The following is a 72,089-nucleotide window of genomic DNA, read 5'->3' on the forward strand; positions in this document are numbered from 1 at the left end:
CGCGCCGATCACAAAAGCTCTCCCGCGAGCTTGGTTTCCTTTCTGTGGGCAATCCCGACTGAAGTGTCCAGGCTTCCCGCATGCGTAGCAGCTGTCGCTCGATCCAGCTTCTCTGATGCGACAATTCATCGCCTTGTGTCCTGGTCTGCCACATTTGGCGCATTCGATTTTTGCGCATTCACCCTCGTGGTGATACTTGCATTTGCTGCACCATGGGCGAGGCCCGCTGTATCCTTTCCTTGATGGTTCCGCGGCTTGAATCGCGTAAACCCTTGTGCTTTCCTGCTTCTTGGGCGGTGGCTGCTTGAAGTCTGACCCTCGGTGGGAGTTCCATTTCCTCTTGGAGTCAGAGGTTCGCTGCTCGTTCAAGCGGGTGGTCAACATACCCGAACGAACCGTATCCCTTGTAAGGGTGATGGCTCGCGCAACCGCCTCGTCAAAGGTCGGAGGTGCGGCGGCGTTGAGCGGGACTCTAACGACAGGAGGTAACCCAAAGATGTACCTCTCGATTTTCTTTTCTTCTGTGTTTGCCATGTCTGGCACCAGCTGGCAAAGCTCGTTGAAACGATTGGTGTAGGCATCGATATCCGTTCCTACCATGGTGTGGTTCCAGAATTCTTGTTGCAAGCTCTGAATTTCTGCGCGAGAGCAGAACTTTCTCATCATCATTTCTTTCAATTCTTCCCAGGTCTTGTGAAGAGCAACTTCTCGCCCCAAAGTCTTTACTTGGAGCTTCCACCAAGACGAAGCTGCTTCTTGGAACATGCAGGTCGCGTAAAGGACCTTCTGGTTTTCACTACATCCGCTGATGGAGAGAACGGTCTCCATTTTGTCAATCCAATTGTAGAGCCCAATGGCTCCTTCGGTGCCTTTGAACGGCCAAGGCCTACAGGCCATGAATGTTTTATAGGAGCATCCTTTGTTCAAGGCTCCTGATTCGGGTTCTGGGGTCTCGTTCTCTTGGCGACCCTGACTAGATTCGGCCTTGCTGGCCTCATGCGTTGCAATCGCCTGTGCGATTATTTCTGCGAGCTCCTCGGGTGTCATGGTAATTCCCTTGGCTCTGGTTGGAGGCATTCTTTTCATAAAAAGAAAATATAACAAACTTAGCGCATGTACTCAGAGCACATAATGTTCTTATCTCTACACTGTGACCCGTGTTCCTAAGTGCGTGTGTGATTTTTCTTTTGAAAATATTCTTTTGAAAACATTCTTTGAAAAATATTTCATGCGATTCCCCAAAGGTTATAGTCTAGGTTAAAAACTTCTTTTCCTAGTTCGCTATAACCAGTGCTCTGATACCAATCTGTCACACCCGGCCCTGAGCGGCGGAAACAGCCGGGCGCGCACGAGTGGGGATTGATAATTAAGCACGGGCCATTGCAAAATATTCAAAGATTTTTATTGCGCATGAGGAGTTTAGTACAAACACATTACATTGTTCAAAGATTACAAAAAGAAACATCCAAGTATAAAACTGAAGATTTCCTCGCCATATCCCCTTGCGCGGCGGGTAACCGTGCGCATCGAGGGGATAAAACCAAAATCTTCCAAAAAGCTTGTTTTAGATGTTCAGCGTGTGGTGCTCTAAGTGTGACTCCATGCGTTACCTAGTTATCTCCTGAAAGACACGTAAAAACATTTGAATCAGTATAAACTGAGTGAGTTCACAAGTTTTAGTAACTTGATAAAATCATTCTGAAACATTTCTGGCAACATCATTAACATCTGCTTGGTAAAATCGTATTAACACATAATTCTGACAATATTCTGATAAAAATCGTTTCGCGGGTTACGCGTGAACAAATTCTGGATACGGTGCTCGTCTATGTAAGTGGTGCAGCCACTACGAGCTAAAATAACGTAAAACCGTCCCGCGAGTTACGCGCAGACGTTTCTGGAAAACTATGCTCGTCTATGCAAAGAGGCATTGCCCCTACGAGCTAAGGATACTGTCCCGCGGGTTACGCGCGAACAATTCTGAGAAACTGTGCTCGTCCATGCAAAGAGGCATTGCCCCTACGAGCTAAGGATACCGTCCCGCGGGTTACGCGCAGACGTTGTGCCGGAAAACAAGGCGCTCGTCCATGCAAAGAGGCGCGACCCCTACGAGCGGGCTCAACCCCATAGTACTGCCCCATGCCAGGCACTCGTCCATGCAAAGAGGTGCGACCCCTACGAGTGGGCGGATCAAACCAGCAGTCCCTACCCTTAGAGTTCCAATGGTAAAGTGATCACTTACTCGAGTTCTAGCGCACATACATCGAAAACCTTAGATAACCGTTTGCATTGCTCATCATGAAACATAACTTAAACACATAATCGCTTTCATAGCTTGTAAGTATACCATGATAAAACAATATTTAAGTACGTGTCCCTCGCCCCGAAAGCAGTTTAAAACAGTGAAAACAGTGAAAATAGGGGCTGTGAGACTCACCTGTGGTTCTTTGTTAAGAGATTAATCGAGATTCGGGTTTTCTTGGTGTTGGCCTCGGAATCGAAGGTCTAGAATACGATTAAATAACAAGTATATATATTAAGATCAAGAAATAGGAGAATATAAGGGTTGGATAGTAGGTCTCAAGGTTATATTCTTGGCTTACCTAGTAACAGGATCGGAGCTGGAAACAACGGATGCTTGGGAAAGGATTAGTGCAAGTTTGTAGTTCTTTGAAGTGTGTTTTGGGTGATAATTTAGGCTACAAATTTATAGGCAAACTCAAGGGAACACAATCCCTTGCTTTAGGGGATTGAAATCTTTTCATATCTAAATGTAATGATGATAAAGTATAGAAGTTATTATTATTTACTTAAGAGTGGAGTGGTGGATAAAAGATTTTGATTTGATTTGGACAGAACATGCAGATCTGGGGTTGGTGAGAATAGGGTGGCTGACGGTTGACTTTTCATGTTACAGTGTGCTTTTTCAGGTACTTCTGTCAGTGTACAGTAAAAAGTGGAAAATCTCTGAAACACGCTACTGTTTCCTTTCGGGCGGGAGTAATCTCCTTAACTGGAGAATAGACCAAGTGTTCTGCGCGTATAACTTGGTGCGCATAGCTTTCTGCGTATAGGACATGTCTTTGCTGCGGGTAGGTGCGTAACCTTCTCGCAGTTAGGGACTTTTGAGTTTCATTTGTAGATTCTCCAGGTGGTCTTGGTATTTCAACATAGTGATCAGTCATGTTGAAGTCAATTCCATCTTGGAGCTTCAGACAAACTAGCTCTCAACGTTCCCGCCATGCGGGTAGGTTAGTTCCCTTCCGCACGCGCATAAACGATGTAGGATGCACCCGCCTTAGCATCATGCGGGATGGTCAACCCATAGACAACATAACGTTGAAGTTACATGAAAACATAAAGCCAAATTATTCACGCATGGCGCATATAACATATGCTCACGCTGGTTCTTAACATGGTGCGCTCGCGCAGGTTGCACATAACAACTGCACGCGCTGACTAACATGGCGCGCTCGCGCAGGGCGCACATAACAAATGCACGCGCTTATCATTTACAATCACCTAATTATTAGGTTGATTACTTAGCTTATGGGATTGGGAAATTACCGGTTGTCACAAGCGTATGGGCCCATTAGTAGATGGTTGATACCGTTTGCTGTTCTGTTAGCGAATGGTCAGCGAATTGGGTATCCATTCGATTAGGAATTAGGTGAATGGTCCATGTTCTATAAATAGTCTGTAAATTATGATTTTTATAACAAATTGAGCTATTTTATGATAAGCACATCCATACTCTGTCTGATTCTCTCTAGAGAACACACAATGCATACACTAAATCCTAAACGATCAATTAAATATATCTAAGAACTAGATCCATGATAATATGAACTGATTGATCATCATCAGAAAATGATCACCGGTTTTTCACTAAGACGGTTCAAGAAGGACGTGAATACATGAAGTATTCCTTTTACAAGGATTAAGCAGGTTTCGAGAATGGAGCCTCTTATAAGGTGGGTATACTTGTAACATCCGTCTTCCTAGATAAATAATAATAAAAGATTTTATTGTCATTATGTGCTATTATTTATTTATTCAAATAATATAAGTTGAGTGATGGGGTTAGGAAATTAAAACATGGACTTAGGGGGGAGATGGGCTTTAGCATGGCATCGTGCTCCGCAAATTCACTTCATTGGTACCTTAGCTCCATTCATTGCGCTTAAGAATTTTAGCCATCATATGTTCAAGCGAGGCGTTTTTCTCTCTACTCCCGCCTTGGTCCGCATTACTTGGCTTAAACTGCTTGGGCCGAACAGGTTCTCATGACGTTGCTGCTGATACTAGGCTTGGTAAGTGTCACACACCAAACTATCAGAATATGTTGAGGTGTGACTAATTCCTACGTAGCTCACAAGACATTATTAGATGGTAATGACGATATATAATTATTATATTTCATAAAATGGAAGTACATACTTATTCAATACAAAAAACAATCCATAACAAAATAAATCCAAATAAACATGTCTTCATCGTTGATATCCTAAAGCCAATCTACTTGCTTCAACTATCAACCATCGAACATAGAGACCTGCAACATGCGTAAAAATAGATATATTTGTGATTAACACATTTTGAGTGAGCAAAACACAAGATTTGATATATATTAGCATTTAAAAGACAATTTTTATGTTGATGCGGTATTAACAACAATTAATTAAGCAAATAAGTCTTTTCGCCATGACACTAGTTTAGTTAATTTTACTCGGAAGATGTATGATCATACTAATGAAGACGAGGCCACAGAAAAACAAATAAAATACACCTTGACAATTAAGGTTGTAACAACTAATCGTGCAATACACATAAACACATAAAATAGAATTGTGGTTGCGGAAATCATTTATCATAAATCATGAGGTTGTGATACGTATGTTACCCCCAAAAAAAATAGAAAACAGGATGTGAATTACTCACCTTAAAAGTAGGCGAGAAAAGCTATTAAATAAAATAAATAACTTGATTTAAGAGGTGAGACAAAACCGAACTTGACAAAAACACTTCCTAACAACAAACAATACTAGAATGAATAAAAGAACTATTAAACGACATTTAAATATATATGACGAATTTTACCTGCTATTCGGGATTTAATTATAGAGTGCAAATATACGTTTTAACTTAAAAGTTCATGTTTTATTTCTAAAGAATAATATTTAGTTACTTTGATTTTTCAATTTTTTTAATATGTCCAGGTTGTCTAGAATAAGCAAACCTATATGATTAAACAAGCAAAAATGAATGAAGTGTGTTTTAAACGAGTGTTCGGTTCGAGTTTGTTCTGGATGTTAATATAAAGTTGAATTCGGAACAGACATGACCAATATAAGAATTAATTAGGATTTATAAAAAGTCAGAAAGTTTAACGAGTTCAGATCGCTTAATTATAAAATCCTCAATTATTTGAAAATGAATTTAATCAAAATTGAATGAGGGCTTTTGATCCAAAGATGATTCAGAACAACTTTGATGTACAAACTATGAACTTATCAAATCTAGTCTTTAGATTAGGTTTTAGAGTTAACCACCGTGTGCTGTGTGTGTGTGTTTACAGAATCAATTGGACAAAATTTCGTTTCAATAGGATCACAAGAATTACTGATAAATTACATTAGCTGTAAAATCAATAGGATTCGATAATCTTATCACGGAGAATATATTTAGATTCTCTTGGTTACCAAGGGTAGGATTCTTGATTATTTTGGGTAGGTTTAAACTTTTCCATACTCGCTCCTCCTCATGAGATAGAGTGAAGCTTGCTTTTGATCTTGATCCTGCTGAAACAAGTTTTGCTTTGAAGGTTCCGAGTGTTGAAGTAAGTTTTGAATCACATACTTCCCATTCCGCCATGTCTCAGGTAAGGATCCTGCTAAGTTTAATTAGTATGTACAAATGTATTTGAGTATAGGATTAACCTAAGATGATCCTTAGCAAGATCCGAGAAACCTAGTTTTGACTTCAATACTGAAGATATCGACAACATTCTCTCCTCTGGTGGAGTAGTCATTACAGAAGAAAAACCTGCCCCTCCCATCCGTAAACCGCCAACTCGAAGTTCTCTTGCCGTTCCTCCTAAGCCGACTTCGAGTAAGAAGAGGAAGACTCAGGATACTCCTGTTGATGCATCGTTTTTGTCGTCTCGGTCTTTGTTAACGTGTTTGGGAATAATTTAATGCATTAGGCGTATTTTTGGTAATTGATGTAGTGACTCATTCGTTAGGGAATGTTAATGAATGAGTCCGCGTGTTTTGTGTCACGTTCGTTAGGGGTGTTAACGAATGGTGATTATGAAATGTAAATGCTGTGCTATTATAAAGACTTTATTAACTATTATGCGAGCAGCTGTGGTTGTGTGTTTGCTATCGCATAGTTTCTTCAAATCTTTTCATTATATTAGCATGCATTCTTCAAAAAAGTCTTAACATTCCAAGATTTCGCTTAATATTTTCTGCTGTGCAGTATGAAGAAAGTTTGTTGGATCAAAGTTTAGATGTTGATTTGTATGAGTGAAAAGTAACTAGTTTATAGTTAGATTCGATTGTTGATGAATGATCTAAAAATGGATACTTTCAGTTTATATGTTTTTAAATAGGGTGGGTCCACGAGGGAGAAGGCGTTGGTGGATATTATCAAGGTGTTTAGTAGCAGCTGTTGTATCTACCTGGTCGTTTCTTCTTACAACAATGAACAATGGACGGGTGGTCTCTTCATCCTAAAAGTTGGCTAGAGTAAGAAAATTCCAATTTATGCCCATTTAGTTTGTGTTATCCGGTTCTTTCATTTGGTAAACACCAGCGTGTTACTTTTTAATAATATCAGGTTGGTTTCGTATTTTTCGACTCTTTTAGAAAAGGATGACAGATCGGTGGAATTGCAAACACCAAGACAAACAATTAGACGGATGGTTTTGGTTGTGTATGTACGTTAAGAAAATGTGTGTGTGCAACTGCTTACTCAAAGTCAACAGCTTATTGGAAGGGTTTGGTTTGCTGGTTATTTGGTGTTCAGGGGCAGATTTGGTATTTTGAGAATTATAATGGGATCAATGGAAAAGTCAACTTTTTTGGCCTAATGGTCAATTTAGAAGTCTGCTGCAGAATCTGTTTCAAAAACGTATCTTTGGGCCAAATCCGGATAGTCAAATGGAATGTTAAAAGTCAATGTCAGTTTTATCAAAGTCATTGCGAAAGTCATAATCAGAAGCCTGGATGCTGGCCAGTGATCAATAGTCAAGACTGTTTTATTAGCCAAAGTCAAGAGTTCAGATTCAGGTTAGTCATGTGCTTTGTTAGTAGGATAATATACTGATACGGTTCAGTCAACAATGTATAATCTTGATTAGCATTATTAGTTTTGTGGGAGAACACTTTAATAGGGTTAGCAAACATCCTTTAGGCTTATTCACTTGTTATGCAAGAGTGGGCCTCTAAAAGCTCAAGTCTGATTGTGGCCGAATACTTGGATCCTTGGTTGGGCTTTTTGACTTCAAGGTTTAGTATCATGGGAAAGCATCAAGTTTGGTTTAGCTATGTGTATAAGGATAGTCTATTTTACAGAAAATGTTTAGGGGCTAAACCTGATTTTCGATTTGTATACAGAGGGGGGCAATCCTGACCCAAAGCCATTCATATGGGTCAATTAGGGCTGATTTAAAAACTAACTATATGGGTTGGTTTGGGCATGGCAAGTCAATTAAATGGGTCAGAACGGGTCATGTAAAAATTTCAGAATCTTAATATGGGTCGAAACAGGTTGATGTTTTTAAATGAACGCGTTGTTGGGGTTACGACGGACGTTGTTTCACTACAACTAATGTGTTTTAAGAACAATATTACGCGATTTTGCATAGCCGAGAGGTAATTCAGATGGAGGTGATCAAGGAAAGTCAAGGTAGAGTTTACCATGTGGACCAAACAGTGTGATCACATTTCCTGATGCATCATGGTTAAAACCTTAGTGCCGGTGGGTGCTTTAGTTATTGCTTGGCATCCGATGGCATGAATAATGACGCGGAACCAAAGGTAATGTGTTTGGTTTTAGATCTATTTGTATATGGCCTATTGTAGATAATATTGATCGGGGCCCTTAAAAGCTCAATTTTTCGACTTGATGCCGGGCTTCTTAAGTATTTCACTTTGGTAGTTGATTGTAAATAATGTACATTTTTTTGTCATCGGTATATCAAACTTTCTGTTTATGTTCCCCTGTAGTGATCTTGGTGTTTTACCAGTAAAAGGTGACATTTTCTAATGAAATATGTGGCCTTTGAAACATGTTTTGTTTTTTAAGTTCGGTGTAATTTGGCGTAGCTGAAGAGACTTGATACGCACTGCAACTAGGGTCTTTACGTGACAGTCTTTTGAATATGAATTGTTAGTCTCGATGAAAGTGTGGTTTATCAAACTGGATATTTGTGAGAAAATATATAATTGTATATTATTATGTAATGTAATACATATTTATGAAAGAACTAGGTTTATAATAAAATTTATATTAAAAAGAAAGGTGTTAAACAATACTGTATATTTAGATTGAAAACCAAAAAAAGAAGTTAAAAGTTACAAGTTATCGGTTAAAGATGGTGAAATCGAATGTTAAAAGTAAAAGAAAGAAAGAAAAAAAACCAACACTTTAGTTGGTGGGATTTTGATGTCATTATAGCTTTTTACATGCGTGACAATTTGAACTTGGCGTTTTTTATGCTATTTTTGGTAATTGATACATGTTACAAGTTATGGACAGAAATGGTGAAATTGAATACAAGAAGTAAAAGAAAGAAACAAACTTGTCCTTTTGAACTTGGTATGTTATTCTTGGTACTTGTTAGATTTTACAAGTTATCGACGGAAGATGATGAAATTGAATGTTTGAAGTAAAAGAAGGAAAGAAAAAATAATAACAAATAAGTGTCAAGTATGGGTGTAGGTGACTTGAGTGTTGCTTGTACATGCTTATTGTCATTAAGACATTAACAAACCCTTTATCTTTTAGTGATTTGATGGGATTTCAATATCACATACGTGAGAAAAATGATGTTTGTTATGCTATTATTGATACTTGTTACATACTACAAGTTATTAGTGGTGAAATGAATGTAAGAAAGAATAACAAATAAATTAAACCAGCCAATTAGAAAGTGACAAGAAGTATAAATTCCATTTTAACAAACCGTCACATTAGTTTTCAAACTTCTCTTAATAATCCCAATTTATTCCACATCAACAAACATTCATAAACCTCCACATCATCACCTACCTCTACAATTAACTTATATTTAATTTTAGTTTCTTTTATATATATTAAGAATTTTTTTATGTTTAAAAGAAAATACTTTTATTATATGTTAATATTTTATATATATTAAATAACATAATATAATTTAAACAATTCATAGAAAAAGGGATTTTTGGAAAATTAACGTATTGAACAAAATATAAAATTAGATAGAAAGTTTTGTATAATATTAAGAATGAGTATAGTGAAAGTAAGTATATCCAATAGAATGTGCGTGTGTATATATATATATGAGATATAGATAAATAACTGTGTAATACAGTTATTAGGAATTATATCTATCTATAATCTATAATAATATATATAAACGAAAACATAAAAATCTTACGTATCGCGATGTGGTCGCTCCCCCTTTTTTTGGAGTCATCAGGTTTGCTTGATTTTTAAATGGAGGCTTCTCATGCATTTGACCCGAATTCATGGGTATGGGTCTTACCAAACCCAGATATTTCTTAAACGAGTTATAACATCTCATTAAATTAAAAATTATTCTCACCAAATTATTGATGTGAAAATCCTATATAACAGGATATGCTAAAAATTATTATATGATTTTTTAAATATTATTTATAATAAGAAACAATTTTATAGTAAAACAAATAAGCGGTCCTTGGGTCTTACCAAACCCAGATGACTTTTAAACTGGGTTATAACATCTTAGTTATTTGTGAAACCTTTTTATCATCAAACTCTAAGTATATTATAAATTTCATTACAATAAATAAAATTAAACGCAAAAAAATATATAAATATTCAAAACGAGTAATGTAAAACAGCCACCGTAATACGGGAGATAAAAGCTAGTATATATATTTATATGATTTTATAACACTCCCTCTCTCATATATATATATTACTGTTCATTATACACTATTAACAACATGCTTCAAGATGATGCTAATTAGGTACTTCAGGACCTATGAAATAAATTATGTTGCCTCGTTATAAACCTTACTAAGAAAACCCAATGGGACAAAACTTAGTGAAGGAGAAGAGTACAACGAGTATAATGCTCCCCCTCAATTTAACTAACGTCTTTCAATCTTCGAAGCCCGATCATTTTTTACAACTTCTCGAAACTGCTTCTAGGTAAAGATTTTGTGAATAAATCAACTAAATTGTCACTTGACTTGATCAGACGAACTTCAATTTCTCCTTTTTTCTTCATGTCATATGTTAAGAATAACTTTGGTGAGATGTGCTTTGTTCTGTCACCTTTGATGTAGCTTTCTCTGATTTGAGATATACAAGCAGTATTGTTTTCATAGATAACCTTCGGGTCTTTCTTGATTTGTTCTAATCCGTATGCTTCTTCTATGTGATTAATCATCGACCTTAACCACACGCATTCTTGACCGGCATCATATAGTGATATTAGTTCGGCATGATTTGAAGATGTTGTTGTAAGTGTTTGCTTAGTTGACTTCCATGGAATTGTAGTACCACCATAAGTAAATACATAACCTGTTTGAGATCTTGCTTTATGTGGATCTGATAGATAACCAGCATCAGCATACCCAACAAGCTGGGACTTGTCATTCTTTTGATAGAAAAAACCTAAGTCTTGTGTCCTGCGAAGATGTCGGAATATATGTTTTATTCCAGTCCAATGTCTATGTGTTGGATTTGAGTTGTATCTCGCTAGTGCATGTACCGCGAATGCTATATCAAGTCGCGTGTTATTTGCAAGATACACAAGGGCATCGATTGCGCTTAAGTCTGGTACTTCTGGACCAAGTACTTCTTCTCCCTCTTCCTGAGGGCGGTATGGATCTTTATGTGGATCCAGTGGTTGATGAACCATAGGAACGCTAAACGGATGTCTTTTAGTCATATTAAAACGAACTAACATCTTCTGGATGTAGTTTGACTGATGGACAAATGTACCACTACACAGATGCTCGAACTGCAGGCTGAGGCATAATTTTGTCAAACCAATATCTTTCATTTCAAATTATTTCTTTAATAATTCGGCAACTTTCTTTATATCTTCTGGAGATCCTATAATGTTGATCGTCAACATAAACTGCTATTATGGTAAACTTTGAGCATGATCTTTTTATAAAGACACATGGACTAATTACATCAGACTTGTATCCTTCTTTTTCGAGATATTCACTGAGTCGATTGTACCACATACAACCAGAAGACTATATTATATTCTTTGGAGTTTTATAGCACACATATCTCGAGGTGTTAGTTTTAATGCTTCAGGAAATTTTAATCCTTTACTCTGTTCTAGAGTCTAAATTATGGAGAGAAAAGAAAAGAAAAGAAAGTGAAGGGAATTAGGATTTAAAGGTGTTCCACAATTTTTTTAAAAAGAGAAAGGAAAAGGAAAGAAGTGAAAATTGATAGTAATCATTTTCCTTCCAAATTGAAAAGAATGCGAGAGAAAGGAAAGGAGAAAAGACTTTACCAAACTCAATTACCATTTTGCCCTCAACTTATATGTATCAGTTGTTTGTTCCCTTTTTTTACCATAACCAAACCTAACTGGCCCTTTCATCATCACAGTACTCAGATGTCGCGACGCCCCGAGCATGCCCACAGCCACACGTCACAACTGCTTTTCAACTCTTGTTTCAAGCTCTCTTTTATTAGGTATTCTTAATTTAATATCTAACACTTTTTTTTGATTTCACATCTTTAGGGTTGACTATGAGTTAATTAAGTATACATAAAGTTAATCGACAGTCAAAGCTTGTTCTTTGCTAATTGTTAACTAATTTTTTATGTTATGTGGTTTCTCTTTATTTCATTTATAATACCTGCACATTGTGTGGTATAGTGTGTGTATTCGAATTGCACTGGCAATTATAATTAATTGAAGTTTGGATAAACATGTGGTAAAGTGGTTGTATGTTAGTGGTTGTATGTTTACGGTGGTTGTATGTTAATGGTTGTATGGTTTTAAATTCATATGCATGTGAAGTAAATAATAAGCTATAAATAGTGACATAAAACAAATGCACAGAGTTGAAAACTTTAGTTGTAAAGTGAACCTATATATATATTATAGGCATTGTTGTTGAAGTTTAGAACACTTTTTATATGTGTAAATGTTGAGAAAAAAATCTGCCATCTTTTTAGCATGTTGGGATGTCTTTTATTTTAATTTTTTCTAAGTGGTATAATAGTAAAAATGTAGTTTTCTTTTCTTTTCCATCTATCTCAAAAACACATAAAGTGTTTAATTTTCTTTCCTTTTCATTAAACTCTGGAACACAAAATGCAATCACATGTTTTCCTTTCTTTTCTCTTATTAAATGAAACTCAGGAACACAACGTTAGGGATTTTCATATAGATGTCATTTTCAAGTGTCCCGTATAAGTATGTGGTGACAACATCCATAATTCTCATATGAAGTCATTCAGAGATTATGAGGCCGATAAGAAACCTAAGGGTTATCGCATCCACTACCGGGGAATACGTTTCCTCAAAATCAACTCCTGGGATTTGGGAAAAACCTTATGCTACTAATCGTGCCTTGTATCGTGCAATCTCATTTTTTTCATTTATTTTTATTGCGAACGCCCATTTATAACCTACTGGTTTGACGTCTATGGGTGTTCGGACTATAGGTCCGAAAACATGTCGCTTTTCGAGCGAATTTAGTTCAGCATTTATGGCTTATTGCCATTTTGGCCAATCATTTATGTGCATGCATTCTTCAAGAGTTTTAGGTACATAATCATTTTCATTGATTACATCTGTTGCTATAACATATGCAAATATATCATCAACACATGTTGTATTCTGTTCCACATTGTACTATCTTGTACATAATTAATAGAGATCTCATGTTCATTCGGTATCGGTGTTTCTTCTGGAATTTCAATTTCCTCTGGATTTATATTAGTCTCTTCTAAGACATTTTCCTCTTCAGGCGTTTCATTTAGGGCTTTTCAAAACTTTCACCAACTGCTTATTTTGCTCTTTTCGTTTTCGTGGGTTCTTATCTTTTTAACCTATTGTTCTCCCACGTTTTCTTTGTATAGTAATCTCTTCTGGGATTACTTCAATTCGAGCAGGTGCATTTGTCACTTTCTTTGTATAGAATCTGTGAATGCATCTGGTAATTCATTTGTTATTCGTTGCAAATGTATAATCTTTTGGACTTCATATTCACATTGACCACTTCGGGGGTCAAGATTTAATAATGACGGTGCATTCCATATTATTTATTGTATTAACAGTCTTTCTTTATTCTTATCGCCCCCTAAGACTGGGAACATTGTTTCATTAAAATGACAATCAGCATATTGTGTTGTAAACATGTCTCATGTCAGTGGTTCTAAATATTTAATTATAGATGGAGAGTTAAAACCAATGTAAATGCCCAGTCGTTTGGGGTCCCATTTAGTACGTTGCGGTGGCGGTGTTGGTACATATACCTTACAACCAAAAAATCTTAGGTGGGACAAACTTGGTTCTCTTCCGGAGACCAGCTGTAATGGAGAATATTCATGATCAGCAGTTGGTCTTAATCTTATCAATGCAGCAGCATGCAAAATAGCATGCCCCATGCAGGTAGTTTGCTTCTCATCAAGAGCAGACTAGAGATTAACTGTAATCGTTTAATTAAAGATTCAGCTAAACCGTTTTGTGTGTGAACATGAGGCACTGTATACTCAACATTTATCCGGATCTACAAACAATATTCTTTAAATGATTAAGATGTGAATTCTCCCGCATTATCCATCCGGATATTCTTAATTTGATTCTCCGGGAAATGAGCTCTCAATTGTATGATTTGAGCTAAAAGTCGAGCAAATGCTATATTTCTATTAGCTAAAAGACTCACATGTGACCACTTTGAAGATGCATCAATTAAGACCAAGAAATAGGGGAATGGTCCACTTGAAGGGTGAATAAGCCCGCAAATATCCCCTTGGATTCTTTCCAAAAATGAGGGGGTTTCTTGCATCAATTTAGTTTGTGAGGGTCGTGTAATAAGTTTACCAAGAGAGCATATGTCACATGATAAATCTTGTGGTAGCAAAACTTTTAAGTTTTTAAGAGGGTGCCCGTTTGCATTTTTGATTATTCGTCTCATCATTGTACTACCAGGGTGACCTAGTCGGTCATGCCATATATTAAATGTATCTTTATCTAATAACTTCCGGTTATTAACCATATATGATTATATAGGATTGATATTTGTACAATATAAACCAGAGGATAAGCTTGAAATTGTTCGACAATGGTTTCTTTACCATATTTGTTTGAGATAATTTGAAGATACTCAATATTATTTTCAGATATTGTTTTTAGATGATAACCATTTTTCCGAATATCTTTGAAACTTAGTAAATTTCTTCTGGATTTATTAGAGTATAATGCATTATTTATGATCTATTGGGTACCCGAAGACAATGTTATGTGGGCTCTACCGGAGCCTTCAACAAGTCTACACTACATGAATATTGACCTTCGGTCACACGACAAAAGTGTGGCCGTAGGCCTTTAGCTACACACATTTTGTTCATGTCATATGTGGCCAAAGGTCGCGACACCGTGGGTATGATATGGTCACACACAGTTTTTAGTGGCCTTATGTGGTAATAAGTGTGGCTAAAGGGTACATGCATTAGTTGCTGGCCATCAAGAAGCCTCTCCAATAAGTGTGGCTAAATGGTAACTATGAGTGACCATTGCACGTATAGAGCCACATGAATTAATGTTTCAGCCACATGAATTTTATAATAATGTGGCCAATAGGGTTGTGTTAAGCGTGCATTGTGACATATACCGTGTGGATATAGCAAAACAATGACCACTTAAATTTAATAATAGTGTGGCTAATTATATTATATAGACACTGAATATTACATTAAAAGTGGCTAAAAATGTTTACTTGCCACTCAAACACTCATTGTAGATTATAATGTGGCTATTGTCTTACCGTTTGTCACACATAATGCTTTTCGTAATTTAAAGTGTGGCTATTGTCAAAATTTTCGTCACACATAGTGAGGTATTGTGTGGCTAATCATATCATATAGACACTGGAGTTTATTGTCAATGTGGCTAAAAATGTGAGCTTTCCAGTCAAACACTCTTTTGTAGTTTGTGGTGTGGCCATTGTCTTACCGTTTGTCACACATAATGCTTTTGTAATATAAAGTGTGGCTATTATCATACTTTTGGTCACACATAGATAAATGTGGCTATTTCATAAGTTTAACAAACACAATAACATAAATTCAAAACAAGTTTACATTAACAAACCTTCACTAATAAGTTATGAATTCAAAATATTTGAAACTACTACTAATTACTACCGACCTCAAACTTTCTCATAAACTCATCAAATTGTTTTTGCCTCCTTTCTTCATTTTCCTTAAGTTCTTTTTCCATTTATTCCATTCGTTGCACTCGTTCTTCCAACTCGTGTCTTGACTTCCTTTCATCTTTTTCCATTTCGGCTCTAACTTTTTGAACCTAAAATTGTTAAAATATTAGCATCATAACTAGTAAAGGGTTAATGTGAGGCGAAACCTCAAAGCACGACGACTATCATGCACAATCACATTAGACATAATGTATACACAAACAAAAACTTGAATCAACGACTCGTTGGTGATAATAATCAATCTCAACTGTACTAAAAAGTCCTAACATGTATCCACACATCGTATCATGACAAATCAACCAAACATTCATCATACAACTTAACTTATGATCACTTAGTTCATGAGACAGATGATAGCGTGTACAAACTGATTTTATTCACTAAGTAAAGAATAAGTATAAATTCTACAAAATTTACCACAATAGAATATATGAATTTGGTTTCTCAAAAATTTTTTATTATATTTTTCTCATACATACAAAACTCACAATAATTCAACCATTACAGATATGTACCAACAGTTCAGCAGATTGTACAACAAACACTTGTTTAATGGTTCTATCAACTCATTAATCTAAATTGTGCAAGACCAATTGGGTTGTCTTCAAAACTCATAATACTAACTTTCAGAACTGGAAAAAACCCGTTTGGTTTTGTCATCAGGGAGTTATCGTGTCAGAAAAACAGGCCAAAATATAACTTCCCGAATCAGCTTTGACCAGTGTTTTTGTAAAATCATAAAAACTATTCAAAACGTGTCCAAAAATTACGAACTGTACCTTTATTGAAACTAGACTCATAGTGCTATATCGTAGAATCAAAAATCATTCGCTAATCATCGTTTAACATCAAGTTACATACCAATAAATAAACGAAAACGAATCTGTCAGCAAACTGTTGTCATCAAACAAGTGAAATACATACCTTTTTAGCAATGAAAGAAGATGTACTAAGCTTCAATTACAATAAATAACACTTAAAATTGAAAATCCCCAAACTTGGTTCTTAGGGTTCTTCGCACTCAACACGAATCCGGCAAAAATCGAGATATAATTGATGGAAACCGACACCACACGTGAATTCCTCTCGCAAAAATAATTAGATTAGAGCCTGGAATCAAAGGATTTGGTTAATAATTGAGTGAGTTAGAGAATTAATGATTGAGGATTATGGTGGGTGTAAAGAGATGAAGAAGAAAAATAATAAGAAGGAATGAAGAGAAAGAAAAAAAGGTAGGTTAAATATGTGGTCAAATTAAATTTAAGAATGGGAGGGTAATTCAAAATTTTTTGAAGAAAAGAGGGGGGTTGAATTTAATTTGAAATTTTGAGGGAAGTGAAATTAATATGAACTAAATATGAATTTAATTTATTTTTAGTAATTAAAATAAAGAGTTGTTAGTGTGTGTGTGTATATATATATAACAACTAATTAAACCTTAAATAATATAAAAAATTGTATTTTAAATATAAAAACATATAAAATAAATACATGTGATATATATAGTTGCTCTAAAAGAGTATAAGAGTGTAGTAATCAGTGTTAACGCCCAATAAACCATACTTTCATTAGTGGATCATACTAGTTATTGATTGGTGTTAGTGTCCTATTATAGCATCTATCATGTCACAGTTGCTCTAAAAGAGTTGTATAGGAGTGTCATTAGTCATGGTTAGGTGTTAAAACCTGAAACACACCATACTTTCGTCAATAGGCCTTATTTGGCCTTGATTTGTGTCAATGGCCCAACATGTTATACATTCATCAATGGGCCTTGATTGGTATTAGTGGTCATTATAGCATCTATCATGTTCCCGTTGCTACAAGAGGGTTGTATATGAGTGTAGTGAGCCATAGGCATGTGTCAACGCCCGATAACATGTCATACTTTTATTAATGGGCCATATTGGGCCTTGATTGTTGTTAATGGCCAATATCGTCTCTATCATGTCATAGTTACGTTAACAGGTTGTATAGAAGTGTATTGAGTCATAGTTGGTCGTCATACTTTGCATTAATGGGCCGTCTTGGGCCTTGATTGTTGTTAGTGACCCATTGTAGTCTCTATCATATCATAGTTGCTCTAAAATGGTTGAATGTGAGTTTAGTGAGTCATAGTTTGGTTACGCCCAATAATATGTCATATTTTCATCAATGGGCCTTATTGGACCTTGATTGTTGTTAATGGCCAGTATGGGTCTATCATGTCATAGTTACGTTAACAGGTTGTATAGGAGTGTAGTGAGTCATAGTTGGTCTCATCAAATGGCGTTGATTGGTATTAGTGGCCCATTATATCACCTATCATGTCATAGTCGCTACAAGGAGGTTGTATATGAGTGTAGTGAGCCATAGTCATGTGTCAACGCCCAATAACATGTTATACTTTTATTAATGGAACATATTGGGCCTTGATTGTTGTTAATGGCCCAATATATCTATATCATGTCATAGTTAATTTAACAGGTTGTATAGGAGTGTAGTGACTCATAGTTGGTGTTAACGCCCAGTAGCATGTCATACTTTGCATTAATGGGCTGTTTTGGGCCTTGATTGTTGTTAGTGACCCATTGTAGTCTCTATTATATCATAGTTGCTCTAAAAAGGGTTGATATGAGTTTAGTGAGTCATAGTTTCGTTAAAGCCCAATAATATGTCATACTTTCATCAATGGGCCTTATTGGACCTTAACTGGTGTTTGTGGCCCATTATAGCCTTTATCACATCATAGTTGCTCTAAGAAGGTTGTATAGGAATGTCATTAGTAATAGTTAGATGTTAATGGCCGATAACATGTGATACTTTCATCAATAGGTCTTATTGGGCCTTGTTGGTGTTAGTGGCCCATTATAGCCTTTTTCATGTCATAGTCGCTCTAATGGGCCATATTAGGGCTTGTAATCTCTTAGTGGCCTATTATGGCATGTGATATGTAACATTAGATATTTAAGGGTTATATCGTGTTATAGGGAGTCATATTAGACCATAATAGACAAAAACAAGTCATACATGTCCTAATGGGCCATATTGGGCCTTGAAATCTCTAATGGCCCATTATGCATATAATTTTAAATTGTGTCTTAAGAGGTACAACTCGCCTAACCCGTCAATATACATTAAACATAGGGGTGGCATATGGGTTGGGTTGGGTCGAAATGGGTTATGGGTCGGAACGGGTTAGGGTCGGAACGGGCCAGGGTCAAAAGGTTCGGGTCATAACGGGTCCGGGTCAAAATGGGTCAAGGTTGGAACGTGATGTGCTCAAAACAGTCAATTAAATATTAACTAAATTAAACAAGTAATAAAAACTAGACCTAAGACTCAACTAAACAAAACATCGGCAAGTGAACCGGTCAATTGTACTAAGCTAAGTAAGTCCGGAATATCGAACCCACAAGACTCTATAAATTACGTAAATTAGCTAATTAGACTCGACTACGACACGACTATTTATTATTAATGTTTTATGGGGGTTTTAAACTAATATTAAACTAATAAAATAAATAAGCAAGTAAACGAGAAATAAGCAACTAAACACAAGATTGAAACCAATAAGAGAAGGAATCTATCTAGGTAAGAATCACATGCATCAACAATCATCAAGCAATGGACAAATAACATGATTATGGAAACTGATTTCTAAACGTATTCATCTAACAAACCCTAAGTATCCTTGACTGAATCAAATGAAATCCCGAAGAACATTTATTAGATTATTAAGCAATCAGTATTATTGATTTCCGCAAAGTCATCAATTAGGGTTAATTAATAGTATCTTAGGTAAGCAATCTTACGAAACACTAAACCCTAGATAACTTGATAAGCTAAACATGACATCATGAACATGGATCAACACAATAAGCAAGAATATTGTCACTATCTATCCTAGCATGCAATTGACCAAGACACATGAATAACTCCTCACCTTACAGCTATTGGAATTTAGCAAAACATTCAAAATCCTAATCAACGATTAACAGGCTTCTATGATCTAATGGGCCCATTTAATCACAAATATCAAAACACCAAGTAATGATTAAACATAAACCCTAAATCTAAAGAACACAATCAAAAGATAAAAGATCTATGTGAAGCAATTAAAATAATCAACCAAGATAATAAATACTTATACGCATCATGAAAGCAAAATCAAGTCTTTACTATTAAATAACGAAATCCATAATCAAAACATATGTCCAAAGCAAGAATCAAATCAACACATGTTCATCAAACCTAGGTAGACATGAAGTCTAGCCTAGAATCATTGTTGAAAACAATCCTAAACAAGTATTAAAAACAAAGAGAAACATCATGAAAGATAATGAACAAGAACAAAGATAAAGAACGAGAGAACCCGTCTTAATCGATCCTTAAACACTTGTACGAAAGCTTGATGATCCTCCTTCTTCCTAGCTTCCAAAACACCTTCACTCTTAGCTTAAACCCTTGGAAAATCGGCTGATAAAAGTCTTATATTCGGCTAGGTTTAACAAGAGATGTTTATATAAACGAGAATGGGCTTGGACTTGCAAAACGAGCTGACTAGGGAGGCCTAGGCGCCGCGCGGCCGCATACTGCCTCTGGCTTCGCGTGCGGCGGCGCCCTCAAAAAGGGAATTTTTGTTTTTTACTTTTTATTTATTATTTAATCATGTTAGATCCCTTTCTTGAACTCCAAGTAACGTTTAGAACTTTCTAGACCTTCTTTTTCTTGACTTACAAATCACCATCTACATGAAAACAAATCGAAACGCTAAGTGGAACAATCATGTAATCATTAACGAGCAAAACGTACTTAAACTTCGCATGAAAAGATAGAAAGAATTAAGTAAAATATGCAAGACAACAAAAGAGTTAAAACACGATAAATATATAAAACTTGACTCAAAACCTAAATTAATAAAAGATAAACAAAACTCGAACTTAAACGAACTTAAAACATTAAGGAAGCACAACTTTGCACGGGATTCGAGATGTATAAATACATGTATATCAGAACGGGTCAAAACGGGTTTCGGGTCTTTTTTTTTAAACAAGGACAACTGAGGAAATGTTTTAGTTTTATCATTAAAGTTTATGTTCCAGTCCAGTTCGTTTCAGCACGTAACAACTCGTTTTTACAGCAAACATCATATTAAACAGCTCGTTTCAACGATTTTTCAGTCCATTTCAGCACTTAACAGCTCGTTTCAGCACTTAACAGCTCGTTTCAGCACTTAACAGCTCGTTTTTACAGCAAACAACATGCTAAACAGCTCGTTTCAGCGACTTTTCATTCCATTTCAACACTTAACAGTTTATTTTAACAGCAAACAACATGTTAAACAGCTCATTTAAGCAAGTTTTCAGTTTGTTTCAGCATGTAACAGCTCGTTTTTACCGCAAACATCATGTTAAACAGCTCGTTTAAGCGATTTTTTAGTTCGTTTCAGCACTTAATAGCTCGTTTTTACAGCAAACAACATGCTAAGCAGCTCGTTTTGGCGATTTTTTCAGTCCGTTTCAGCACTTAACAGCTCGTTTTAACAGCAAACAGCATGTTAAACAGCTCGTTTCAGCAAGTTTTTAATTCGTTTCAGCACGTAACAACTCGTTTTTACAGCAAGCATCATGTTAAACAGCTCGTTTCATCGATTTTTTGTCCGTTTAAGCACTTAACAGCTCGTTTCAGCACGTTTTGACCAGTTTTGCAGCAATTCAGCAAAAAAAATCAGCAGTTCAGCTCGTTTTTGCCCGTTTCAGCAGGTTAAATAACCAATACTTCAAAACGTTTTGTGTTTTCAATCCAGAAAACAAGTATAAGCAAACATTTAGTGTTTTCAAAACTAGTATGCAAGTATGTCTGTGTTTTCAATCCAAAACCTGGTGTCACGTGTAACAGAGTTTTCTCAAAACCAAATGAATGCATGTGACTCGCTAACTGTTACATAGTACAAGTGTTTTAAGTTATGAGAGTATGTTCAACAACACATGACTCTAAGACCCACGTATGAACTCACACACAAACACAAACTTGCCCCGATGAATCGTTGGTGATAATAAGTAATGTCAACAATACCAAAAGTCCTAACATGTATCCACACATCATATCATGGCAAAGCAACCAAATATTCATCATACAACTTAACTTATGATCATTCAGTTCACGAGACAGATTCTGGCATGTACAAACTGATTTTATTCATAAAGAAAAGATTAAGGATAAATTCTACAAAATTTACAACAGATTTTTCTCAAGCATAGAAAAGTCATAATAATTCAACCATTACAGATAGGTACTAACAGTTCAAAACTAGTTTAATGGTTCTATCAACTCATTAAACCAAATTGTGTAAGACCAATTGGGTTATCTTTTAAACTCATAATACTAAGTTCCAGAAGTGAAACCAACCCGTTTGGGTTTGTCATTAGGGAGTTATGGTGTCCGAAAAATGCACCAGAATATAACTCCCCGAATCAGCTTTGACATATGTTTTTGTAAAATCATAAAAGATATTCAACACTCATCCAAAAATTAAAAAATTTACCTTTCTGGAAACTAGACTCGGAATACTGTATCCTAAAACTAACAATCGATCAATAATCATCGTTTAGCAGCAAGTTACAGACCAATCAATAAATGAGAACGAATCTGTCAGCCAACTTTTCTCAACAAAACTCAAACCCTAACATGTTTATGACATCACTAGGGTTCTAATTAATCATGTTAAAAACCCCCGTTAGAAAATATAAATCCAACAATGATAAAAAGTAAAGATTCAAAAACGTCACTTGCAACTTGTATCAAGATTGTTTAAATTAGAACGAATACTAATCGATTGAATCCAAGACCTAATTGCTTACATTCAAACCCTCGAACACCCAAGTTTCTCAAAATTAAAATATAAATCACCTACTTAACCAAGATGGGCTTCAATCGATGTTAATGAGTGATGAAAGTATTAGCAACAGGTGATGGATTAGGGTTCAGATTGGTTACCGAAGGGTGGATGTCTGGTTGGTCACACAAAAGAATTAGAATGTGGCTATTAATTATCAATAGTCACACTTTTGTTTTAATGTAACTGTTAGCTTTTAGCCATACATAAAAATTTATAAGTGGCTATAAAATAATGCTTTATGGTCACATAAACCCGTAAGTGTGACCATATGTATAAGCTTTTAGCCACATATGAAACAATTAAAGTGTGGCCATTAACTACTAACAGTCAAACGTTTTGTTTCTTGTCACCATTAACTTTTAGCCACACATAAAACTTATAAGTGGCTAACAAACAATACTCTATGGTCATATATACCCGTAGTGTGGCCATATGTATTAGTTTTTAACCACATCGTTATCAAACTACTGTGAGCGTAGATCATATTTGGCCATAATTTACTAAGTGTGGCTAGTAAAAGTCACATTTTTTTATGAAAGTGTGGCTAATGGTTTCAAACAATTGTGTTTTTTTGTCACACGAATTGAAAAGGTGTGGCTAAATGTTCCAGCAGGTGTGATTTTTTGCAACAAAAATCTAATTTATGTGGCTAAAGGTTCTAACAGGTGTGTTTTTAGTTCTAACAGGTGCGTTTTTAGTCACACGAATAATAAATGTGTGGCGAAAGCGACCTTTAGCCACACACTTAGACCGAGGTGTGGCAAACCGCCCAGAGCATGTGTGTGGCCAAAATCCAATATTCACGTAGTGTTACTAACACCATATATAGTACTAACAGGTGTCTCTACTGCAGACAACTCTGAGAAAAATTTTATATGTTTGAGTATAGTGTTAGTACTACCGCTATCTATTAGACATTCATCACCAATCATAGCTCTTCTAAAGCTAGAATACATATTTCTTCGGAAATAAAAATAAAGAAAAAGAATTAAAACATATTGCAAAGCAGGAATTTAAAATATTACATAGGTTTAAATATACATTACAAGAGTTTAAACTAAATCAAGTAATAAGTTAAAGTTTTAAAGTATAGACATAACATGGCATTTAAAAATCACGAACATTTTCAATAAAATCACATGCATCTAGATGAGTGTCTGATATCGTAACAGGAGATGATGAATTTGGTGCATCCTCGATAAGATTTTTTTCAACCTTTTCCCTTTTTCTTTCATTATGCGTTGATACGCTTCAACAAGAGGTTTGAGGGTGCGACACGTGCGGGACCAGTGATTTGACATCCCACATCTATGACATCCGTTGTTTTGGTGTTCACTAGTGTTTCCTTTAAGAGGTCGCCCCATATTTTGCCTACTCGATTCGCCACCACCATTTTTAGAACCATGAGACTCTCGTAGCCATGTATTGCTTCGTTCATGCCCACGGCCTCTGCTGGGAGCCTGGGACCGCGACCTCTGCCTCTTCCACGTCCGCTTTGATAGGTTGCCGCATTCCCTTTAGGGAATGGACTTGAACCGGCAGGTCGTGATTGATGATTTTTTAGTAAGAGTTTGTTATTTTGCTCCGCGACCAGAAGACATGAAATCAATTTAGAATACTTAGTAAATTTATGTTCCCGATATTGCTGCGACATGAGCATTTTTGATGCATGGAACGTAGAGAATGTTTTCTTAAGCATGTCTTCCTCTGCTATGTTTTCACCACATAACTTAAGTTCAGATGTAATGCGGAACAAGGCAGAGTTGTACTCACTTACAGTTTTAATATCTTGAAGTCTTAGATGAAGCCATTCATAGCGAGCTATAGGGAGCAAGACCAACTTCTGGTGGTCAAAACGCTCTTGAATGTTTTTCCATATTCAAGAGGATCTTCAACAGTCAGATATTCCCTTTTTAGATCTTCGTGAAGATGATGACGAAGGAAGATCATTGCCTTGGCTTTATCTTGAAGGGAAGTATTATTATCATCATTAATAGTCTCTCCCAAATTATTTGCTGTCAAATGAATTTTGGCATCTAGAGTCCATGGGAGGTAATTGTTTCCTGATATGTCAAGGGCGGCGAAATCAAGTTTTGACAAATTAGACATTTTATCTACAAGGGAAAAGAATGATACAACGAGTATGCATTTATTGTGGAAGAACTTCAGGTTTCTCTTATTAAGAACTTCAGGTTCTAAACTAAAAAATAGTTATAAACGGAGATGACATTAAAAAAATTTATTATGAACTGTGTTATGTAATAACGATTTGTTGATATATACTTATGAAAATGTATATTGTTATTAAAGATACATATTATTCTATTATTACATTTACAATTCAAGCATACACGTGTATATCCTTTAGCGTTCCAAGTGTAGAATATTTTTACTAATAATAATACCAATGCCAATTTGGTGATCGATATTTAGTTATTTAATTATCGTTTAGACCGACTTGTATAATTTGGCACCTTTTTGATAAAAACAAGACAACAATAACATACACGTGTATATCCTTTAGCGTTCCACATGTAGAATATTTTTTACTAATAATAATACCGATGCCAATTTGGTGATGCATATTTAGTTATTTAATTACCGTTTAGACCGACTTGTATAATTTGGCACCTTTTTGATAAAAACAAAACAACAATATGATTTACTCAAAGGTCGCGCCGTTCTCCAAAATAACCGCCTTTAACTGAAATAACCGACAACCGTCGGCCCTTCCGAAGGCTATAAATAGTCATCAATTCTCCATTGTCCACACCACAACTTAGGATATTATTGTAACCAAATGATCATGGTATCATCTTCTGCACCCCGCCTGGTCACCAAAGCATTCGTTTGTCAGACAACCACCAATTAATGCCCTGTAAGGGGAAACTTATGTTCATGAGAATCGCTGACAAAACATATACGGTGGCACACTCGGCAGAAGAAAAGATGGTGTTTGAAATGGGATGGCAAGAACGCTAGCCGCGTAGGTTGATAAACTGTAACAACTCGGGATTTTAACTTATTATTTTAATAACCGTTGTTACCCGACCCGTTTCCATGTTCGGGTTATTTTTGATAAAACATCGGGTTTATCGAGATATTTAATTATTATAATATTATTGTTCACTTTGTTTATTAAATATATATATAATATATATATAACTTTCAAGATATTACCATTTCACCCTTAAACTAAACTTTTACCCAACAATGGTTCCACCCTCAACCTTCATGGACTAAAATGTAAATACTATATATTTTATTATATTATATTTCTGATCTACCCATTTACCCAAGACCCGTTTAGCAAACTTGAGCCTCAATCCTCGTCATATACATGGAAATCAAATCATAGGCTTGTTAATCTTGCCATAAACGATCTCACCGACATTCTAATTAGGTTATATCAATCAATAATGATTCGTTTTTCCTTAATAACCAAACCGACTAAACCTGTTTCTTGCTATACAATAACTCGACCATAATAATTCAATTCCTCATACCTATACAACCATCATACCAACGCCTATTGTAACCCCATATTTAATTTCATTATCAGCGTCTACATGTGATTGTTCGTGAATGTTTTGAGCAGTCGGGTTTCTTTAGCAAATCACAATCAAACCGTCATCGTTTAAGGTAATCAAATACACCAGCAACTTCGTAATGACTCATACATCAAAAGCCCTAAGTTTAATTTAACCATATCGTAACGGATTATCGGATTTTGATTTCTAGGGTTTATGTTTGTTTATGAGCTGCATCCGTCTGTTTAAAATATTTTGTTTAGAAGATACAACCAACTAAACTGATAGCGCAGTTGGTTGTGTGTGGATTGGTTAAAGCGTAAGGCCGCTGGGGGTGCGGGTTCGAATCCCCCCCGTCCCTTTATTTTTGATTTTTTTTATAAATCTTTATATAATCATATTTTGTTAAAACTGACATATTAACTAATCATGATCTCAAATCATGGTTAAAATAATATATATGTATATATATATATGTATGTATGTATGTATGTATGTATATTATTATTTAAAAATGGATAAAGGTTTTTAATAAAATCTTTGATAAGATTTTTAAGTTAATATGCATAGTATAATCTTATTAGTCGAAAAGACAATTAAAAGTTTAAGTATTTTATAAAAATATCATATTTTATATAAATATTATTATTTATTAATTATCCTTTATTATTTATAATATTTATTTAAAAGAAATCTAATCTAATGGTGAATATATATTATATATAGGTATTGGATCATTTCATAAGTTTTTTTACAGCGAGAAGTGAAGGTGTAACTCTATTAATCCCTAATCTCACTCTCTTTCTTATGTTTAGATGCGTTGTGTAGGTGCATATGTATGTGTGTAGGTACGTATGTTTGTATATGTGTATGTATGTTTGTATGTGTGTAGGTACATTGGTTTCAATGTGGCTCGGTACATTTATATGTTTGTAGGTAGATTTGAATGTGTAATTAAGATATAAATACAACCAACCTACATATGTGTATGTAACATCATATGAAAGGGAGTGAAATTAATGATTAATGGAGTTATACCTTCACTTCTCGCAAGACCCATCCCCTATATATATATATATATATATATATATATATATATATATATATATATATATATATATATATAGGGAATGGATCTTGCGAGAAGTGATATTATAGCGAGAAGTGCGAGAAGTAAATGTATAACTCCATTAATCCCTAATTTCACTCCCTTTCATATGATTTACATACATATATGTAGGTTGATTGTATTTATGTCTTAATTACACATTCAAACCTACCTACAAACATATAAATGTACCGAGTCACATTCGAACCTATGTACCTACACACATACAAACATACATACATATATACAAACATACGTACACATATACAAACATACGTACCTACACATAAAAAATGGAGTGAAATTAGGTATTAATGGAGTTACACCTTCACTTCTCGCTGTAAAAAACTTCTGAAATAATCCAATATATACATATATATATATATATATATATATATATATATATATATATATATATATAAATTAAAGGTATTTTTATTTTAAAGTAATTATTCAATACAAACCTTTTTATATAAGTTATCAAAAAATTATAAATATTATTTATTCAAGTATTCTACTTATAATGATAATTTTATATAACTAAAATACGTTATATTCTTTAAACCCTTGTGTGACATTCGTAAATTCCGGGTCTTATTTGTATTCATTTTTGTATATATTTATCATGTAAACCGACCCTTTTTTTGTAAACCGAAACCTTTGATATAATCAAAATGATGCTTTTTATGTTACAATATTGTTTATACTCGTCGAGTCTCAAAAACATACTTTTCGGTCCTTAAAATGTCTTAAACAAGTCCAGGGACCAAATCTGCCAATAAACAAAGTTTGAAAAAATATGCCGCCCACCCCATCGCGCCGCGCGATGGGTGAGGCCAAGCCCCGTCACGTAGCGCTACGGGCATTTGATCAATTTGTTTGTTTGTTGGTTGTTTGTGCTTTATATCCTGTTATCCAATCCGAATTTTTACCCATTAGACCTCATGCTTAACCCTTTCAATCTTATCCTATTTATACCCACCCTCATGCTTCATTAATCCCTGCTCATACTTCATCTTCTCTCTCAAATTCTTAATATTTTAAGGTTGTTCTTCATGTTCTTGGCAGTTTGACTTTCAAAAGTCAAACTGACCATAGTCTTTCATTTTAATCAACTTGTTAGCTTTTATTAATAATTGAAGATTGTTATACAACAGATATATAATATACACCCCTTGTTACCTTTGGTGGTCACTTCTCCGGTCTCGGTCGGTGGAGTGTCGGGCCTCGCAAGGCAATGCTACATGGAGGACTCACGTGGTCCTATATATATATATATAATTATAAAACTTGTTTATGCTTATTAACCATGCTTAGCTTCTGCTCCTTTTATTTTGTATATCATATTTATGAAGTTCTATGATTATGGGTTTGTAGAGACTAGCATCGGTTTAACCGTAAATAGCTCTAAACCGTAAACCGAACCTTTTTAGTAGTTTTGTTAAATAATTGTATAAACATGTTTTTAAGTTAGATCTAAGTTTCTAAAATTATTTTTATAAGTTCCATGGTTATGGGTTTGTAGAATCTAACCTCGGTCTTAACCCGAAACAAGATCCGAACCCAAAACCGAACTTTCGTTTAAAGACTTTATTGTTTACTTTTTGGTTATAAAACTTAAGCATCATCATTTATAAATTATTATACAAGTTCTTTGATGTTTGCGCATGTAGTAACCATTCTTGATCTTATTCGGGGTTGGAAACCGAACCAAACGAACTTAACCGATTTCACTCGCTTAAGACACACAAGTGTGTTTCTAGCTATCAAGACTTTTATATTTCTTTAAAAATAATTTATAAACTGATTTTAATTATTTTCTTAAAATACTTGGAATGTTGAATCCAATTTGATCTTATAACAAAGTTTGGACCGACAAAACCGAACACTCGCTTAACGGACGTTGTTAGTTCTAAAACAATAGAACTACTTACTTGGTTAAGTCTTCTTAAATTTTATTGAGTTATCTCATAACATTCATTATTTTGTAAAGTTGACTTTGGTTTGACCAATTACCAAGACCTGAACCAACAACACAAACACTTGTTAAAACCCATTTTAGTATCTATTATAAAGAGACTTGCATTCTTGCATTTTTACCCACCTTATTACTTAACATAGGTTGAGTAAATATTAAGGACTAGATACCTTAACCCGGTTTTGAGCAAACTTATGTTTTTAAAAGATTATTATTATTATTTCTTAAATATTTACATTTTAAACCTTAAACTTTAAATTGTTTGCATTTCTTATCATTTATTTAATTTAAAGACTTCCTAGACAACTATTCTAATACAAGACTTCCTCTCATCTAGGCTTTGCTCGTTAAACCTCATCCTTCCGGTTACTCGTCATTTTACTAATCAAGTTTATTACTTGAATGTGAGTACTTTTCATTCCTCGTTTTCCATCTTTCGTTTTGGGGGTGATATTGCATACTTATTCAAATAAAATGTTTTATACTTGAGTCTTAAACCACAAACTTTATTGTATACTTTACTTAAATAAATGCTCAATTTGGTGTTATATGCTTACATGCTTAATTGCTAATGTGTTTACCGCTTTTGGTTGGTTGATTCATAAATCCGAGTATATTTGGCATCCCTTATAGAAATGTGTCGTTAATGTATTCTTATTAACGATTTCATATAAATCCGAGGCTATTTGGTATTCTCTTATAGTAATGTGTCGTTAATGTATTCTTATTAACGATTTCATATAAATCCGAGGCTATTTAGTATTCTCTTATAGCAGGTGTCGTTAATGTATTCTTATTAACAATTTTATTATCTAAATTGTTGCTATTATTTATTGTTTTGTATACAAGTTATGGAATTTCCTATTATATACTTATTTTTTAAAACTATGAAATTGCTCACCAACCTTTGTGTTGACAAATTCTATTTTATGCAATGTTACAGGTTTGACTTTTGGTTGACTCGAGGAATTGACGAAAATACGTTATCAAGGCTATTAGGATATCAGCAAAACGAACAATATAATATTTGTTATGATTGAATTCGGTTTATTGTATGAACAATTTATGTGACATTTTTATGATTTTATGAATTTAAATGAGTTGATTAAATATTGTCACTTTAATAGTGTTTTGTGAACTTGAGTAATTCGTTGCACCCCAGCATGTTCCGTCGCCTTTGGTCGGGGTGTGACAGATTAGTATCAGAGTTATGACTATAAGATACGCGGTTAGACGTAACGGCTTAGTATAGTTTATGCTTTTGGGTCCTTATACGTGTTTACCCTACTCAATTGTTCATTACACTTATTTATTTCGTCAAATCGTAAATATACACATACACACACTCTCATAATAATCTAAGGTGTCCTTACCTTACCGCAAAAACATTAGTTTTTATTGTGTTTATGGATCAAGAGCTTAACTTGGATCCCGTTGTTTCAAATCTCCTTAAAGATTGTCTCATATGAGACAACCACTTTAAGTTGTCGAATGCGAGCGTTCCGGTCACCATCCAAATTTTGGTGCTGAAACAATAGAGCCACGGTGATACGTGGACTAGTGTTTTGACATCACGTTGTATCCCGATTTATTATTCTGTCATTATCGCTATTTGAGTCGAAAAATGAAAGAGACGCGGTGATACGTGCATATGTTCGACTCCACATTCTATCTCATTTTTTTTAAAGATTTATCGTCGGGACGTTAAGTCATGGTGGTTCATGCGACATTATTTACAAGTTTCAAGGATTTAAATGAATTTTCCTCTATTTAATCATGTTAATCCTCAATCACAAAATTCTCATTTAAATAATTTTATTTGTCCACTATGATCAATTCTCATATGTTTTGATTTCACATAGTAAAGTTATTTTTCATTTTGATTTCACACCATTATTTTCATTACAAGATTTCGTCTATTGTGAGTTTTCTTCAATTCAAGTTAATATATTTCGAATTACTTCTAATAACTTTCAATATGTCATCCTTGTTCATTAAGACTTTTTATAAACAAAATTTTTACCATATGAATTTCATCATGTTAAAGGTTTTATGATAAATTCTACATTGATTTATCAAGTAGAGTCCCATTATATAAATTTTAAATTGTCTTTAAAAGTTCTCATACAAAATTTCATTAAAAAAAATTATTTGTATACAATCCCGTTTATTTTGAACTATCTTTTCACAATATTGATTATTTAAATTTCTCACGACATTTTAATCACACTATATTATATAATACACATAGTAAGATTTTCATTACCCAAATTTATTCTCGTAACAACTTTCATTATAAAATTTTTGATTCATTATAACTTTTCACAATAAAATTAGCATTATACGATTCAACTTGTTTTAAATTTCTTAAGATAGTTTTGCCTTGATTTTTTAAGAAATTCACAAACTTATAACTTGTAATTGTCTTGAAATCCTCATGCAAAACTTCATAGAAATTATATTTCTAAAGACAAAAATTATTTATTTTAATTTCTCGATTCACAATGCCGGTCATTTTAACTTACCATGATATTTTCGTTACACGATATTAAATAACGAACTTGGTAAAAATTTTTATTACACAAATTTGTATTCCCAAAATGACATTCATCATTCATATTGAAACCTCATAACAAATTTCGACATTCATTCACTTATTTTAATTTCCTCATAAGCAAAATTTTATTTTGATCTTTATAAAAATTTATTTTGGTTCCTCATGACAATCGACTTTATTTTACAATAAACTTCAAAATACAAACCTTATTATCTTAGTTTTCCATGATATTTCCCACTACTTAATTTTAAGCATTTCAAGAGTGATTTACGTTACGCGGGTTGGTTTTTTTCAAATTTTCTCGTAAAATTATTTTACAACTTAAGCTAACCCGACGTATCATAACAACTCTCGATTTAGTGGAAAAATTTTCTAGCAAAGCAATTGTGAGATTCACAAACATGAATCTCAATTTTTTTTTTAAAAAAAACTTTACGTTTCAAACACTTGTAGGAACCTCATAAATAATTTTCTGTAACTATTATAACAACTTTTTCACGAACATGAGTTTGCTAAATGCGAACAATCCATGGTGGTTCATTAAAGTTCCGTTTTCTCGCAATATATATATATATATATATATATATATATATATATATATATATATTTTGTAATTTTGTTATCAAAAGTTTCATGAATGTTTCAATCATTATTTACAAATTATGGTAAAACTTATTATTAGTCAAAATTTTCTAAACACAACCACAAGTTTCCAAACACTCGTATTCCAACTCAAACTACCACCTTAAATCAAACCAACCTTCCACTTCAAATGTTTTCCCACACCATCAAATCTTTCCTCAAAATGAACAAAACCTAGCATCCAAAAGTATACCCTCACCAACTCAAACCCCAAGCAAATCCAAGATGTACAACATCAACCCAACAAAAAGCCTAAATACCAACACTTTTGCGCCATGAAAACCTATCAAACTCACTATCCTGATACTTCGAAGACATCGAAAATCACACCCACAAATGCCTCGAACATGTACAAACCAAAGTTTACCCAACTATGACTCAAATCCTTTGACCCATGCTATGTCAAATCACAAACCATATCGCCACACCGTTTCCATCCAACCATAGAGTTTGATATCAAGATAGTAACCCAAACACTCTTGCAAAATACATGTATAAACCGAATCTCAACCCAAACTAGTCAAGGTCGAATTCCAACCAATTAACTTGACTCGAACTCAAATAAGCAAAACTTATCCAAATAGCCCAACCACTACTCACACAAGTCATCTAAGCCTAACCCACTCAAACGACCTAAACTCAACAAACCCCATCAATCCAACTCAAGAAAACCCAACTACGCAAGACCACCCAAAACACACTCACTTTTCACCAAATTTCCAAACCATTCACCATTCGGAGCCTAAAACCTATCCACACACACGCAAGCTTCATTTTTCCCTTAAATTTCTTTATATATATATATATATACAACTAGTGTATTTATAACGACCTCATTTGCTCAAATATTCATTTTTTAAATTATAAACTATTTCAAGAATAACGATTTACGTATTATGCTCATATTTTATAAATCATCTTTGTAGAATATAATATTGTCATGGCAAAAAATTCTATTATGAGGATTTGTTTTCAAAGATTATTAAACAATTACATACGTGTTTTCAAGATTTTAAATATTTTTATCTAAGGTGATAATCCCATAATAACTTTATAAATACGAGGTTTCATTTTGAATGTTGAATTCGAGATTTATTCAATAACAAATTACAACTTTCATTATTTTTGCATAAACTCAATGATCAAGACTTTACAAATCATTTTCGGGACTCACCCAAAAATGCTTCATACACTAGATGTTGTAACATGAACTTTATTCGATAACGGTTTATGCGAATTTTTTTTACTTCTTATTATAACAAGCATCGTTTCTTTCATGATTTATTATCATCGCGACAACTTTACGTATGCTATATTCCTTTAGCAATTTAACTTTCAAGATTTTCATTTGATAGCAATTTAAATGTCTCGCTAACTACGCGTTACCGCGATGCCTTGTTTTTATATAAATTTTCTTGAAAATGATAGAACGGATTTACTTGAGACTTCATTCTCGATGTTACTTTTATAATTTCAAAAGAGTATATGATACGTGATTTACATATTTCGTCATTTCTCTGAGTCTCACTGTTATTACGATTTTTCTTTTCAATTGATGAGATGTTTCGATGATAATTTTATGCACGTGAGATCTCATTTTGTGTTTTGATTATTCATAACCGAATTCAAGTTATTCAATAACAATTGGTGTACTACTTTCAAAACCTCATTTTTGCTAAAAATTCCGTTTACATTTTAAACGTTATTTTCATGACTATGTTTTTCATGTTTGGGTATTATACTTTTAAAGCAAAACACAATTCTATGCATTTTTCCACATTATTTCATTTACTCAATCGATCAACGGCCTATGTGTGGCTTTCCGCAAGTTTTGACGCTATTGGAAACCGTTACTATAATTATGATTATGTAAATGGTTTCACAATAGAAGCCGTGATCACATTTTAATACATTTCTTCAATGATTTTGCCAAGTTAAGCAAAATTTTTATTGTGATTTTGTGTTTGATACATGCTTATGTCACCCTATAGAACTCACCAAATTATCATGTTATCACATTTCACGCAATCATATCCTTAAATACTTATAACCTCAAATTTGTTCACGTATGAAACTCATCTTACGATATTATTGTTAATGGTATCGTTGTTTATCCCAACCTCATGTATCCACTTATTGGACTTCTCAGTTTTCACTTATCGGATTTTTTATTTTTCACTCTTCGGATTCTCGTTTTCATTTATTGGATTTTTCATTTCCATTTATTGGAGTTCTCATTATCAAAATTTCACTTATCGGATTTTATGCTAATTTAGTGTCCCGACTTACAACCAAGGATTTTATTCATTTATTTATTCTTTCACTTTGATGACTTTTGACTTCAAATCTCATTTCATATTGTTTACCCTAAAAAAATATATATTTTATTTATCTGATCGTCTTTACTTATTTAAACAGAATTGTTATTTTCACCTTAGTATATATCTTAAGATTTTAGTTGTCTTAATTATTTATCCCATTTTTCCTACTTATATAAAAGTCAACCCTAGAATTTTCAACCGCTAGTATCGATTTGTCAATATTGATAACATTTAACAGATTTTATTTACGTTTATAATGTTTAAGATTTCAAAATAAATTTGTCTTTTAAACCACACAACGGAACGAACCATGTGGACTATACGACGATCTAAATAATTATGGGTGCACACTTAATTATCGAAATCCTCGTACGGAAGCCATAGTAAGTACGCTTGTGTGCGACAACTCGGACCCGAGGATGATAGCAGAAAAATGGTATAAGTGCAAGATGATAAAGACATGGTGGATACGCTGCGGGTACATCCTATATATAAGCGCCTTCATTATGTTTCTCATTTGTGGCATTTTTCGAGTCATGCAAGGATTTGACTTATTTTTTTTCTTAAAATTTTTTCTTACAATTGCTTTACTAAAAATGACATTCGTTAGTAATTACCTCTTTACTTTAAGTTTATTTTAATTTCGAGACGAAATTTCCAAAAAGTTGGGGATACTGTGACATTCGTAAATTTTGGGTCCTATTTGTATTCATTTTTGTATTTGTTTATCATGTAAACTGACCCGTTTTTGTAAACCGTAACCTTTGATATAATCAAAAATATGGATTTTATGTTACAATATTGTTTTATACTCGTCGAGTCTCAAAAACATCCTTTCCAGTCCTAAAAATGCCTTAAAACGCTTTAAAACAACTCCAGGGACCAAATCTGCCAAAAAACAAAGTTTAAAAACCTGCTGCTCACCCCATCGCGCCGCGCGATGGTTGAGGCTAAGCCCCGTCGCGTAGCGCGATGGGCATCAGATCAGTTTGTTTGTTTGTTTGTTGTTTGTGCTTTATATCCTATTATCCTATCCGAATTTTTACCCAATAGACCTCATGCTTAACCCTTACAATCTTATCCTATTTATACCCACCCTCATGCTTTATTAATCCCTACTCATACTTCATCTTCGCTCTCAAATTCTTAAGATTTTAAGGTTGTTCTTTATGTTCTTGGCAGTTTGACTTTCAAAAGTCAAACTGACCATAGTCTTTCATTTTAATCAACTTGTTAGCTTTTATTAATACTTGAAGGTTGTTATACAATATATATATAATATACATGCTTAATTGATCAATTTGGTGTTATATGCTTACATGCTTAATTGCTAATGTGTTTACCGCTTTTAGTTGGTTGATTCATAAATCCAAGTATATTTGGCATCCCTTATAGAAATGTGTCGTTAATGTATTCTTATTTACGATTTTATATAAAGGAGGCTATTTGGTATTCTCTTATAGCAATGTGTCGTTAATGTATTCTTATTATCGATTTCATATAAATCCGAGGCTATTTAGTATTCTCTTATAGCAGGTGTCGTTAATGTATTCTTATTAACGATTTTATTATCTAAATTGTTGCTATTATTTATTGTTTTATATACAAGTTGTGGAATTTCCTATTATATACTTATTTTTCAAAACTATGAAATTGCTCACCAACCTTTGTGTTAACAAATTCTATTTTATGCAATGTTACAGGTTTGACTTTTGGTTGACTCGAGGAATTGACGAAAATACGTTATCAAGGCTATTAGGATATCAACAAAACGAATAATATAATATTTGCTATGATTGAATTCGGTTATTGTATGAACAATTTATGTGGCATTTTATGATTTTATGAATTTAAGTGAGTTGATTAAATATTGTCATTTTAATAGTGTATTGTGTTCTTGAGGAATCCGTTGCACCCCGGCATGTTCCGCCGCCTTTGGTCGGGGTGTGACACCTTGATAGATAAAAGTGATAATAAAATTGATAATAAATTATTGCAATATTTAATCCTCGTTTAGAATACACTCGATCATCAAATTTCGAACCTCTATTTAGTTAGACTCTTTACCCAATTCGTATTTATTCCACAACTATTGTCACTTAGGATTTCTCAACGATAACTTCTGAAGAGCATAACTCTTGTTACTACCGTTCTTACCTGATTCGTTTATCCCTTGCTTATTGCTAAGGTGAGTACCACATTCCCCTATTTTACTTCTTTTTCCACGTTTTGGGGACATATGCGTAAATTATATTTCTCATGTATACTTATACTTAAAACTACAACTATTGTCTTATGTGTTAACAACTTATACCTTACTTGTTTATGTGCTTACTTGCTTTACATGCTTCCGCATTCGGAGAGGTCCAGCATAATCTCATAATAGTATGATCATACGCCAGTCGTTAGCCTTTGTGCTTCTCGACATCTCAGTTATACTTTGCTCATTTGGTTAATTTGTTATTCTCATATGACTTGTTGCAATTACTTATTTTTTTATATATACTATATGTACATTTAAACTGGTGTGTTGTTCACTCAACATGTGTTGTTGATAAAATTCTATTTTATACGCATATGCAGGTTATCGTAGAAATTTAATGCATGTTGGTGAAGACTTAGTGAAGAATTTAAGTTATAAAATAATTAATCAAGATCATTTGTGATATAAATTGTATTGTTGTATGATTATGGATTATGTATTTGTTTGTGTTTGATTTATTTGAAAACTTAATTTAATTAATAGATATTGCCATTTAAATAATGTTACATGATAGTAACCTTTGAAAAGCTGTGAGCAATCAGTTCGCGCCCCGGCATTTCCGCCGTAGGTTGGGGTGTGACATGAATCGCCAGCGAAATGTTACAGTTACGGGTGATGAACCACCACTGAAATGTTACAAGTCACCAGACCTTTATTGGTGCGCTGTCAGAATGCGACAGAGACTTAATATTATGAGCCGCCACCGAAATGTTACGGGTAATCAACCATCACTGAATTGCAACACCGACGGTGATAGAGACTTAAAATTATTCTGGCGTCTCACATTAACTTTAATTTAATCTACTATTTGTGAACATAAAATTATTTTTTTTTGTAATGTGAACTGGGGTTTAAGATTTCAAGTAAAATTTTGCAAATAAGAAACGATAAATGGTTAAACGAATGTACAGAACTGTTATTGATTTTATCAATCTTGCGACGCTTCTCTATGTAATAATAAGATAACCCCGCCACTCCTATAGATACACATCCATTCATTTAGGGCCGGCCCACAGGGTGTGCAATGTGGACGGCCGACCCGGGCACGTTCGTTTTAGGGGCACAAAAGATTTTAAATTTTCCTGATATTATGTATATAAATTTCTTTTTTCCTGATTTCTTTTGTAGTTTTGACCCCGTTTTAATAGATAGAAAGGAAGACATAAGAAAGTGTTGTGATTGTTTTTTTATTCCGTTGTGGTCAGGTCATACGAGACGGAGTGGCCCCGTGAAATATTCCCCCATAAAGGACCAAAGGGTTTAAGCTGATAAAACAGATGGTAGAAACTGGGTTAACTATCCCGACGGTCCAATGTATTTTTGGGGCGTCTACCATCTGTTTTATCAGCTTAATCCCTTTGGTCCTTTACGGGGGAATATTTCATGGGGACATTCCGTCTTGTATGACCTCGTGAATTGGTTTATTGTGGAACCGGCTCTTACTCCCAATGAGCAGTACGAGGTCGGAGGGTGGGTTTAGTAACAATCCTCCATGGCTCCAAAACCTGGCCTTCCCATGAACCTAACCGACCCCCTTTTGAAAGAGTGGGCAAAATGGGTTGGTAGCCCCATTCTGAATGACACACGTCCTGACCATTTCTGTGATCTTGGATGGGTCCGGACGGAAAGTGGAGGATGGTGATCATCAATCCCCTTCCAACAGTGATTTTGTATCACAGTTCTGGCAGTGGACTAGGGCTTGTAGGCCCTTCCATTCTTCTAGCAGTATCGGTATGTGGGAGTGCCCATATAATATTTCTACCCGGTCAGTAGTACATTCCTTGTGTTGAAAACAAGCTACGCATTGCGTGATTGGTATGTGCAGGGGAAGTATGATCCCATGGTGGATCACTGAAGATTTTAAAAACATCAGTAACAATAGACACTTACGCTTAGATCATAGCAAGTTCTACGCGTCAAAATCATTCCACGACGCCGCCAAAAACCGAAGGGTGTTGAGCAGTTGATCATCATCCAATAAATTGAATACATATGCATGCTTTTTATCACCTGTAATAAGGCTTTTATGAATAACTGAAAATATATGCATGCTTTTTTATTAATTGTTTAAGATGATTGAAGGCTTTTATGAATAACTGAAAATGCATGCTTTTTATTAACTGTTGAAGGCTTTTATGAATAACTGAAGATGCATGCGTTTTATTAACTGTTTAAGATGATTGAAGGCGTTTATGAATAACTGAAGATGCATGCTTTTTATTAGTTAATTGGTTAAGATGATTGAATGCTTTTATGAATAACTGAAAATACATGCTTTTTATTTACTGTTTAAAATGATTGAAGGTTTTTATGAATAACTGAAGATGCATGTTTTTCATTGATTAAGTGCAGTTTTTTAGATATAACTTTATTCCATTCAAGATAAATAAATTAAAATAAGGAGCGTTTTTCAACTGACCCAACATGGTATGGACTATGGAGTATCATTTAGAATGATACGTAAGGTATAAGTATAACTGAAGATGCTCATGCTTGCTAGAATTTAATTCAACTATGTTTTGGTAATTTACCTATGGTATTTGAGTTTTGGAACACATTATACGTTTTAATTTATTTTTTCGTATAAGTGCGCTTTTATTTGTCTTAGGCCCTTTTTCTTTGCGCCTTGAGTGTGCCTAGAACATTTTTTTGTACAAGTGCAAGCTATTGGAGGGGTCTGTGAGGGTAGGATGGGGCAAACCGTTTTTCTATCCCGGCTCCATATTAACATTTTTGTTTTATCTACTTCAGTCGTTTCCTAGAACCATTCGCCTAAGCGATAACCAAAAACAATTAGTGCAATGGCCAGTTGAGGAAATAATGAAGCTGAGAGGGAAACATGTGAGCATGCAGAATCGAGTACTCAAGGGTGGGTCCCTGCTTGAAGTGCCAGGCGTAAGAGGTTCAGAGCTTAGTTTGTGTGTGAGCCTGACTAGCTTTAACATATTTTTATCTGTTTAACACTGTCATACTGTTACATTGTTATACTAGATTAGTAACCGGGCTGAATAAAAATTAATGTCAATAAAAACGATGTTTATATATGTGATAGAGGTCATGCAAAAACAAACTTTAAGTAGATGCTATAGCATATGAAACAGTAGATGTCATAGCATATAAAACAATACATGTCATAGAACCCCATTTGCAAATTTTTAATGTTACAAAAATACCGAATTTGCCCCTGATGCAAAAATAACTCAACAAATCAAACCGACCCGTAAGCAATTCTTTTGTTGACATGGTAGTAGTTTAAAACACACCATGATGCCAAAAGTGCCCTTTTTAGAAATTTGACCTGTATCAAATTTCCAAAATATCTTGTAACAAAAAGTCAAATACTGACTTTGAATCTGATCCAAAACCAGATTTGAAACTTCCACCTTTGAAGCGTGTCACCAAAGTCATGACTGAAACTCAAACACACCTTAACCCGTTAGCTCTTTTTAAACCAAAATCCTTTTTGAAACCACCTCGACTGGTGCCAGTTATGAACAGGGTAACAGTTATTTGCAGCAAAAACGCTGTTCCTAAACTGCCCCTTTCTAGAGATTATGACCCGGAATCAAATTAAACCTGTCCAAAATACCCTTCGTATGGCATACAGATGAGGACGCCTGGGCTGCTGCATAAACCTGCTTAACAGGCCCACTGAAAACGCTGAGTCTGGATGAGTCAAAGTTAGATATATCAAACTTCCCATCATCTTACTGTACATAGTGACCTCATCTAGCTGCTTTCCTTCACTTTGGCTCAGTTTGACATTAGGATCCATAGGTGTATAGGTTGGCTTTGAATAGAGCATACCGAACCGTTCTAACAGGTCTTCCGTATACTTTGTTTGATGAAGTAAAGCTCCATCACTTTCATACGATAGTTCCAGCCCAAGAAGTCTTTCATACGAAACCTTGTGCACAAATTCTGTCAACTGATGTATTTCAGTCTCATAATTTCCTGTGATGATTAAATCGTCAATGTATACGAGTATTATCGCCACCCGTGAATCAGAACTCTTAACGAACAGGCTAGCATCAGAGTTAGTACTCATAAAACCGTTATGCATCAAGAACTCTGCAATTTATCCAAACCAGGACCTAGGGGACTGTTTCAAACCATATATGGCTTTCTTAAGTTTGCACACAAAATCAGGGTGATTTTTGTTTTGAAACCCCATTGGTTGTTCCATATAGATAAGATCTAAAGTATCGTATAAAAAGGCATTATTGCCGTCCATTTGGTATAATGACAACCATTATGGACTGTCGTTGCCAAAAGAACACGTCCCGTCGTCAGCTTAGACATGGGACTAAAGACCTCTTCATAGTTGAACCTGTGTGAGTTTAGATAGGCAGTACCATGAGTGAAGACCCCTGTGTTCCACGGATTCTGAGCTGAATATTCATCTGAACTCGGTTAGGCTGCACATCATCACCTGTACTAGACAGTTCATTATCAGTATCAACCATACCAAAGAAAGGAAGATAGACCTGATGTGAATCATCTTCATTTTTCTTGACCATGTACAACATGCTTTTCATTCGAGCTTGACCGCCATGAAGATGTCTTGTCGAACACCACATTCCGAGACACTAGGTATTTCTTTGTTGCTGGATCATAAGTCATAACACCTCCTGTTGAAGTCTGTTTCACAGGTCCAAACATGTCACTGTGTATTAACTCTACGGCTTCACTCGTTTTATAATTTGAAGATTGAAACTCCAATTGGTGAGCTTTACCAAATTGACATCCCGAGCACACCACATCCTTGACTACTGGTAAGTTAGGCAGCCCTGCAACTAACTGATACAGAGTCGATCAATCCTGATACACACAGCTTCTGTGTAAACAGAAGAATGCTTATACGAGTGGGACTTTTGGCCCATTTGGCCTGCTGGTCCTGGCTTCAAAGGATTTAACGGAACAAACTGCAGTGTTTTTCCAAGTTTTTAAAGGTCCAAAGAAGTTATATGTTATCATGTGCAGTGACCAAACGAGGTTGGTACAAATTACTTTCCTGATACATAGTTTGGCATGTCAAAATTTTTAGCAACTAACATATGGTATAAATTCAGGTCTTCAATTGCACAAGCAGCAGGTCCCGATAGCGTGTATGGAGATTTTCTCGACGTGGACCCCATTAAGGAGAAGATTTCACTAAGAACCTTGGTAAGTTTGTTACTGTTATATCCTCCACGATCCTAATAGACCCGAAACCGACATACACAAAAAAAAAACATGTTTTGGGTCGACGAACACAACCCATTTATAAAATAACCGAATATATATTGTTTTATATTTTTACAATAGATCATTTGATCGTGGAAAGCTTCGGTGGACATGGACTTGCGTGTATAACAGCGAGAGTGTACCCAAAGCTTGCAATACACGATGACGCGAAGCTGTATGTTTTCAATAATGGAAGTAAGCGTGTGATTCTGTCAAATGTAAATGTATGGAACATGGAGAAGGCGGAAATTGTTTCGATGGGTTGATATTGTTGAGATGTTGAGTGTAGGATTTTCAGTTTTCACTGGCAAGTCTTTGTTTTCATTTTATTTTTAGTTTCTAGTTAATAATATAAAAGAAACTTTTACTCTATTGTTGGGATGTAAACGTTACATGTTTGGACTTTGGTTGACTGTGAAAATGATTCTGGTTTGGCTATTTCTTGAGAAGGATGCCCATTCAACTGTTATTTATATTTAAAGTTTCTAGTCAATAATATAAATGAAAGTTTTACTCTATATATCCTACCTTAAACCACATTTCATATTTCATGTCGTCAGAAACATGTTTTTGGGTGTATAATGTGAAACACTCAAATGTTTATATGACGTTTACGTGGCGCCTACATAGTTAATTCACATTTCTCATAATAGATGTCGTGTATAATATCTCGGATTTTTCATATTCATATCCGTTTATGTTTAACCCGACTCGGAATGTTTTTCGGATCTTATGAATTATTTAAATTTTATTATTATTAGTATTTAACTTGGTTAAACTTAATTTATATTTTCTTAACTTTCAAACTCGTTAAACAGTTCTTAAAAACCCTTAAAATCACTTAAAACGGTTAAAATCACATTTATTAAAGTACATGGACTATTTTTGACCAAAATCCCAAAACTTAAGCCCTAAGATAAGTTATATAATATTATAACATGTCCATATTCTTATATTTAATTTTAAAAATGAATTTTGATTATTAATTGTTTCGATTTTGTCATAAAGCTTATTCGGTTTACTTAAACGAACTATTTCCTAATAAATGATTTTGGAGTATTATACTTAATCAAAACATATTCTTAAACTCTAAAATAATCTGGAAACTCAGCTCCAATCTCTAAAAAATCGTTCATAATGTTTCATGTTGTATTCTTCAAGAACTTTCATCTTCCGTTTTGACTTTCAAGTTTCAAGACCCCTTAACCTCGTTTATCTCTTTGTTCCACTCATCATTCGGGTAAGTTGTCTTTATGAAAAACGTTTATTTTTGTCTAACTAACAAAAACCCTCAATCAAATTTACTGATTGATGCGGTTTTGTCGATAAATTGCTCTCTGACCCGTTTTAGGGCATAATAGTCAAAATATTTGACTATCCGACTTCAAGTAAAACAAAGCTTATTCATAGATATTATGGTAAATGGAGTTTAGCTCATAATGAGCATGGTGATTAACATTAGGATGGATGATGATAACAAATACATGATTATACTAGAACAATCTAACCAAATATGGATGAATCTTCCTTCTTAATGATGATGATGATGATGACCTCCAAGCCTTCAAACTCTTCACTAGATCTTCAATGTGAGTGTTAGTGTGTGTTTTTATAAGTGAAAACCAGATAGAACTTTCTTCAAGGGACACCAAATGAGTGCAACATGAGCCACTATTTATAGGCAATCTGGAGTGAGAGGCACGGGCCCGTGTTTAAGTAGGCATGCCCCCGTGTATTTTTTATGACATGTGCCAAATTCATTTTGTCGTTTCTTGTAGACGACCACGGCCCCGTGGTCAAGGGCACGGCCCCGTGCTTTTGTTCCCAGTTTTTGTCTTTTCTTGTAGATTTTTTTTCTGGTGTTCAGAGGCATGGGGCGTGTTTCTTGTTTTTCTTGTGGTTTCTTCCGTTTTTCTTCGTCTTTTCGCTTGTTTCTTCGTTTGGGGATTGGTTTCACTTGCAGTTACATTTTATTATGATAAGTAGCATTATGTGCTATGTTATTTGATAGAAATTGCAGTTTTTTGAGATTATTTGATGTTGAAAAGATGTACAATTTTATGTACATCAAACATCCCCACACTTGAACATTGATTGTCCTCAAGAAATCTATTTATAAATACTCTCTAAAAACAGCAAACTCAGATTATAGCCATCCCTTAAAAGAGTACCAAGAAAATGGAAACTAGATATCCAACCTTAATTCGTATATTTAGTGATAAATAAAAAGGAAATTTTGTTTTTATGAGCTTCCGTTTATGCAAAACGTCACGTTCTCACAATGTTCACTCACACTCGGTTTTATATCTGATCATACCTGTGATATATGTATGTGAACACTCTTAGTCAAAATGCAACTTGTGATAAATAAGCTTGTAACAAGTTCAAATCTCCACCTTTGTGAAGGGTTGCATAGATCAGAAGGTAATATGAGTTGGTTTTGTGTGAGTCGGGATTTTGGTATTTTGTGGTGGTTTAAGGATCTAGGTTAATGATGGTGAGGATGGTAAATACAACTTTTGCTGATTGTCGGGAATCTTGAGATGTCTTCGATGGTTAGCTTTTTCTCCTGAAATATATATTTTTTTAGATACCTAGTGACTCTTTTAAGGTCAGATCGTCAAGACCAGTTTTGTCGAGGATATGGATAAGTTCTTCCTCAATCATGTTTTGAACATAACTTTCAACTCTAGTGGATCGTTCGGCTTTGAGCCTAATAGCCCCCACCCTCATTAGTTCGGTATATTCATGCCGAGGCTGAGTTTAACTTTTTCTACATCTTCCTTCGTGGGACCAGTTTCCGCAACCTAAGCATCGTTCTTATCTTTTTGCTCTTCTTTTCATTGCGTTTTTGGAAATTCCACAAAATGGTGGCCTTTGTTCGTCTTGGCGCCACATTTTCCTTACCTCATTGCTAAAGAGAAAGATTCTCTCCCTAAGTTCTGGAGGCAACCTAGGTTTTGTGAAATGTATGCAGCAAAGGAAATTGAAATCGAAAGAATGCATTTCCAGTTCTTTAGGGTCTGCCGGTAAAAGACCAGTGTTGTATTTTACCGGTGAGATGGATAAAGTGGTAGGGTTTTGGGTTTTGTAATTTGGGGATCGATGATATCATTACCTTCTTCTTTATACAACGCTTCGTGTTGGTCTCGAAATTTGCGACATGTTCTAAATCACACGAAACATATGACTCACTCAAAGCTCCCGAGAAATATATATATATATATATATATATATATATATATATATATATATATATATATATATATATATATATATATATATATATATATATATATATATATGGTATGAGGTTTTATCTCACAGTAACGAGGGAATTGGGTATAAACGCCATATTTTGCATAAATTTCTTCTCAGTATTACAAAACTTCTCTTTTTTACCTTTTCACTTTTCTTTGGTTATAATAGCGTAGTAATTGTTTATTTGCAAAAAAAAAAAAAAAAAATTTTTGGATTTTTTTTTAGGTTTTATAAAAACAATATTTGTTTGCTGCAAAAATATTTGTTGATTAGAGAATTTTTATAATTATTTGTAGCAAACAATTGGTCAAGTAATTCCCCTCCCCACACTTGAATCTCACATTGTCCTCAATGTGAAAAGATTTATTAAAAGATAAATATTCTAATTGAGTATGGTGGGTTAAATAGAGAGGTACTTCCCTACGGGCTAACGAAATTTCGACAGAGCGTCCCCTGTTTATCGCCCGTTTTCCTGTTTTTGTACCTGTATAATGTAAAACTGCAAACAACCACAAACAACTAAGCATAATTTGCTTAAAATTGGGTATGGAATCATCCATCCCTTGCCCTATCGGGCTAAATAAGTACCTACTAATAATGTCTTGGCACCCACGACCATAAAAGTGTCCAACCAAACCAACAAATAAACAAGTATGACATAAAGTAAATTGTTTAAAACACACATAATAATAATGTCATAAAGATACTACCAACCCCTGCCCGTGCCCGTGCCCGACCTACCAGTGCCGCCACTCATCAGTTACCCGTATCCGGGTCAAATGGTCCCCACTGCCTATCCATGCGATAACCCAATCGATCAATCTCTCCCCTCGTCTCCTCATACTCCGCTGCCCTCTGTGCGTCCGAGCTGCTATCTGACCTGTGATCCTGTCAAATGAGGCGGTAGTGTTAGCTGACAATTGATCAATGAGTCCATACAGACCCTCGAACGAGCATCGGCTATCGTATGACGAGCTGGGGCCGGCCCTTGATGACGATAGGCCTCCTCGCTGATAGTAGGTGCGGCGTCGGTATTGTCTGGGCGGTGATCCTCGTCTCTCAGGCACATCCTGAAGTATCATCTCTGCAGGGTCTTCGGGGTCCCAAACCTGGTTATATTTATCACAAAACCTCCATACATCCGGGTTCTGACCGATTCGCTGAACCATCTGCATGCTTTGGCAATAATAAAGGCAGAGAGCTATCGGATCTGGGCTTCGGGTCCCTTCTCTGTCCACATCATAGGCCCCATAAAGGTTGTAGATCCAAGGGACACCAAAAATCGAGGTGTTTCCTTTGGCATTTTCATTTGTCATGAAAAGTTTGCAGAATAATAATATGATGTTGCATGGTTCGTCATTCTTCATGCAGTACAATGCCCAAAGATCCCTCAAGTTAACAACCCCATCACTTTGACCTCGAGCCGTGGCAGTGTGACTGAGCAGACGGTGAATGTATCTCATGAGCGGGTCACGTAGTGCTGTGCTCTTTGAAATGCTTGCATTGTATTCTTCAGTACCATAACTCAGTTGTTCACATGCTTATAGCCTTGTGTTCCCTGCTTCAGCTTCATCATCAGCATCTTCATCTGCAAATGTTGTTTTAGCATTAAACCAAATTTTTGAGTCAGTTTCTGCGGTTGTGTAGATTCCCAGATCAATTCCCAGTTGGGTGACAGAAGTTGTGTGCCATTCACCCCCACATCTAAATTCGATTTCATCTTCATCCCACATGTCCAATTTCTTCTTCTTTATGTTGAAAGAAGCTAAGAACTCTTTTGTCAGTTCTGTTACTGCCTCTCCTGTTTGACTAAAGACCCTTTTCCACTGCCCTTTCAAAATGTCTTGTATCGGTCCCACTGATTGACTTGGCGCAATGTGTTTCTGCAGGCATAGAAGTTTGGTTCTGGAAATCGTCGGTTCACGTAGGTTAGTTTGGCGTTAGCCTGTCTGTTCCTTGCACTACGTCCGGGAAAGACCAAAAATGCATGAATATCGTCTTCATACTCGGCCATCTTCAATTTGTAATCAAATTAGTCAAAATTCAACAAAAGTTTTCATTATGCTGGAACAGAGAGCAAAGCACGTGTAACGATTCCGACGAAACCAGGTATACCTTAACCGGTAGACAATAGTTACGTTATATTTAATGTCGGGTACATGAATTACCATAGTAATTATACGAGGATACATGGTTCACTGTATTGATTGTACGTGAATATATAATTCATCGTATTGAATATGCGATTAATCGATCGATAGTTATTGAAACCCGAACGAATCGAGGGTTCAATTATAGACGATATCTATAATATTTAGTGATTTTACGAAGCATTAATGCTTCGGGATAAGTAAAGTACGGCACAGAAAAAGAATTTCCGATTTAATGGTACGTCGGTACATTAAACGAAACCTTCAATACCAAACCGAGCAAGAGACGATCGATCAAGCCGAAAAAGATGCGCAATTATTAATAATATGATGTTTTAAGTTAATAAACGTCATGGTTTAAGTTTTTAAAGTTTTTAAAGTGGTTTTATATAAATTTCATTTTTAAGCCGAAAACGACCGTTTTAGCCTCGTTTTAAGCCGAATTAAACATTTAACCGAAAAACGAACTGAACCAGATTATCCAAAACATTATCCGGAATGCGAATATCCAAACATGTGGCTAGAAATGGAAAGGTGGGTCCCACCCCACCCCTCCTTATTTCCGATCGGACCCAAAGGGTCTCACCCCATTCCTTCATTTCTTTTTTTTATCCACCATTGCAAGATCTTCATTTCCTCTCAACATCATGAACTAAAAACCGAGAATTTTAGCAAGAAAACCGAGGTAAAAAGTCGAGTTATTTACGTTTCCATCTTCGTTTCTTGAGTTTACTTGCAAGAAAATGATGTTTCAAGTGAAAAAAGGGTGAAAACCAGAGATGAAACCAATTCTTGCATGATCAAGTGATGTATACGGGTTATACAAGGGATCTTGGTCCAAGAAAGGAGTTAAACGAACCAAAAACAAATTTTTACGGTTTAAACTTTAGTTTTGAAACAATAACCGAAACTATAGTGTAAGAGGCTTGATCGTGAGTGTAACTTGCTTGGTATTGTGGTATGTTGGTTGTAGGTTCTGTGTTTAGTGGTAGATAAGGCGGAAAGACGAGTTTGTAGCTTGTAGTGACGGAAAACAAAAGGTATATTCGATTTATGTTCGGTTATGGATTTTTGGACAGATTGTGAATGGTTTAGAGTTAGGTCATGAAATTTTACAGAGGTGTTAAATACATGAAAAAATGAGTTCTGTGAAATTTTGGTGATGTTTGGACAACAGATGAATATTTGGTGAATTTAATGCTCGGTTTTGGCTAAAAATGGTGAAAAATAGTTAAATATCATGAAAAATTCTGGAAAATTCCAGATAAGCTTTTTATAACATGTATAAGTCACACACAAAATTTTAGATCAGTTGGAGAAGTATAAGTAGGCTTTTCGGTTAAACGAGTTATAGGGTTTTCTAGCTCGGTTTTAGTGAAAAATGCATGTAAAAAGAGATTTTGTTTCTGGAAAAATTACAGGGGACTATGTGGATCGTAGGGGTCATCCAGGAAAAATTTGGGATTTTTCTAAGGTCGTTTGGTATTTACGACATATTTAGTGTTTAAATGGTGTTTAAAAATAGATAAATAAATTTTAAATATAAAAATTAATTCTGAAAATATTTTTATAAAATTCCCCACTGTCAAAAAGTGATTTGTGCAAAATTTCAAGATCCGAGACTAAACGGATAATTATTTGTGCTAAAAAGAAAATAAAAACAAACTTTTAAAGCTTAAAAAGCGTAAACCGGTAAAGCCCGCCTAAACGAGCTGACTGGTGTATAAAAACCCTAAAAATGAACTAGTTTCATATAACTGAGTTAAACAAATAAAAATAAATCATCCGAAAATAATTCGGATGATTTGGGTAATTTTATCCGATAAAACAGTTTCCGGTACGCTAAAGACGGAAACAGGTCCCGCGACCAATCAGGGCGTCTAAACCGAGCTCTAATTTCACAACTTTAATTAAATTATCAGTCAACCACTATTTTCGGGTCGTGTGTGACCAAACTCATTTTTTTAAACGTAAAAACGGATAACCGTGCTAGGCACGCAAAACGGGGAAAACAAACTAATAGTAATTTTGACTGTAGAACTCTAAACGATATCACAATCTGAGTCCGGAGAAGTGTTTCTGGGTTAACATTGCCCCCTGAATGGGTATAGTACTGGGTTAACAGTGTCCCCAGATGTACCGGTTAACACGGTTAAAGTTATATTAATAGTAATTGTATAGTAACGATCATAGGGATCATATTACATATTGAACGTGTTAACTGATAATGACTGTTGTTACCTGCTTGCATGTTCTAAGGTGAGTTTCACGAGCCCCTTTTTCTGAATTGTTTTTAAATATTTTCCCGGGGCGGAAGCATGTTACTACTGAAATGTTTAAGTACATACTGAACGCATGGATTTGCGTGTATATATATATATATATATTTGTACGGGAATCGTACGGAAATGTACTAAGATGGTAATTGTCTGAGTTGCTAACATTGTAAGGCCCCGCAACACGAGTGATTAGCTGAAAGCCGGTAGAGTGTGGATAGTACTATTGGTCTGACAAACCCAACTGGTCCGGCATGGATTTGCTGATGTTTCCCAGCGAGTTGCACATGTCTATTTTGTTGTTCTATATATTTTGCTATGTAATGTTAGGCATAGCGGTTTGGGGCAGGTCCGTGGGCGGAGTATGCCACGGGGTTGTGTGTGGATAGCCAGAGGTTTCACTTGTGGGCTCAGCATAATTACATCGATAATATTATATTATGATATGGATTTATCATGGTTTACTCAAATTGTGAAACTCACCAACTATTCGTAGTTGACCTGTTTTCTCACATGCTTTTCAGGTACAATTAAGATGAAGTGATTGCTTACGTGCTAAGTGCTTGATGTGTGTAAGATTTGCATGTGGGATGTTAGGATACATTATATTAAATAGAATTATGTTTCATATTGTATGATGTGTGTATCACCTAGACGGTAATGAAATATGAGATAATGTAATTTGAAGTATATTAATGTATTCAGTTTTCTTTATAAACAATGTGGTTGATATCAGAGGTGTCTGTTGCATCCCGTTTACGTTTCCGCTGCGGTTACGGGGTGTTACAGAACTTGGTATCAGAGCCATTGGTTATAAAGAATTAGGATGTCTTTAAAAGATACCTAAAATATAACCAGTAGCTCAAGTATTATAGGATCTGAATATCAACTAATAATATATAGTGACTGGATCTGGATGAACTTGGATGAACAAGTGAGTTATTATGGTCCGGAACATAATAACAGACTTGTCCGCACGAGGGAATTCAGGGGAAGTCACTGGGTACATTAATAGGTAAAAATGGCAACATATGTGTGAAGTATATAATATTATTCATACGTGCTAATGTGTATATATATATATGTACATATCTCGTGGGTACATGTATTGAAAAATAGGACCCGGATAAGGAACCGGGGGATGAAATAATAAAAGTACCGAGGATGCTGAAATTTCTAGAGCATCGGTTGATGATAAGTCTGACTTATCGGGCCATAGTTATGATAGTACCGAATTAGATCTCCCGTTTGACATTAACCAGAAATATCTAGTAACCGTCACTCCCAACCAAAATTAATAAATCCCTTACCCTACCAACACCGGTACCGTATATCTTAATAACCCCCTATGTTCACCCGAACCGCCGACCCTCACATACGGACGGACCTGTACCTTAACCCATTCTTATTCCATTAAGGTAAAAAAAAAAATCAATAATAATAATAGTAATAATAATAATAAATTTGATAATAAATGAGCAGATAAAAATAATATATGGAAATATATATGTGTATTTCTCACTCTCAAACATATGAGACATACCACCTCCAGATCGAGAATTACCGATTTTAGCGAACCTAGAACGCCTGAGGACATTGACTGAGCAAGTGATAGAGTTTCCCATAATAGTAATTGATAATATTTGAAGGCAATATGGGTTGCGCGATTACCTTGAACCTTGCAACTCTCTATGTTATCCTTACATCCGTTAGATGCCTATACCCATGTATACTCGAGTAGAATGATTACCCATACACAAAGAGGTGTTGGAATCATTATAGCATAGTTGGTTGTTCGTTCGTAGGTGGTATACCGTGTATACCGGATATACAAATAGACACGGATATTATAACTCCGTGGTACGTAATCGTTTGGTGCTCACGGTGAGCATGTATCGGTTATGCTGACATGCAGAAGGATATTGAAATCAAGCATATTAAACATTAATCTTTGTTGAGAAAGATCTATATGTCAGTTGGTGACAAGGGTTATGAAACATATTTAAACGTTAACCGACGTCAGGTTAAGTCCTTATGATATTATATTGGTGGGACATATATACTAGATACTGGTATGTGTAATATGTATGATAATATTTGGTGTGTATGTGTACCTGCTGTTATGATTAAGCTGGTAACGAGTTATACGATGAGATTAGTATTGATTACTGTTTACGGGATGGGTACAGCAGAATGACATAAAAAGAGTAACTCCAATGATGGAGATTGATATGATTCAGTTGATTGCTCAAAGATAGCAGATGATGATACCGAATGTCGTATCACAGATCACTGCTAGTGTTGATGCAAATGTGATCGCAGAATTATAGATCGAGCAATCACATGATTATGAATATTTCAATTCTTAGTGTTATTACTAAGAGTGATAATGTCCCACCGAATACTATTATGACTACAAGTATTAGTTATAAACTAAACATGAATAGTAGTCGTAATGAATTAGATCCGGTATGAGGGATATGTTTGTTGGTTGTGTTAAGGAAATTATTAATAGTTTACTGATGGTAAAGGGAGGAATAGATTAGCGAGGGGATAGAAAAGATCGAAATGGTTAAGGATATTGGTAAGAGTCTAGAACATTGTGTAGTGAAATATGCTACAGATATGTTGGTAGATTATGTTGTATCGTGATGGAACACGATGGTACAAAATTATAGTTAGAAAATTATTACTCAGATGATATGGTCGGAATTTAAAATTCTTGGGCTAGAGCACTTTTATTCGAGTAATTAAGTTCAGAGATTGGAAACTGAGCTATGGAAGATAGAAATGTTGTGTGCTGATCACTTAGAACACACTAATCGTTTGAAGGAATGATCATGTCTGGTAACATGGCTAATTACTCCTGAAACTAAGCGAAGTGAGCGCTATATTGGGGACTAACTCCATCGATAAGGAGTATAGTCAATCCTGTAAAATATACAACCTTTGGAAGGGTTGTGTCACAAGCCAGCATTGATATATTTGACTCTATGGGAAGCGGACTGGAAGGACGTTAGGTGAGACGTCGAGTGTTAAAGAAGAGAAATGATAAAGGTATAGTGCAAGATAGGCTTTTGAATAAGTAGGTAGGTCCTACAACCCAGAATTATACTAAAGACTAGTTCTGGTGTGAAAACATGAACCGCATGAAGGGTCCTTCCCTAAATGTGAAAAATATGGTTATCGGCAGGAAGAAGAATGTCGAGTGATAGTAGGCCACAGGTGTGGTAAAGATGGACGTAATGCCCCAATTGTAGAACCAATTGAAGCCATGTGAACCGGCAACCCCAACCCATTCGTGTACAACCACTCCGAACCCAACAACTTCAATAACAATCCATCCAAAGAAACCAAATTATGCCAAACAGTTGTACTTGCTATGAATGTGGCAGTACATAACGTTTCAAGAGAAATTGCCCAAAGTTGAACCAAGGTGTCGTTGGAAGACGAACCTCATGACAAGCATCAACCTCTGATCAAGCAAGGAGCCGTGCTTTTGTGAGTAATTCTAATAAAGCACGTCATGATCCAAAGGTGGTATTAAGTATGTTGTAGTTTTAAATCAATATGCTTCAGTGATATTTTTACGGTCGCCGATAGAAGCTAGTTCCTATTAATCTCCTACCATTTGGAAAGATACATATTAGTGAAACTATAGAACCCTATACTGTAGAATCGCTAACGGTAAATCCCTAATGGTTAACTAAATTGTTCGGAATTGTCCTATTATTCTGAATGATTAACCTTTCCATATTGACCTACGACCAGTAAAGTTAAGAAGTTTTGACATAATAGTTAACATGGATTGGCTAACTCAACATGAAGCTGAAATCAAATATGAAAAGAAGTGATTAGAAGCTCTCTTTCGGACGATGAAGCGATTAGATACAGAGAAAAGTATTTAAAAGAAAACATATAGAAGATGTTTCGGTGATATGTAAATACCCAGAAGTTTTCCCAGAAGAACTTCCTGGATTACCGCCAACCCGACAGGTCGAATTCAGAATCGATTTAATACCTCAAGCTGGCCCTGTTGCTAAAGCATCTTACCGACTTGCACCAACTGAAATGCAAGAATTATTGGATAAGGTTTTATACGACCTAGTTAGTCACCATGGGGTGCACCAGTGTTATTTAGGAAATGAAGGACGGAAGTGTTAGGATATGTATTGACTAGGGAGAATGGAATAAAGTGACGATCAAGAATAGGTATTCACTTCTTCGAAGTAAATGATCTGTTTAACCAACTGCAAGGGGCGATTTATTTTTAGAAAATTGATCTTAGATATAATTATCACCAAATGAAAAATTCAAGAGGAGGACGTTGCAACAACAGCGTTTCGGACACGCTACGGCCATTACGAGTTCTTAGTTATGCCTTTCGGGCTAACAAATGCGCCGGCAGTGTTCATGGACCTCATGAATTAAGTCTGTAAACCCTACCTCGACAACTTCGTCATCGTGTTTATTAACGATATTTTGACCTACTCGAAAAGTAAAGAAGAGCACGAGCAACACTTAAGAATAATTTTAGAGCTTCTGAATCAGGAGAAGTTGTATGCAAAATTCTCCAAGTGTAACTTCTGGTTACAAGAAGTGCAATTCCGCGGTCACGTTGTAAACCATCAAGGAATACACGTTGATCCGAGTAAGGTTGAAGCAATTAAGAATTGGCAAGCGCCTAAATCGCCAAAGGAAATCCGCCAATTCTTAGGCTTAGCTGGATATTATCGTCAATTTATAGAGAACTTTCCAGCATCGCCCAACCTTTAACTCTCCTGACTCAAAAGGATCGAAAGTATGAATGGGGAGAAGAGCAGGAAACGGCGTTTTAAACGTTAAAGCAAAAAAAAAAAAATTGTGCCAAGCGCCGATTTTAAGTCTCCCCGATGGAGACGATGGTTTTGTCGCGTATTGTGACGCATCGCGTAGAGGGTTAGGATGCGTGTTGTTGCAGAATAATAAGGTTATAGCCTATGCTTCCCGACAGTTAAAAGTATACGAGAAAAATTACACTACTCATGACTTAGAACTGGGAGCGGTTATCTTCGCACTTAAAATCTGGAGACATTATCTCTACGGTACGAAGTGCACCATCTTCGCCGATCATAAAAGTTTGCAGCACATATTCGATCAGAAGGAACTGAATATGAGGCAACGAAGATGGGTCGAGTTGTTAAGCGATTATGACTGTGACATCCGTTATCACCCCGGCAAGGCTAACGTCGTAGCCGATGCCTTGAGTAGGAAAGATCGGGTTAAGCCATTGCGAGTGAGAGCGCTAGGGATGATAGTCCAGTCGAACCTTTCGGACCTGATTCGAGTCGCTCAACGTGAGGCGTTGAAAGAGGAAAAATTGGAAAAGGAGGGACTTTACGGCAATGAGAAGAATTTCGAACAGCGCGTGGACGAAATTCTCTATTTCAAAAATCGGGTTTGGATCCCGACCCTCCATGACCTTCATGAATTAATCATGGACGAAGCGCATAGATCGAAATATTCCATACATCCGGGATCGGATAAGATGTACAAGGATGTGAAGGAGTTCTACTGGTGGCCGGGTATGAAAAAGGATATGGTTACGTATGTTGGTGAATATTTAAGTTATGCCAGAGATAAGGCTGCACACCGAAAACCCTAGGGAACGCCACAACGACAGAAAATTCGCCAATGATAGTGGGAATAAATTACAATGGATTTCGGGACGCAAATTCCCAAGATATATCAAAGGCTTGATGTAAATTGGGTAATCGCGGATCGATTAACCAATCCTCGCATTTCATCCCAATCCATGACGATTACCACAATGAATCCTCGCCCAAATTCATGATGGTGAAATGGTATCTCGTCGTGGAGTACCATTTTCAATTATCTCAGATCGAAATAGTCATCCTACTTCCATTATTGGAAGGCGGGGAAGGAAGCATCGAGAGCTTGAAGCTTTCTATGGGTGAAGTAATTATCACCAATTTGTTAAATTGAAAATGGGCGTCACTCAAGCCATAAGATTTGAATTGATTCGAGAAACAACCAATCGGATTTATAATATTTAAGATGAGTTGAAAGCAGCGCGAGATTGGCAAAGGATTTATGCCAACATTCAAAGGAAACCGTTGTCCCTGGAAAGAGGTGACAAGGCATTTTTAAGGCATCACCTTAGAGAGGTGATATGAGGTTTGGCAAAACCTAAAATAGCTCCTTAATATATTGGACCTCATGAGACTATTTCCACGATTGGTCATTTAGTTTATCGATTAAAGTACTCCAGGGGCTAAGTACCATACATGATGTTTTGCCATGTATACGGATTGAAAAGTACCTAAGAGATCAGGCAACGAAAGTACTAGTAATGGAGGTACTCATAGAAGACATAATTGATATCATAAATAATTCCGTAGAGATAGTAGACGGGAAAACTAAACAGTTTGGACATACCAAGCTTTATTGATTAAGATTAAGTGGAATTCATAGCGAGGACCAGATTATACCTGGTAACGCGAGGGTGAATTCTGAAGGAAAAACCCCCACCTTTCTCTCGGAAGGGGATAGCGGGCGTGTAAAATTTCGAGGACGAAATTTCTTAATGGGGGGAGAATGTAACGATTCCGACGAAACCAGGTATACCTTAACCGGTAGACAATAGTTACGTTATATTTAATATCGGGTACATGAATTACCATAGTAATTATACGAGGATACATGGTTCACTGTATTGATTGTACGTGAATATATAATTCATCGTATAGAATATGCGATTAATCGATCGATAGTTATTGAAACGCGAACGAATCGAGGGTTCAATTATAGACGATATCTATAATATTTAGTGATTTTACGAAGCATTAATGCTTCGGGATAAGTAAAGTACGGCACAGAAAAAGAATTTTCGATTTAATGGTACGTCGGTATATTAAACGAAACCTTCAATACCAAACCGAGCAAGAGACGATCGATCAAGCCGAAAAAGATGCGCAATTATTAATAATATGATGTTTTAAGTTAATAAACGTCATGGTTTAATTTTTAAAGTTTTTAAAGTGGTTTTATATAAATTTCATTTTTAAGCTGAAAACGACAGTTTTAGCCTCGTTTTAAGCCGAATTAAACATTTAACCGAAAAACGAACTGAACCAGATTATCCAAAACATTATCCGGATTGCGAATATCCAAACATGTGGCTATAAATGGAAAGGTGGGTCCCACCCCACCCCTCCTTATTTCCGATCGGACCCAAAGGGTCTCACCCCATTCCTTCATTTCTTTTTTTTATCCACCATTGCAAGATCTTCATTTCCTCTCAACATCATGAACTAAACACCGAGAATTTTAGCAAGAAAACCGAGGTAAAAAGTCGAGTTATTTACGTTTCCATCTTCGTTTCTTGAGTTTACTTGCAAGAAAATGAGGTTTCAAGTGAAAAAAGGGTGAAAACCCGAGATGAAACCGATTCTTGCATGATCAAGTGATGTATACGGGTTATACAAGGGATCTTGGTCCAAGAAAGGAGTTAAACGATCCAAAAACGAATTTTTACGGTTTAAACTTTAGTTTTGAAACAATAACCGAAACTATAGTGTAAGAGGCTTGATCGTGAGTGTAACTTGCTTGGTATTGTGGTATGTTGGTTGTAGGTTCTGTGTTTAGTGGTAGATAAGGCGGAAAGACGAGTTTGTAGCTTGTAGTGACGGAAAACAAAAGGTATATTCGGTTTATGTTCGGTTATGGATTTTTGGACAGATTGTGGATGGTTTAGAGTTAGGTCATGAAATTTTACAGAGGTGTTAAATACATGAAAATATGTGTTCGGTGAAATTTTGATGATTTTTGGACAAAGGATGAATATTTGGTGAATTTAATGCTAGGTTTTGGCTAAAAATGGTAAAAATAGTTAAATATCATGAAAAATTCTGGAAAATTTCAGATAAGCTTTTTATAACATGTGTAAGTCACACACAAAATTTTAGGTCAGTTGGAGAAGTCTAAGTAGGCTTTTCGGTTAAACGAGTTCTAGGGTTTTCTAGCTCGGTTTTAGTGAAAAAGGCATGTAAAAAGAGATTTTGGTTCTGGAAAAATTACAGGGGACTATGTAGATGGCAGGGGTCATCCAGGAAAAATTTGGGATTTTTCTAAGGTCGTTTGGTATTTACGACATATTTAGTGTTTAAATGGTGTTTAAAAATAGATAAATAAATTTTAAATATAAAAATTAATTCTGGAAATATTTTTATAAAATTCCCCACTGTCAAAAAGTTATTTGTGCAAAATTTCAAGATCCGAGACTAAACGGATAATTATTTGTGCTAAAAAGAAAATAAAAACAAACTTTTAAAGCTTAAAACGCGTAAACCGGTAAAGCCCGCCTAAACGAGCTGACTGGTGTATAAAAACCCTAAAAATGAACTATTTTCATATAATTGAGTTAAACAAGTAAAAATAAATCATCCGAAAATAATTCGGATGATTTGGGTAATTTTATCCGATAAAACAGTTTCCGGTACGCTAAAGACAGAAACGGGTCCCGCGACCAATCAGGGCGTCTAAACCGAGCTCTAATTTCACAACTTTAATTAAATTATCAGTCAACCACTATTTTCGGGTCGTGTGTGACCAAACTCATTTTTTTAAACGTAAAAACGGATAACCGTGCTAGGCACGCAAAACGGGGAAAACAAACTAATAGTAATTTTGACTGTAGAACTCTAAACGATATCACAATCTGAGTCCGGAGAAGTGTTTCTGGGTTAACATTGCCCCCGGAATGGGTACAGTACTGGGTTATCAGTGTCCCTAGATGTACCGGTTAACACGGTTAAAGTTATATTAATAGTAATTGTATAGTAACGATCATAGGGATCATATTACAGATTGGACGTGTTAACTGATAATAACTGTTGTTACCTGCTTGCATGTGCTAAGGTGAGTTTCATGAGCCCCTTTTTCTGAATTGTTTTTAAATATTTTCCCGGGGCGGAAGCATGTTACTACTGAAATGTTTAAGTACATACTAAACGCATGGATTTGCGTGTATTTATATATATTTATTTGTACGGGAATCGTACGGAAATGTACTAAGATGGTAATTGTCTGAGTTGCTAACATTGTAAGGCCCCGCAACACGAGTGATTAGCTGAAAGCCGGTAGAGTGTGGATAGTACTATTGGTCTGACAAACCCAACTGGTCCGGCATGGATTTGCTGATGTTTCCCAGCCAGTTGCACATGTCTATTTTGTTGTTCTATATATTTTGCTATGTAATGTTAGGTATAGCGGTTTGGGGCAGGTCCGTGGGCGGAGTATGCCACGGGGTTGTGTGTGGATAGTCAGAGGTTTCACTTGTGGGCTCAGCATAATTACATCGATAATATTATATTATGATATGGATTTATCATGGTTTACTCAAATTGTGAAACTCACCAACTATTCATAGTTGACCTGTTTTCTCACATGCTTTTCAGGTACAATTAAGATGAAGTGATTGCTTACGTGCTAAGTGCTTGATGTGTGTAAGATTTGCATGTGGGATGTTAGGATACATTATATTAAATAGAATTATGTATCATATTGTATGATGTGTGTATCACTTAGACGGTAATGAAATATGAGATAATGTAATTTGAAGTATATTAATGTATTCAGTTTTCTTTATAAACAATGTGGTTGATATCAGAGGTGTCTGTTGCATCCCGTTTACGTTTCCGCTGCGGTTACGGGGTGTTACAGCACGGCGGTGTGCTTTCAAAAGCACGGTACAGTGCTGTTGTTGTTTGTCAGTTCCTACAGAATTTTGACTTTTGGTTGACCAAAAGGTGACCACGATTCGTGTTGTTCAAAGCACAGTTCGTTTTTTTAATCCTAATTTATACTTTATCCATATTTGAACCTTTGTTTCTAACTGGTTATAACAATTGGGTTTATTTATTTGTTGGATATTCATCTCAAGATCCAAAACCCGAATGGTTCCTTTCAATTAAAATTTAACAATCAATTATTCAACAATCTATTCATCATAAACTAATAGAATAACCCATATCGTTTTCGGGTTTAGACCCGATTTAATCAATTTGAGAGATTTTAGGGTTAAACTAAACCTAGAAATATGAATTTGAACAATATAATCGTTAAATTAACATACATTTTGGTTCGAAATGAAAATTTGATAAAGAAATTAATGAAATAGGGGGTTGGTCGGCGGTTTGTTGTTAAGAAACGAAGTGGGTGTTAGGGTTAATGATTTGGAAAAGTTATTTTATTAATTAAAATCCACAACTGCACTGGACATAAAAGCACGACGCTGTGCTTTTGGAAGCACGGTACCGTGCTGCATAATGCAGATAGCTTTTCTATTTATTTTGTTTATTTGTCGAGCTGGTTCGTTTTTTAACTGATTTTCTTTGCGGGTTAGTTTAAGATAGTAATTAAAAGTCCTAAATTTCATTAAAACACAAAAACATAATTAAACATAGTAGAAATGAAAAGTACAACAACAATCCTAGATCTTAACACATAACACTAGCGGGAGCAACTTCATCACAAAACAAAGTCGGGACTTCAACGACCACCATTCCCGAACAAGTCTTGAATGTATGGTGGCGCTTGTTTAACTTCCAAGTGCTCGGAAAGCTTTTCGTCGAGCTTTACGATTTCCCGGTTGAGAAAATTGAGCTTGGAAGCCACATCCTTGTGGTGGCCATCCACAACATGGAAGTATTAGAACCGAAGTAGCTCGAATTTTTTGACTAGCTCGATCACGCGCGCTTCGGTTTGGATGTTGCTTTCGACTTGGTCCCTGATGATGAATTGTAGCCTCATGACCTCATCCTCAAGATTTGTGGAAGATTCATGTTGCTTGCCTTTCCTCACTGGCCTCCATTCAACTTTTTTGCCTTCCATTTCAGTAATGTTGTGTTTGGTGTGAATGGAATAGTGAGTTTTTGCATTCATTATATATGGAAAGTCGAACACGGCCCCGTGCTGCTAGGGGAATAAATGTTTCGGAGTCAGAGAATTGTACATCATGCTGAAGATTCTAGGGTGACCACGGCCTCGTGCTTTTTGAAGCACGGCCCGTGCTTTTTGTCACTGAGATTTTCTTTTATTTTTCAGCAAAATGTGAGAGCTGGAATTTTTAGAATGATGTTTAGTATGTTATTTTTTAGAACCTTGGTTATCCTAAAAATTACTTTTCATAAAAATTAAAAGGTCCTAAAACAAATACGGGATAAGCCCGGTTTTCCTAAAAATAAGAAAATATTCGGGTTAAGCCCGAATTTCTTAGCACATTGTGCGTAATGCACTTGTTTACACATAAAAACAGAAAATTAAGTTTCCTGGATTTCCCCGAAAGGTTCTCCTCCTCCGAATGGCCCTGGTGGTGGAAAGGACGTGAAAGGGAGAACTTGAAAATGGAGTTGTTCGTTAATGTCTTGAAGTTCCATTTTCATGTTTTCCACTGATTCAGTGAGTTGAACGAGGCGCATCTCAACAAGGAGATTCCTTTCGGTGAGTTTCTTAACGAGTTCTTGAAGTTTCAAGAGAAGCTCGGTTTTGGAAACATGGCGGGCATTGTTTCTCGGTTGTCGAGCAACGAGAATTGCTTCACTCATTTGAGTAGGCATGTTGAATTTTCAGAGAGAATTGTTTTGGTTTTGGTTAGTGCAAGGAATGCATTGGCAAGAAGTGTCTTTTATAGCCAACCAGATACCTAAGCACGACCCCATACTTTTCGAAGCACGGGTCATGTTTTTTACTTTGACATTTCTGTTACAAACAAGTCTGACTGTGATTTTTGTAGCGAAGATTCCGGCCCGCAATTTTTGGCACGGCACCGTGCTTTCTTAAGCACGCCCCTGTGTTTTTGGTTAAATATTATATATATATATTAAAAAAAAACAAATATTTACAAGGCCTAGATTATGAAGGTCTTGGCCAGACCTTGTCTCCTTAATTTTCTATTTAGGGAGTTGGAGGGTTACTACTTCCGAAATTTCTTCAAATGGTCCATCGATATATGGTTTTAATCGATGCCCATTTACTTTAAACTTTTGGCCATTTGAATTTGAGATCTCGACTGTCCCATAGTCAAAGACTGATTCAACTATGTATAACAGTACATGATCGCCAACTTGGAATTTCTTGTTTTCTTTTAAATAGGCGTCGTGCAAGCGTTTAGTATTTTCTTTGTAAGACCAGGATTTTTCATAGGCTAATGTTCTCAGTTCTTCGAGTTTGTGAATTTGATCTTCCCGGTTTATGCCGGCGGACATTAGATCGAGGTTCACTGCTCTGAGAGCCCAGTAGGCTTTGTGTTTTAATTCTACTGGTAGATGGCATGCTTTCCCATAAATGAGTTTGAAGGGTGTCGTTCCTATGGGGGTTTTGTAGGCTGTCCTAAGGGCCCACAAAGCGTCATCTAACTTTTCTGCCCAATTTTTGCGATTCATCCCTATGGTTCTTTCTAAGATCCTTTTGATTCCTCGATTCAAGACCTCTACCTGCCCACTAGTCTGAGGGTGATATAGTGTTGCCAGTCGGTGGTGAACTATGTATCGTGCTAAGACTTTGTCCCTTAAAGCATTACAGAAGTGAGTGCCTCTGTCACTGATTAGGGCTTTTGGAGTGCCGAATCGTGAAAATAACTTTTTTGAATATCGTACAACTACTCGAGCATCGTTAGTGGGGAGAGCTTTTGCCTCTACCCATTTAGATACGTAGTCGACTGCTACAAGGATGTATTTATTTCCGAATGAGTTAGGAAATGGGCCCATGAAATCTATTCCCCATACATCAAAGACTTCACAAATTTGAATGCCTTTCTGAGCCATCTCATCTTTGGCTGAGATGTTCCCAGCTCTTTGACAAGCATCACATGCTTGGATCAAAGTATGTGTATCTTTGTATATGGTGGGCCAGAATAATCCTGCATCAAATACTTTTCGGACCGTAGTGGCGGTACCGTGGTGTCCACCAGTTGGTCCTTCATGGCAGTGTTTGAGAATATCTAAGGCTTCCTTTCCTGTTACACATCTACGAACAACCTGATCGGAACCTATCCTAAACAAGTATGGATTTCCCAGAAGTAGAACTTAAGATCGGAGAAGAATTTCTTCCGTTGTTGATGAGTAAGTCCTTTTCTTAGGATTCTACAAGCTAGGTAGTTTGCGAAGTCGGCATACCAAGGACTCTCGTCTTTCTCCTCTATGACCGCTTGAATGTGATGAGAATTTCGTGTGGAAAATTATCATTAATAATTTTCTTGTGAAGTTCTTCTGAAGCTGGGCATTCTAAGCGTGGGAAATGGTCTGTTGTGACATTTTCTGCTCCCTTTTTGTCTTTGACTTCTATGTCGAATTCTTGGAGTAGTAGGATCCATCGGATAAGTCTGGGTTTGGAATCTTGCTTATTGAAGAGGTAACGTATTGCAAGATGGTCGGTGTAAACTATGGTTTTGGAAAGAACGAGGTATGATCTAAATTTTTCAAAGACAAAAAGTACTGCTAGTAACTCTTTCTCTGTTGTGGTGTAATTTTCTTGTGCATCGTTAAGAGTTTTACTGGCATAGTACATTGGGTGAAAGTGTTTTTCTTTGCGTTGTCCGAGTATGGCTCAAACTGCAAAGTCACTTGCATCGCACATGATTTCGAATGGAAGGGTCCAGTCGGGTGTAGTCATGATTGGTGCGTTGACAAGTTATATCTTTTAATATGTTGAATGATTTAACACATTCTTCAGAGAAGACAAAGGGTGCGTCTTTCTCCAGAAGTTTAGTCATAGGCCTAGCAACTTTAGAAAAATCTTTTATGAAACGTCGTTAGAATCCTGCGTGACCTAGAAAACTTCTAATAGCTTTTACTGAGGTTGGGTGCGGAAGTTTAGAGATAGTTTCTATTTTTGCTTTATCGACCTCTAATCCCTTTTGAGAAATCTTGTGGCCGAGAACGATGCCTTCTTTGACCATAAAGTGGCATTTCTCCCAGTTGAGCACTAGATTTACTTCCTCACACCTGGCTAACATTTTGTCGAGGTTTTCTAAACAATGATCGAAGGAGTCTCCAAACACTGAGAAGTCATCCATGAATACTTCCATAGAGTGTTTGATCATTTCGTGAAAGATAGCCACCATGCATCGCTGGAAGGTGGCTAGAGCATTACATAATCCAAATGGCATTCTTCGGTAGGCGAAGGTTCCATACGGACATGTGAAAGTGGTTTTCTCCTGATCTTCAGGAGCAATGGGAATTTGGAAATATCCGGAAAATCCGTCAAGAAAACAGTAGAACATTTTTCCTGATAATCGTTCAAGCATTTGATCAATGAAAGGAAGTGGAAAATGATATTTTCTTGTGGCGTCATTGAGTTTCCGGTAGTCAATGCAAACTCGCCAGCCTGTGATGGTTCTCATTGGTATTAGCTCATCCTTTTCTTTCATTACGTCCGTCATTCCTCCTTTCTTGGGTACTACTTGAACAGGACTAACCCAAGGTGAATATGAGATTGGGTAGATTAATCCGGCATCAAGGAGTTTGATTACTTCTTTCTTCACCACATCTTGCATGTTGGTATTGAGACGTCTTTGATGTTGGAACACGGGTTTGTATTCTTCCTCCATGAGAATTTTGTGAGTACAAAAGGAGAGACTGATGCCCTTGATATCCATGATCTTCCATGCGATGGCCTTCTTATGGTTTTTGAGAACCTGAAGAAGTTCATCTTTCTCTTCTTTAGAAAGGTGAGATGAAATAATTACTGGAAGTTGAGTGTCTTTTTCTAGAAAGGCGTATTCGAGATGGCTTGGTAGTTATTTTAACTCTAAGGCTTGTGGTTCTTTGATTGATGGTTTTGATTTTTCATTACATTCGGTGATTTCATGTACTACTTCTGATGCTTCCTGATAGTCATCATTGATATTGTCACTTTCTAAAATGGGTATGTTGAGTGTTTTGTCTAAGACTTGTGTTTCTAGCGGTTTATTGATGGAGGAATCTCGCATGAGCAACTCACGATGGAATCTATGATGTCGACGTAATATAGTGTGTCATCATGATGTTGCGGATATTGCATAGATTTTTCTATGCCAAAAGTGATTGCCTCGTCATTGACCCTAAGAGTTAGTTTGCCGGTGCAAACGTCAAAAATAGCCTTTGCAGTGGCTAAGAAGGGTCTTCCTAAAATTAGAGGTACACTTTTGTCTTCCTCCATGTCTAGAATTACAAAATCTACTGGGAAAACAAACTTGTCAATCTTGACAAGCATGTTTTCAACAATGCCCCAAGGATATTTAACAGATCGGTCAGCTAATTGAATGCTCATGCAAGTGGGCTTTGGTTCTCCTATCCCTAGTTTTGAAAAGACCGCATAAGGCATTAAATTAATGCTAGCTCCTAGGTCAGCCAGAGCATTGTTAACAGATAAATTTCCTATGAGACAAGGGATATTAAAGCTCCCTGGATCGGTCATTTTTGTTGGCAGCTTGCATTTGAGGACTGCTGAACATTCTTCACTTAGAGTGACATGCGAGAGTTCCTCCAGCTTCCTTTTGTTTGCCAGTACTTTTTTGAGAAACTTGGCATATTTTGGCATTTGAGCGATGGCTTCGACAAAAGGAATGTTGATATGGAGTTTTTAGAAGAGTTCTAAAAACTTCCTGTAATGAGCTTCCAATCGTTCCTGCTTCAGCCTTCCTGGGTATGGAATAGGTGGAACATAAGTTCGGACTGGCTCCTTGGGTTGTACAATGCCCGTTGGGGTCAGTCTTTCCTGCGTTTCATCTGGAGACTCCTTTTCCGTAAGTGGTTCTGAAGTTGGTGAGGCAACAATGGTTGTACCGCTTCTGAGTGTAATAGCGTTAGCTGTCGCATTCGGGTTGGTGATTGTGTTGCTTGGAAGAGTGTCGAGTGGTCTCTCGGATAATTGTCAGGCAATTTTCCAATTTGAGTTTCTAGATTCTGTAATGATGCTTGTTGACTTTTGAGGTTGGCTTCATGTTTTAATAATACTCCGCTGATATCAACAGCTCTTGAGTCGGCCTTCTTTCTACTTCATTTGTTTTGGTCATGAGTTGGATTAACATCTCTTCGATCTTTGAGTAGTTCGGGTTTTGATGGCTACTAGAACTTTGATCTTGGAATTGAGGTTTAGGCTGGAAGGATTGATTCATCGGCCTTTTCTAGAATCCGGGTAAGGGTTGAGTGTTACCTCTGCCTTTCCAACTGAAATTCGGGTGGTTCCTCCATCCTGGATTGTAGTTATTGCTGAAGGCATTGTTCTGTCGGGCGATGAAATCGACTTCTTCCATGGCCATGATAACTTGTTTACAGTCATTTGCCTTATTATTTCCTCCACAAGTATCAAAGGTGAGTCTAGTTTTTGATAGCTCGGTTTGAAGTTGTTCGAATTTTTTAGAAAGAGCTTCAAGTTGTGATGCGACGAGAGTGTTGGAATCGACGTGACGTATTCCTTTGTGGGTAGGTGTAGATCTTGGTGGGTTGTAAGCGAAACTCTTCTTTGCAGCTTTCTCCAGGACTTCAAATGCTTCGTTAGGTGATTTGGATCCCAAGACTCCACCAGCGATTTGGTCGATGACCTGTTTGTTTTGAGTGGATTGTGCGTCAAAGAAAGTTTGTACTTGTAACCATACGCTCAGTCCATGGTGTGCGCATCTTCTTAGAAGACTTTTGTATCTTTCCCATGCTGCGTGTACCGACTCATCATCATCAGTCCAGAATTCGGTAATGCTGGCTCGGTATTTGGCAGTTTTGTCAGGCGGTAAGTATTTGAGGAGAAATTGTTCAACCATCTGGTCCCAAGTGGTGATGGAACCAGAGGAAAGAAATTCTATCCATTCTAGGGCTTGACCCCTTAGAGAGAAAGGAAAGAGTTTGAGTTTGATTTGATCGTCTGAACAGTTTTGTATTTTAAAGGTTCCGCAGATTCGTAGAAATCGAGATATATGAGAAAAAGGGTCTTCGTCGAGGAGACCATGAAATTGAACTGAATTTTCCATCATATGAATGGTGCTTGATTTGATTTCGAAATTTTTGGTTATTTCGGATGGAGCCACACCATTGCCGTAGCCTTCGAGAGTTGGCTTGGCATATTGGCTCATATTCGGCTCATTGTTCTGAGCCGCCATCATTTCTTCTGTTTGATTTTCTCCTGATGTGGTGGCGGCTACTGATTCGTCTTTGATTTCTTCGGCGGTTTCTGCAGTCCGTTTACGTGCTCATCGACGAAAGAGTCGTTCAGGTTCAGAAACTGGAGAAACAAGCTCAGGCTCAAAAGTAGAGGACATACAGGAGACTAAATCAAAGTTTAAACTAAAGTAAAAGTTAGTTAAAGTTAAACTACAGATTAGTCTAAGTTAAACTATGAGTTAGGCTAAGCTATTTTAAACTAAATAAGCTCTAAATTAATTATGCTAAAATAAAGGTTAGGTAAATAAAGGTTAAAATTAGGCTAGCCGTAAAATTATATAGTTTAATAGTTAGTAAAAAAAACAGAGTAAAATAAAAGTTAAAAATTTTTACAACTATAGACAATGACTAAATTAAAACTTGGATTGTTCTTAGAAACGTACCGTGTCCCCGGCAACGACGCCAAAAACTTGATGCGTGTTGCGTAGCTTGTATAAATATGATAGATGGGTGATTTGCTTTTGCACAAGATCGTGTTTTAAATTTATTAAAATGATTTCTACAAATACTAAACACACACAAAATAGGCAAGTGTACATATCGTATATGTAGAATAGTATTGGTAAGAACCAAGTATCGATCCGTGACACAAATGTTTCTAATAATAAATCGTTGTTTCACTTTAATCGGAGGTTTTAATCATTTTGGGGTTAATTTTTGAACTTTTTATAAAATATAAATACTTATATATAATATATATGTGACCAAGACGAGAAATTCTAAACAAGTAGTTCAATTATATGAAGGTTACCATCTAAGATCAAGAATCCAGTCCATTTTATCCTTGATAATTAATATGTAAACATGTGGTAAACTTGCCATAGTAATATATGATAGATAGCTCCTTAAGCCTTAAGTGAGCATCTTTGACATAAAAGGAGTAATATACGCATTTTAAAGTCCACCCTTTTCTAATGTCATGATACCTCGAGAATGTCAATTTAAGTTGGAAAGTAGTTTCATAAAGTAGAAAGTTTAGGATTTACTTCATTTCTCAAATACTAATTCTAAAAAATTCGGGTGGTTGTAGTTAACTTACACAACCTCCCCTAGGTTGATTTAAGTTTGTTATAATTACACATTCAATTAACATATGATTTCTATAACTAACATGATATCCTAAGCAATGCCATTTTCGGATTACCAAGACTTAGAGAAATAGATCATAACTTATATCTCATCATTTCTTAATACAATATAAGGATCCATGTTTCGATAATTTATCAAAGTATTTCTATTTTTCAAGAACATGAATCGATCATGAATGATTGCCAATAGAATTAACAATCACCAACTTTGAATTGTTGATTTAAGATGGTGAAACATTTCTCATCAAAATATAATTGTAAGATAGCCATGAACTTTACTAGACTAAACCATATGTTTTATATAATTATCAAGTAAAACAAAGCTTCTTCATAGATATTAGATGGTAAATGGAGTTTAGCTCATAATGAGCATGGTGATTAACATCAGGATGGATGATGATAACAAACACATGATTAAACTAGAACAATCTAACCAAATGCGGATAAATCTTCCTTCTTAATGATGATGATGATGGTTGATGATGATGACCTCCAAGCCTTCATACTCTTCACTAGATCTTCAATGTGAGTGTTAGTGTGTGTGTTTATAAGTGAAAACCGGATAGAACTCTTCAAGGCACACCATATGAGTGCAACATGAGCCACTATTTATAGGCAATATGGAGTGAGAGGCATGGCCCGTGCTTATGTAGGCATGCCCCCGTGTATTTTTTATGACATGTGCCAAATTCATTTTGTCTTTTCTTGTAGACGACCACGGCCCCGTGCTTTTGTTTCCAGTTTTTGTCTTTTCTTGTATATTTTTGTCTTTTCTGATGTTCAGAGGCATGGGGGCGTGTTTCTTGTTTTTCTTGTGTTTTCTTCCGTTTTTCTTCATCTTTTCGCTTGTTTCTTTGTTTGGGGCTTGGTTTCACCTGCAATTACATTTTATTATGATAAGTATCCTTATGTGCTATGTTATTTGATAGAAATTGCAGTTTTTTGAGATTATTTGATGTTGAAAAGATGTATAATTTTATGTACATCAAACATCATTGTTGAAGAATAGAAAGATAAAAGCGTATATGTGCCTGCTAAACCATTCAACTTAAACTTATATTTGATCGGATAAGAGGTAAAAGGAACCTTTAAGAGTTAGTGTTTAAATCAACCAAACAATTTGGAAGTCTTATCGAATCAAACGTACTTACCCTCTTAATGTTCCCATTCAGACCCAAACAAACTGCACCTAAGCCTTGTTTTTATTGTCATTTTTTCTATTTCATGTTCTTTGAAAATCACCAACATAACAATGACGACAATGAAAATCTAAATCAATAATAATAATCAACAATGATGGAATGAAAATGAAATGAACAACATTAATTCGTCCCACTTCTTAAATGCATTGAGAATACATTCCTCAAAATAAATCCATACCGCTAAGCTCTGCCGTCTAGCATGTTATCACTTACACAATTAGGCCTCCCATTTAACATGGGGAGATACGATGCTCTAAAAAAGTATACGAGCTTCAATGTAATTCCAATCATAATTATTTTTCCCTGATGTACCCTCGTTCGGTGTACTGAACTAATGTACAATATCACATTTCATTCAGGATTACGTTGCAGCAGCACATCCCACAACTGTTTTAAATTGTAGTCTTTCGCTATCCATCTGTCAAGGCGAAAATCAGAGACATTCTTCAATGATCCCCATATTTCAATTAGACGTAGATTCATATCTTGTATCTTCTAGGGGTTTATTTGAACTTTGCTTTAGCTAAATCAAAAGCAATTAGTTTGTTCATGTTGTCATCTCTCACAATCCAGCGAAATGCACTATAACTCTCCAACTTGATTCAAACTCAACACTTGAAAACATTTTTTTATTCCCGTTTGTCAAGGTTCCTACGATGACCTTGTAATCATTTGTGGTGAATTATATTGAATTAGAAGAAATGAGCAACAACACTGATACTTTCAGTACACAAATAAACTTGAAGACAATCTGTACGCAATTAAATCGAAAACATTTTGTACCCAAATCCACTAGAACACAATTCGTACCCATGTATACTTTATAACAATATGTACACAAATCAACCCGAAAACATACCGTTTCCAAATCGACTCGAAAAGAGTATTCGTTTACTCTCCCTTTTGTTTTCATATATTTCCATCACCTACATCAGCAGACTATGATTGAGCTTTAACTACATTTAAAAGGAGCCACCAAGCAAAGGATGTCATTCAAATGTACCATTGCCAAATGCCGGGGGGGGGGGGGGGTGCATTTGTTTCATAAAGTTGGATGTTGTCATGAATCAAATGTTGGATGTGTAGTTCATTTGAAGACTGTTTTTGGTCGAGAGTTTCAAGATTTCTTCTTCCATGGAAAACTCATAATATAGATGTAATGCCCCGTTACCTGTGCCTTACTTTGGACGTCGGGTTTACTCATAAACTCAGTTCTAAATATCAGAGTTAATTAAAACTTTCGCGGAATAACTAAAACTTCAACATTCATTACAAAACATTCATAACTTTTCTTTAAAACACAACTTAAAACATGTATTTTAGTTCAACATTAACAACTGAGTCTTCAGATGCCATCTTCTTTATTCATCTGCCATGTGTCCTCCTCAAGCTAGCTATTTCAGTCTATTCACCTGTGTGCATACTAAAAGTCAGCTACGCTGAGTGAGTTCTAGTTAATCATGCAACATACAATACTTTCATATAATACATACGTAACCTTCTTCACTTCCTTTCATACATACATAAGTATATACTTTCATTCTTTCTTTCATACTTTCTTTCTTTCGTACTTTCATAATTATCTTACTTTACATACATACTTATACGTTTTAAAGAGCCTTTCGCCGTATAACCTCACAGATATTATTAGGGTCTGCCACCTTTCTTCGCAGATAATATTAGGGTCTGCCACCCTCCTTCACATATATTAGTAGGGTCTGCCACCCTCCTTCACATATATTATTAGGCTCTGCCACCCTTTACCGTCAATTCCTTCTTTCATACCTTCCTTTTCTTTTATAATTTTATATACTTTCTTATATACTCATAACCCTTTCTATAATATACATACATCATACATACAACAATTGTATACACTCATATATCATACATACATCATTCATAACATTCACACGTATCATACACTTACCACTAAGGTAAGTGTATTAATTATACACATCGAGTATGCAAACAACCCCGAAAACATAACAAGGAATTTGGCTAGAAACTCACCTGTCTCCTGCTTCTTTCTGAGTTAATAGTGATTCCTTTCTTTAACTGGGCTCGGCTAACTGTATATCAATTATATGTGTTAATTAATTAACCCTAAACTCATTATTTAAGTTTCAGCAGAAATGGTTTAGTCTAGTCTATTATAATTGAATTCCCCCTTTTCATTCGAATACATTTGTATTATAAGGACATTGTATACACCCAACCTTGTATTCGAATATCTGTATATTCGAGTACCCTTGTTTTCGAATAGGGCTATATTAGAACAGGACTTGTATTAGAATAGAATTCCGCTCAAGGGAATTCTATTCGAATAGAATTGTATTCGAATACATTTTGTATTCGAATACTCTTATATTCGAATAGAATTGTGTTCTAAGATTTTTAGGTGGCATTCTATTTGAGTGGTATTGTATTCAAAATGCCTAGCCTTGTATTCGGATGGCCCACTTTACTTGAAAAACATGGTATTCGAATAGGTTGGTATTCAAATGCACCTGTGTTTGAACATTACTTGTATTTGGATAGATTGTATTTGAATGAGCATAGCGTTAGAATACGACTTATATTCGAATACCCACGTATCCGAATAGAACCCTTATTCTCAAGTGGATTGTATTCGAATAGAACATTTATACACAAGGTGATTGTATTCGAATAGAATTTTTATACACAAGGTGATTGTATTCGAATAGGACATTTATACACAAGGTGATTGTATTGGA

The 72,089-nt window shown here is 35.7% G+C and overlaps 1 long non-coding RNA gene and 1 pseudogene across 1 annotated transcript; one reads left to right on the top strand and one right to left on the bottom strand.

The window, feature by feature from the left end:
• Nucleotides 1–10,381: 10,381 nt before the first annotated feature.
• On the bottom strand, nucleotides 10,382–11,152 carry LOC143586437 (secreted RxLR effector protein 161 pseudogene; annotated as a pseudogene).
• Nucleotides 11,153–41,514: 30,362 nt separating this feature from the next.
• Nucleotides 41,515–42,593, top strand: LOC143586435 (uncharacterized). Its single transcript, XR_013144705.1, has 3 exons — nucleotides 41,515–41,951; nucleotides 42,029–42,122; nucleotides 42,264–42,593. It is a non-coding gene; the product is annotated as an uncharacterized LOC143586435 (long non-coding RNA).
• Nucleotides 42,594–72,089: the final 29,496 nt, after the last annotated feature.

The sequence above is a fragment of the Bidens hawaiensis genome, unplaced genomic scaffold, assembly GCF_021521415.1.
Source record: "Bidens hawaiensis isolate Kalapana, Puna unplaced genomic scaffold, B.hawaiensis_p1.1 tig00034654_1, whole genome shotgun sequence".
Lineage (NCBI taxonomy): Eukaryota > Viridiplantae > Streptophyta > Magnoliopsida > Asterales > Asteraceae > Bidens > Bidens hawaiensis.